This window comes from Balaenoptera physalus (genome assembly GCF_965194825.1).
Source record: "Balaenoptera physalus genome assembly, chromosome: 10".
In the NCBI taxonomy this organism is placed as follows: Eukaryota; Metazoa; Chordata; class Mammalia; order Artiodactyla; family Balaenopteridae; genus Balaenoptera; species Balaenoptera physalus.
In genome coordinates this window covers 96621419-96682415 of record NC_138889.1, presented here as the reverse complement: position 1 = coordinate 96682415, position 60997 = coordinate 96621419, and the positions used below count along the sequence as shown (strand labels likewise).

Sequence of the window (60997 nt, the reverse complement as noted above, 5' to 3'; positions counted from 1 at the left end):
ATATGTAGAGATATTCTATAATTTTTTATTAAAAATAATTTTTATTGGAGTATAATTGCTTTACAATGTTGTGTTAGTTTCTGCTGTACAACAAAGTGAATCAGCTATATGTATACATATATCCCCTCCCTCTTGGACCTCCCTCCCATCCCCCATCCCACCCATCTAGGTCATCACAGAGCATCAAGCTGAGCTCCCTGTGCTATACTGCATCTTCCCACTAGCTATCTATCTTATGCATGGTAGTGTATTTATGTCAAACCTAATCTCCCAATTCATCTCACCCTCCCTTTCCCCCACCGTGTCCACACGTCCATTCTCTATGTTTGCATCTGTATTCCCGCCCTGAATATAGGTTCATCTGTACTATTTTTCTAGATTTCACACATGTGCATTAATATATGATATTTGTTTTTTTCTGTCTGACTTACTTCACTCCGTGTGACAGACTCTAGGTCCATCGACAGCTCTACAAATGACCCAATTTCATTTCTTTTTATGGCTGAGTAATATTTCATTGTATATATGTACCACATCTTCTTTATCCATTCATCTGTCAATGGACATTTAGGTTGTTTCCATGACCTGGCTATTGTAAATAGTGCTGCAGTGAATGTTGGGGTACATGTGTCTTTTTGAATTATGGTTTTCTCAGGGTATATGCCCAGTAGTGGGATTGCTGGGTCATATGGTAGTTCTATTTTTAGTTTTGTTTTTTTTTTTAATTTTTTATTTATTTATGGCTGTGCTGGGTCTTCATTTCTGTGCGAGGGCTTTCTCCAGTTGTGGCAAGCGGGGTGCCACCCTTCATCGCGGTGCGCTGGCCTCTCACCATCGCGGCCTCTCGTTGCGGAGCACAGGCTCCAGACGCGCAGGCTCAGTAATTGTGGCTCATGGGCTAGTTGCTCCGCGGCATGTGGGATCTTCCCAGACCAGGGCTCGAACCTGTGTCCCCTGCATTAGCAGGCAGATTCTCAACCACTGTGCCACCAGGGAAGCCCCTATTTTTAGTTTTTTAAGCAAACCTCCATAGTATTCTCCGTAATGGTTGTACCAATTTATATTCCTACAAACAGCGTAAGAGGGTTCCATTTTCTCCACACCCTCTCCAGCATTTATTGTCTGTAGATTTTCTGATGATGGTCATTCTGTCAGGTGAGATATTCTTTAAATGAAACAGTTAGTTGTGATCATCATTATTATCACATTACTCTTTTGTAGGCTTTTGGTATTTCTGGATATATGATGCCACTCAGATTTTAGTATCAGTATGACCTTTTATATTGAACTGCATATTTTTCTCAGCAGCATTTTCATATCTTTTCTTCTTTGTCCTTGCAGCAACCTGTCAGCTAGGTAAACTAATTACCTGCACCTCTATTATAGTAATTATTTAACTCTACAACACTTTTCTAATGATTTGCCTACCTCCTCTACCAGTGGAAAACTCCCATGAGTGCAATGTATCAGTCAGGAATGCAATTAGCTGTCAGTAACAAATACCCCAAGTAACAGAAGCTTAAACCGTAATGATGTATATTACTTATTTAGTAAAAAGTTTTGAAGTAATATCCAGTGGCTCAATGATAGTATAAAAGGCCCAAGATTTTTCCATCATCCTGAGTGGAATTGATTCATCAACCTTGTGTTTGTGAGCTCATGGCCACAATATGGCTGCCACAGTTCCAGGTACTGTGTCTCTAGCATTCCAAGCAGGAAAGAGGGGAGTATGTGGGGAAAAGGTCTCCTTGTGAGTGAAGAAAATTTCTTACAGAAGCTCACTTGATGATCTCTTATGCCTTATTTACCAGAACTGGATGACGTAGACACTCCTAGTTTCAAGAGAGGCTAGAAAAGAGAATATTGTGCAAAGGGGATGAGAATTGTCATGATTCACTCAGAAAAATCATGATTTGTCTTTTGGAGCTGGGTGGATTGATGCCTGAACAAAATAGGGTTTTTTCTGCCTCCCCCCCTTTCCTTTCTTCCTTCTTTTCTCCCACCCTTCTTCCCTTCCTTCCTTCCTTCCTTCCTTCCATTCTCCCTTTCTTCCTCTCTTCCTTCTTTGTTTAAATCTGGGAAGACTGGGGAGCAGAAGGGCCAGTGGTGGCAGGAAAGGAATCTAATAGTGTCATTCACAGGCATGGTAGTCCCTGATTCATTTTTTAGAAACTCATGAGCCTGACCAAAAAATCCATGAGTATTAGAATAAATGAAACTTTCTTTGACAGATAAACTGAGGCTCAGAGAGTAGAAAGTATATTTTTCCTAAGACCACACAACTAATTAGAAGAATAAGTGGAACTTTAACTTACCTGTGCTGACTTCTGGCCTGGAGTTCTTCCTGGTTTTTTGTCTTATTACTTATAGAAAAATTAATGCAGCATGTTTTCTTTCTATTTGTTGGCTGTTTGATAGAATGGCTTAACTTAAAGAAGGTAAGTGTTTCTCCTGGGACTTAAGTAAGAGATAGAACATTTAAATGTTTCCCCTAATAAGAATCAATCGACGATGCCCCTCTTTGGATGATTTACAATTACGGAGTAAGATTACTGGCATGTAATAAATTGCAATTCAAAGCCACACTGACCTGTACTTTTTAATCTACTTACTAGTATTATTAAATATGAAGTAGAAATACTTTAGAACTTATAGAACTGATATTGAGACTCATTATGTGCCAGACATAGAGCTAGCCATTTGAAATATAACTTAGATATTATTCTCTTCATTTTGCTGTTGAGGAAACTGAGGATTATGGAAATTGTGACTTGCTAAACATTGTAAAGCTATAAAGTGGCAGAGTTAGGATTCAAATCTGGCAAAGCTGGACTTTAAAACTTGTGTTTTTCACACTGTCTCAAACTCCTGTCCAGTGCTTGGGTACTATAATAATTATATTTTAACCAGTACCCACTGTGTACTAAAAAGCCCTTAGTAGTTAGATAGGGAAATAATATATGTCTGAATAATTTTTTGCTTCTAAGTCGTTTGGGAATTAACATTTTAGTATTTTGCATGTAAAAAATGTTTTATGTGTTTTATAGACTGAAAAGTTTCATATAACTATCAATTATCATTATCTTTATGTTAGAATTCAGGTTGCTTTCTTGGAATTTCAACGTAGGCCTTTAAAAAAACTTTGTACGGCATTTTGAATTTTTCCGTACTAACATAAAGAAGTAAACATGCATTATAAGTTGTTTAAAGATTCCAGCAGCTATTATGCATCATAATGTGTACTGAAGTTAATTCTAGAGCATATCTATAGCTCATTTTATTGCTATGGCACCTTGTTTATAGTATAGTATATTTATGGGTTAGAATACCTTTAAATATTCTGGCCTTATGTAGTTGTTTTTTTCTTTCCTCATAAAATTTTAAAAGGACACAATGTTTTAAGAAACACTGTACTTGAGGTGCAAAGCTGTTTTATTATTTTGTTACAAGTTAGCTTTTTTCATAATCCTTAGTTTTTAGCTTGTAGAGAGTTGGTTCACAAACTGGCCCCCATACGTGGAGGGCAAGGAGAGACTGAAAAAAGAGGCAGACCACTCCAGATTGGTAGGTGGAAGTTTTAATAAGCAAGGGAAATTACTTACGAGGCTTGTCTTGGGCATCCACAAGACAAGTAGATCTCTCACCAGCCAGGCATCATCTTAAAAGTTTATATAGAGGCCTTAACTGGGTTCAGTCACATATCTGGTCCAGACGGTCTCAACAACATCTTGTTCTCTCAAGGCAGAGAGAATGGGCAGAACATACATTGCAAGGACAGGGGAGGGGGTGAGGAGGAGCTTCCAGTTACCTGGGTCCAGCTCTCCAGTCAACCAGCAGTCACGTCTTCTCAATGATCTCCCCCAACATAGGGGTTTATAGTAAGAATAAGATAAGTACTACATTAAATTTTAAAACTTTATGTACATATTTTTATCTAACACATATAATAATTAGTCCTATGATACTGCTATTACACTGGGGTACCTCTTCACATATTGAAAGTTTCCTGTTAGGAGACAACTCTCCATAGGTCACTTGCATTTCTGAAAATTTTATGAGCAAAAGCATTGGCTACCTTTGTCCTGGACTATCTTTTCAAGGATGCTTGTACAGTAAGTCCCCCACATACAAACAAGTTCCTTTCCGAGAACGCGTTCATAAGTCCACTTTGTTTGTAAGTCCAACAGGGTTAACCTAGGTACCCAAATACACAATCTGCTATATGGTACTGTACTGTAATAGGCTTATAATATTTTCACACAAATAATACATAAAAAACAAACACATAAAATAAAGAAAACATTTTAAATCTTACAGTACAATACATTGAAAAGCACAGTAGTACAGTACAACAGCTGGTGTACAGGAGCTGGCATCGAGTGAACAGGCAAGAAGAGTTACTGACTGGAGGAGGGAGAGGAGGTGGGAGATGGTAGAGCTGAAGGATCATCAGCAATAAGGGACGGAGGGCAAGCTGCAATTTCACTCATGTCTGACGTTGATGGAATGTACGTTCGTATCTTTGAAAGTTTGCAACTTGAAGGTTCACATGTAGAGGACTTACTGTATAGCAATCAGCCTTGGAAGATAGCTCTAATGTCTCCTTCTGGAGCAAGGGACAGATTTGCCTACAGACTTGGAACAGAGAGATAGTATATAGAGCATGGGCCAAGCGGTCTTCTGCTCATTACAGAAAATTAGGGCTCTGTAAGTCAGTATTAATCTCCTATAATACAACCTTCTTTTTATTGTCTTATGGGAACTAGGATTTGGGGAGCTGGCACAAGTGCTGATACTCTGGCTACTTTTATTATCATGAGTAATAAGTCTTTTATTTCTGACCCAGGAATCTCATGTGTTCTGTTAGCATACGTGAAACTGGCAAGCTACATTGTTAGCTTATAAATAGAATAAAATCTCAGACCCTTCATAGCTTTTGACTAAAGTATGCAAATTAAGTATCTTGGACCTACCACCTAGATTAGCAATTTTAATACACGCTAACTCAAAATTTTTAAGATTTTGAAGAGGATTTAAGCTTCAGAATATTCCAGACTATTATAGTAAAAAGCCATCAAAGATGTTAAATGTCATCATATTTCCACCAGATTTAAAAAATAAAATGGTTGAAACATTACAAATAAAGTTGAATTCTACTTTGTCCTTTCTCAGAACACTGCTTTTCTCTTCTTCCCTGGAGGCAATTACCATCTTGATTTTGGTGTGTGTCCTTACAGTCCATGGTTTAATACTTTCACTATATATATACAAAGATATGTAGTTCTAGTTTGTATTTTTAAAAAATTACATAATTTGTTTCATAGTGTATGATTTCTTAACGATCTTTTCTCACTCAACATTGTTTTTAGATCTAGTCTTGTTGATGCATATTGATCCCATTTATTAATTTTCTTCTGCTTCACTATATGAATATAACATATTTTATTCATCTAAACATTACTGATTAGGCATTTGGGTTGTTTCCAGTATTCTGATACTGCAAACAATGCTGTGATGAACATCTTTATGTCTTGGGACAATGAGGGCACCTTTCTCTTGGATGACTAATAGAATGTGGCAGAATTGACATGGTGCCAGTCTGGGCCTAAGAAAACAAGGCAAGCTCTACTTTTGCTCTTTGGAGGAAGCCAGCTACTATGTAAGAGATCCAGCTACTCTGAGACTGCCGTGCTGTGAGGAAGTCCAATCTAGCTATGTGGAGAGGCCATGAGGAGAGAGAGATGTCCCTCTAGTCTCCCTGCTGTTCCAGCCATCCTAGCTGAAGTGCCAGACATATGTGTGAAGAAGTCACCTTTGACTTTCCAGCCATGGCAAATGTCACATGGAGTAGAGACAAGCTGTTTCCACTGGGGCCCTGCCAAAATCGCAGACTCAAAAGCAAAGAAATGATGACTAGTTTTGAGCCACTAAGTTTAGATAATGAAAATACCCATTTTTCTCGTGGGCATTCTTTTCTTGTATTAATTAGAAAGTATTTTTATATACTATGGATACACGTTTCTAGTGTTTTTGTGAGGAAACTTGACTCATCAAGGTATAAACTCAAATGCTTTTATTTTTTTCATCAACTGCTACCAATTGTATTATGTTGAAGCCTCGTTTTCCACTAGGACAATATCTCAGCATCTGCATTACTTTTCAGCCGCATTCCATCATTAGAACAGACTCTTAGCATTTTCTAAGATTTATTCCTGAGTGTTTTAAAATCAAAGTCTCTTATTCAATTAAAAAATTCTCTAGGAACTTCCCTGGTGGCACAGTGGTTAAGAATCTGCCTGCCAATGCAGGGGACACGGGTTCGAGCCCTGGTCCTGGAAGATCCCACATGTCATGGAACAACTAAGCCCGTGTGCCACAACTACTGAGCGTGCGCTCTAGAGCCCACGAACCACAACTACTGAGCCTGCGTGCTACAACTACTGAAGCCCACTCTCCTAGAGCCCGTGCTCCACAACAAGAGAAGCCAACGCAATGAGAAGCCCGTGCACCACAATGAAGAGTAGCCCCTGCTAGCCGCAACTAGAGAAAGAGCGCGCAGCAACGCAGCCAAAAAAAAAAAAAAAATCCTCTAGATCTCCCTCCTAAATAGGTGGGACTTGCAGGGTAGGGGTTTGGAGCAGTATGTGTGGGTGCGTATGGGACACATGTAATCTCAACACACATGGGATGTTGGACAGGCAGGAGTGATGTGAGGCAGATTCTGCCCTGCTTCATGCTCCTAAAGTGTTGAGGCTTAGTTCTTTCCTTGGTTGGCCTTAAATGGTGTTTGAGATTGATGTCTATGGACTCCATAGGGCAAGATAATGGTTCCCACAGATTCAGCTGATGATGGTCTCCTCTCAAGCAGCCTCTGAAGGCATTGTGGGTTCCTTTCATGATTGGCTATATCTTCCACTGATCCTCAATTGACAGCTTTACAGAATATTTCTTTGAACTGAGTGCCTGTTTGCTTTATGATGTAACCATCACCGGCAAGACTGTAGCCCCAAATCTGAGGAAACTGGAATGCAGGTTTGGGATCCAGGAGTCCTGACCTTCCTTCTTTTGTCCTGTGGGCTCCCACCATGCCATCACTCCCAATCGTCTCTTCTCCTACTCCACTAGTGCAAGGAAGATCATCAAGTTCAGTGGCTAAGTAAACATCCTACCAGAAGCAAAATATAAATATGACCTTCTTGCAGCCATCGTCAAACTTTACCAATCATTGTCTTGAGTGTTCCCTTGGTTTGGGGGAGAGGAAGCCCCTCCTTCCCTTCCCTTAGAGAGAGGGGAAAGAAGGAAAAATAGCCTCTATTTACAAACAAAAGACAACTTATAACTTCCTTTCATCCACATATAAATCAGAGGTTTAGGGGAAAGGTAGTGTCAGTTTTGTTGAAACTGCATCTCTCTGCAAGCTCTGAAGGGAGTGACAGCTGGAGGTTTCTGATCTCGAATGTGTGTTTCTTGGATCTGTTTTTCTCAGCCAAATCTTGGTTTTCCTAACATCATCCTTTCATATAATTAATTCTTTGTTACATATGCTGCAAAGATCTATACCCAAACTGTGGGTTGACTTCTAATTTTGTTTATTGTGGCTTTGGTCTTACAGAAGTTTTAATTTTGATGTGGTCAAGTTTATGTATAACCAAAGAAATACTTCCATAAAGTCATAGAAGCATGTATTTTCCTTAATAGCTGTAAAAGTTTGCTTTTTGCATTAAGGTCTCTCATCCATCTGGAACTTATAAAAATTCATATATGATGTGATAAGGGGATATAATTTATTTTATATAGAAAGCCAGTTGTTCCAACACAATTTATGGAATGTCTATTCTTTTCCCAGGAATCTGAAATACCAGTTTTGTCTTATATCACATTTCCATATGTGTATAGCTCTGTTTCTAATATTTTTGTTTCCTTAGTATATTGGTCCTCTTTGAAGCAAAACAGTACTGTCTTCATTACTATGGCTTTATATATCCTAAGATCTAGTAAGGTAAGTCTCCCATCCTTTCTCCCAGAATAATTATGATTATTCTTGACCCTTTAGTCTTGCATATGAATTTTAGAATTGACATATAAGTTCTGTAAAAAACTATGTTATGATTTTGATTAGCACTGTATTTGGATTTATAGATTAATTTGGGTATGAACTAACTCTTTAATGTAAAAAAAAATGAAGTAGTTGCCTAGCAGTCTAAATGCATAAATGTTTCCATTTATCGTATAGCTAATATATCTTTCTTACTTGACAATATTTTTATGCAAAGCCTTATCTATTGTCATGGTCAATGCCTAACACAAAGCTTCTCTCAATAAATATTTGTGGAATTAATGAATGAACCATGTAGACATTTGTGCTAGATATTTTGTAACTTAGAATGTGTTTTGGGAACTCTACATCATTAGCTATAAATTTTCCAAATTACAAAAATGTCCTTCATGATTTAGTTTGAGAATGTAGTCTCTCAACAAGAATGCCTAATTTGTAATTATTAAAGCTGCACTAAGTCTACATTTTGCATTTTGTGTGGTCCTATGTTAGTAATTATTGTATCGTTTCTGCTTATTTGTTGACGATGGTGGAGTGAGTTATATCTTCAGATTATATTTTTTAAACCCCTTATTGAAGTATGATTGATGTAAAAAATTTTTACATATTTAATATACACAACTTGATGAGTTTGGAGATATACATCCATGAAACCACCATCACAATATATGCCATAAACATGTCCATCACCTCCAAAAGTTTCCTTCTGCCTTCTTTATTTGTAATAATAGTAATAAAGGCTGTGTCAATTTACATTCCCACTAACAGTGTACAAGACTTGCCTTTTCTCCACACCCTCCCAACACTTATCTCTTGTTTTTCATAATAGCTATTCCAACAGGTGTGAGGTGTGTCTCATTGTGGTCTTGATTTGTATTTTCCTGATGATTAGTGATACTGAGCACTTTTTCATATACCTGTTGGTCAGTTGTTCGTCATATCTATTCAGTTCCTTTACCCATTTTTAAATCAAATTGTTTTCTTTGCTATTGAGTAGTATGAGTTCCTTATGTATTTTGGATATTAACCCTTTTTAGATATATTTTCTCCCATTTAGTAGGTTATCTTTTTATTTTGTTGGTTGATTCCTTTGCTGTGAAGAAACTTTTTAGTTTGATGTAGTCCATTTATCTACTTCTGATTTTGTTGCATGTGCTTTTGGTGTCATATCTAAGAAATCATCATCAAAATTAATGTCAAAAAACTTTCCCCCTATGTTTTCTTCTAGGAGTTTTATGATTTCAGGTCTTCAATGCTTAAGTCTTTAATCCATTTTGAGTTGATTTTTGTGTATGGTAAGATAGGGGTCCAATTTCATTCTTTTGCATGTAGCTATTCAGTCTTCCAACACCATTTATTGCAAAGACTATCATTTTTCATTGTATATTCTTGGCTCTTTTGGTGTAAATTAATTAACCATATATGCATGGGTTTATTTCTGGGGTTTCTATTCTGTTCCAGTGATTTTTGTGTCTGTTCTTATACCAATACTGTACTGTTTTGATTACTATAGCTTTGTACTATAGTTTGAAATCAGGCCATGCAATGCCTCCAGCTTTGTTCTTCTTTCTTAAGACTGCTTTGCTTATTTGGGTTCTTCTGTGGTTCCATACAAATTTTAGATTTGTTAATTCTATTCTGTGAAAAATGCCATTGGAAACTTGATGGGGATTGCATAGAATCTGTGGATCACTTTAGGTGGTATGGAGGTTTTAACAATAATTATTCTTCTGATCCTTGAGCATGGAATATCTTTCCACTTATTTGTGTCATCTTCAACTACTTTTATTAATGTCTTATTGTTTTCAGTGTACAGACCTTTCACCATTTTGGTTGAATTTATTCCTGAGTATTTTATTCTATTGATCGTATTTCAAATGGGATTGTTTGCTTAATGTCTCTTTCTGATAGTTCATTGTTAGTGTATAAAAATGTGACTGATTTTTGTATATTGATTTTCTATGCTTCAACTTCAGTGGATTCAGGACTGTCATAACAAAGTACCAACAATTGAGTGGCCCAGAACAATAGAAATTTATTATCTCACAGTTCTGTAGGCTAGAAGACAGATTAAGGTGCTGACAGGGCCATGCCCTCTCTGAAGGTACTAGGGAAGGACTTGTGTTTTTTTTTTCCCCCAAAAACAACATTTATTTTGAGATATGAGAATAATGGGAAAATTAAGTAATGGGAATTGGACCCTCATTGGGGTCTTCTGGGAAATCAGAAGCACCACCCTCTTCTGCAGCTCTATGCTTCTTTAGTTTAGCAATCAATTCTTTCGCTGGATTGAAGATGCCACTGGTCTGCTGGTCACAGACATAGCAGCGCGGGGTGGTGCAGAAATGCTGCAGCGCACAGCTCTCGCAGAAATAATGCCTGCACTTGGTGACAACTGGGTTTTGGAAGGTCTGGCGACAGATGAAACACTTGAACGGTATTTCCTCCTTATCGCTTCCCACTTCATAGTTTTCATCCTCATGGACACCATAGCGACCCTCGTCAAGATCACGTTCGATCTGCCACCCATGTTTGTAATCTGAACGGTCATGGAGGAATTTGCAGCTGTCTCCAAAGCCGCAAAAGCCAGTCTCCTTGTAGTCCTTACAAATGTCGGGCTGGTAATCCCAGCGCACGGTGGCACGCAGATGCTCGGGAGCTCGGATGGGGCCTTTCCTCACTATCCCGGAGGAAGCATTGCCCATAGATGTATCTTTGGGCTTCATGTACTTGTGATAATTGTTGATTCCCCGATAGATCTTGTCATCTTCCTTGCCCCTCAGCTCCTCCTGGATCTTCTGGCTGCGCTCAAAGATGGCTTGTGCGTCACGCTCCTTCTCTGTGTCTAGCTCGTAGACAGCAGTCGCCCCCATATCCTCTGGCCCCAGGGGTTTCCCTGAGCGAGTGGACTTATAGACCACGCCGAGACTCTCGGGCTCGTTCTCCTCCTCCTGGCTACTCTGGTCACCGTAAGCTGCCTTCTGTTTACCACTGCCAGGGGTCTTCTGTATCATCGGATTGTGGGTCGTCCGCTTCTTTTCCGGGCAAAGCACAGCGCTGCCTTCGTCACTGCTGCTGCTGTCGTCTCCGGACTCTTGGTGGCAGATCGGGCGCTTTCTGAGACCTGTAGCCCCTTTTCGCCCAAGCTTTTTGAAAAGAAAGGTGCACATCTGGTCTGTCATCTTTCCTGGAAAAAGTTGCTCTGCCGTTTTAAGAGTCTCGGGCTCCCAAACGGCTGTGGCCTGCTGGGTGGCGCGTGGCTTCTTCACGTCACTGCACGTAGTGCGCTCCGCCGCGAGTGGGTGCAAAATCGGTTGCGGAAAAAGGAGTGTCCGTGGACACTGCGGGAGCACGAGTGGCCATAGTTCTTTGACTTGTGGTAGCATAACTCCAATGTTCACATGGCTTTCTCCCTGTGTGTTTGTCTGTGTTTTCACATGGTGTTCTTTTTATCAGGACAACAGTCATATTGAATTAGGGACCCATCCTACTCCACTTTGATCTCATCTTAACTAATTACATCAGCAATGGTCCCATTTCCAAATCAGGTCACATTCGGAAGTAATGGGAGCTAGGGCTTCAACATATAAATTTGGGGGGGGTATGGGCAATTCAACTCATAGCACATCTGTTAGATCACCTGTTACAACTTATTATTATTAAATTAGTTTATTTACATGTCTTTATTCCTTAACTCCTCTGCAGAATATAAATTCTTCCAGGGGTTCCTCCTTAATCATTAAAAAAAAAAAAAAAAAAAAAAAATCCCAGTGCTTAGCACATTGCCTGATACAGAAGAAGGCAAAATTCTAGTTGTATGGCTATTTTAAGTGGTAGACTCTGATAATCTAAGGTCTGGGATTTTTATTCTCCCTTTATTATAATGACATCTAATATTTACCCCAAACTCTAGTTATTTGGTTGCCCCAAATAAGATATTACTTATTTTTTTTGGCAGGTAGTTGATACGGCTTTAATTAAATCTAATGGGACAATGTGATAGAGAGATTAAACCAGGCATTTCTTCATGCCATTTGGTGATCTGACCAAGGAAATCAGTCTTTAAAAATTCCTTAAGGCATTTTCATTTCATTTAATGATCAAATTAGAGATTGACATATTTAACCTCAATATCTTCTGTATTCTGTTACCTGCTTTAATTTGAATTTAGAAGTGATTGAGCACAGGAGGTCATTAGATGCATGACTGCACATTCTGGTTTTGTGAATTCATGTTCAAGTCTGATGCTTGAAAATCAGTTCACTGTAAGCTTTGGATATGAGACTGTAGTACGTATTTATCTTTCCCTTATGGTTACCCATCACCTGACCCATTTCCTCGTATGTTTGGGGGATCTCCCTTGTTCCCATTCTGAATCTTGTTGAGACGTTGAGATGCCTCCTACTACAGAAGCTGAAAATGCCCAGTCCTTACTTTCCTAGCCTTTATTGCAATTTAGGACTCTTGAGGAACTCTCTGGCTGCAGTGCTACAGGATGATCGGAAACTGCAGTAATAATGCTGGCAGTCAGTGCTTGGTAATAGAGTGCTGTGTTTGGTGACAGAGCCAATGGTATCTTCCCCAGACCAATGATGTGGCATGTTTTGTATGTTGCTCCTGGCTGCAGATCTTCAACAGGGCTGCTGTGTTGCAATGCACACCATACATGGCTGGCCTTGAACCTGGTTCTTCAATCATCCTGGTGAGTCTGAGACATATGCTACCCTTTGAATAAATTCTTGGTCCCTATCATTCCCAGTCAATGATAACTTCCTCAATTTTCAACTAAAAACCTTGACAAGTTCAAGGATATTCAGTATTTAACTGATGTACCTATAATGAAATTTTAGATGTGTGGACCAAAATAAGTTGTTCAGTCTTACGTTTGTCATGAAGATTAGTCTTGTACATCAACTTCTATGCTGGCTTTGATTGATACTTTTTTTGTTCATTTTCTAAGTCTCATTTATTTTTCAATAAATATTTTTTGAGTGTCTGAGTGTTAGTTCCTATGGCTACCATAACAAATTACCACACACTTGGTGGCTTAAAGCAATATAAATTTATTCTTTTATATTTCTGGAAGCCAGAAGTCCAGAATCAGTTTCACTGGGCTAAAGTCAAGGTGTTGGCAGGGCTGGTTCCTTCTGGAAGCTCTAGAGAATGTGTTCACACATCTTTTCTAGCTTCTGAAAGCTGCCTGCATTCCTTGGCTTGTGAGCCCTTCCTTGCATTATTCCAACCTCTTGCTTTTGATTTCACATTGCCTTCTCATATTCTGTAGTCAAATCTCCCCTTGCCTTCCTCTTATAAGGACATTTGTGATTATATTTAGGGCCCAGCCATATATCCAGGATAATCTTCCCATCTCAAGATCCTTAACTTAATCACATCTTCGGAGTTGCTTTTGCCATATAACGTAGCATTCACAGCTTCCAGGGATTAGGACCTGGTTATCTTTGGGAGCTATTAGTCAGCCTAATACACTATGCTATGCGCTATGCATTGAGAATACAAGGTGAAAAAGATAAATGTTTCTTCTGTCCTTATGATGTTAGTGGGATACACACATTTAAGTAAAAATTACAGAAGTAATTCTGCAAGTTTACTTATGATAAGTGCTCGAAGGAGAAATACAAGATGGGATGGGAGAATATAATGGACTGACCTGGCAGAGATTAGGGAGGTTATGGAAAATTTTACTAAAAAATAATATTAGCTAACACTATGTGCTAGCACTTTGCTCAGTGGGTTACATATATTCATTAATTTAATCTTCACCACTAACCTATGAGGCAGATACTTATACTATCTCAAGATTAATAAACTGAGACACAGATACTATAAATAGCCTGCTTAAGAGTCTGTGGCTACTAACGGGCAGAGGAAGAAACATTGAAGTGGTCCTTAAACGAAGTGGATTTCAGTTGTGTTGCCTGCCCACCATTCTTGTGTAAATTGTGTCCTGATTTTCTTTGGAGAAATTTCTGTTGCCTCATTGTACCCAAACACTCTGCCCTCCCCTAGTTAGGGGTGGGCACGTGTCCCAACCTAGGAGTGACTCTCCAGCAAAACAAAACAAAAAGCTGAGGATGATCCCTTTTCCAGAATAGACTGCCCATCATTTCCTACCATCTTAATTGCTTAGGCTTCCTTGACTTCTGTTATTTTCCAGTTGTGTCTTTAAAGTAATTATTATTTTTTAAATTAATTTATTTATTTGGTTGCACCAGGTCTTAGTTGTGGCATGCGGGCTCCTTAGTTGTGGCTCTTGGGCTCCTTAGTTGCAGCTCGCCAGCTCCTTAGTTGCAGCATGCAAACTCTTAGTTTTGGCATGCATGTGGGATCTAGTTCCCTGATCAGGGATCGAACCCAGGCCCCTTGCATTGGGAGCGTGGAGTCTTATCCACTGAGCCACCAGGGGAGTCCCAATGTAATTATTTTTTTAACAGTCTTTGATTGTGTGAGCTACTTCCTACCTTTCCAATAAATTCATTTCCTGCTTAAGTTTCTGCTGGTGTCTGTTGCTCACAACCAGAGCACTCTAAGAACAAGGAGGAATTAGGCAGGTGAAGATGAGAGGAGGCAAACAATTCCAAGTAGAGGGTAGAGTGTGTACCTGAGGGGATAAGCTACTTGTATTTCTGAGGCATTCTGAGAAAGCCATGCGGCTGGAGCTACTGTGGTAGAGAGTGGCATGAAATGAAATTCAAAAGCTTTGCAGGGGCCAGATACACAAACACATGCCATGTGAGGATTTGGGGCTTTATCCTCAGAGTAATATTTTGTTATTGTTTTATTTCATTTTTGTTTTTTTTGAAAGCAAGACATTTATAACTAATGTATTTTGGCAGCTGGACTCAGTGGGGTACAAGCAGAAAGCAAATTTATTCTTTCTTATCACGTTCTGTTAAACTTGCTCCATTAAGTCATTTTTTCCTAGATTCAGGATGAAATCTTGGCTAGGTAGCATGAGTTTTCTGATTCCTCTTAGAATGAATAAATGTCTATCTCTTTTAGGTTATGAAATGTAAGGTTCAGTCTAATATCAGAACTCCACATTTTCATCCAATTATAAAATTCTCTCATTACCTTAGCCAAGGCCTAAGGCAGGCTTCAAACCTGCTTTAAGGGAGGGGTGTGATCATCTGCTTCTCCACATAGCTTTTCTCCTCCCTCTCTTCCACTGGACGTGCCACCTCTGGCTCCTCCAGGGTTGCAGGCAGGGGAGGGATGAGGCTATCCATTTCCTGGGAGGTTTCTGTAATGCACCTGCAATTTCTTTGTTGCCAGCAGTGCTTCTCTTGCTGGAGGTTAATGATCTCCCCTACCCCTCTACTTCCAAGCCCTGACCTCTGCTGGTTCACATTCAGCTGCTTTCTGCTGGGCTTACCTTCACCCCCAAGTGGTCCTTTTCCAGGAGACTCAGGGCTGGTGGAGACAGCAGGCAGCCTGCAGCAGGAGGCAGGTTCACTGTGTCACTAAACTCCAGGAGTGTAATCATTTTTCAAACTGTCTCAACTACTCTCCACTCTGCCGTTAGGCTGACCAAACTCTTGCTTTTAGACTTTTTCAGGCATGTTTCTCATAACTGTCTCTGTGTTAACCCAGATTCCAGGGGCCAGTGCCAAGCTCTCTAAATGCTTCTTCTGAAGCTCCCCCATGCTCGGAAATTGCCTGGGATTCACCAAAGTTTTCCTAATCACTCCTCAATTGGCCAATCAACCTCATTGGGCCTATTGCAAGCCTTGCTTTGGACCATCATCTTTGCAAACCTAGCCCCTTGTTCTACAGTGTGAGTGTAATTGACGTCTATTATTCTTAGTTTGGAGGCTTCAGTCCAAACAGACAATAGGAAAAGTGTCATTTTAATATTTCTCTTGCAAAGTGATATATATGGTCAGATGTTTATTATTCCCATAATTTTAATGAATATAGTCTCCAGTCACATTACTTCCCCAGCCCCCATATAAAACAAACAAAACACTGATCATTCTTATATTTAAAAATCAGAATATTTTCTAAGTTGGACCAGATTTGAGTTCCTTTACCCTAGACAGTATTAAATTAGTCAAACAATTCCTTCCTCAGTATTCTGCAGGAAGTGGGGGGCCCTTTATCTTCTTTTGGTTTGAAAAAAACTCAACTAGCTATCAAACACTTGAATGTGGACCAAACATTTAAACATTCAGTGAAAATTTGGATGTGTTTCATAAAGCACTCAGCAAAGTAGAAAGCCCTCTGACCACTTTCAAAATAATCCAAGCAAACAGCAATTAGGGATATATTCTACGTCTTTTTGTTCACAGCTCACCAGGACATAATGTGAGCTCCCACGCATATTGGGAGGGAAACGGACGGCACTTAGGTTGTTCCGTGCTTTGATATGTGACTGGCAAGGTTGCAAATAATGTGCCTGCAAAAGAAAGTTGCTTCCCAGTGCACCTGAAGATGGAATTTAAAAAAATGTTTCTTCCTCCTTCCTTTTCTCTTTCCATTTACTCAGCATTACGTGACCCTGCTGTTAAGCACCTGAGGAGAAAAAACAATTGTTTATGGTGGCCCCAGTGGGATGAGTCTGACCAAGAGAAAGTAGGCAACATAGCAAAGAAGTGTTTCCAACATTTATCTAGTATATATATTTATTAAGCACCTATTAGGCACAAAGAACATAAAACATGGTGACTTCCTGCTAGAAACTTTTAATCTGGTTGTGAGGATAGGATATACATGCACCATAAGTTAAATTCAGTTTGTACTGTCAAAGGCAGAGACATCCCATACTGGGAGCCTGCAAAAGGCAAAGCTGCAGCCAAGAAAGTGGTAGAAGCTACAGAGAGAAAAGTCTGGGCTAAATATAAGTTTCTAACGGAACTGAACTAAGATGGGTTGGACCATCTTAAACAGAGGTGAGTTTCGTGTCGTGCAAGGTATTTAAGCTAGTCTGAATAAGCACTCAGCAGGAATGTTTGTACAGGGTATTATTGCATCTGATGAGTGGCTACCCAAGGTGATCTTTAAAATACTCACGTGACTTTATGATGCCTTGATTCTGTGAGTGTTTAGGGCAGGGAGCGTGCATAGGCTCATAAAGTGACCAGGAAAGCATTTGTTGAGGTTGAGGTATGAAAGAAGGAGCAGATGTGGGACAGAAGAAGGGAGGGAGGAGGGAGCTCCAGGCAGAGGGCATACTGTGAGACTAATGACAAATCTGGGGCTTTTTCTTGACCATATATTGCAGGAGAAAGCTGTATTATCTCTAACCACATTTAGAGGAAGAATACACAGTTTGAGGAACAATATCTTAATGAACGTTTCTTCAGTGGCTGAAAATTTGCCATAGTTGACCCATGAAGTCAAGCTTGAGGTATGGGCTAGGGAGTTTGTCTAGTTCACATAAACAGAATTTTGTTGAGTTCCTACTCTGTTGTAGGCATCAGGCACTGGGAGTGCAGAGATGAAATGAGACACAATTTCTTCTCTTGAATAGCTTATTTTTGAGCAGAGGCAAAGATACTACAAAAAAAGAAAATTACAGACCAATATCACTGATGAATATAGATGCAAAAATCCTCAACAACATACAAACAAACAGAATCCAACAACACATTAAAAGGATCATACACCATGATCAAGTGGGATTTATCCCAGGGATGCAAGGATTCTTCAATATATGCAAGTCAATCAATGTGATACACCATATTAACAAATTGAAGAATAAAAACCATATGATCATCTCAATAGATGCAGAAAAAGCTTTTGACAAAATTCAACACCCATTTATGATAAAAACTTCCCAGAAAGTGGGCATAGAGGGAACCTACCTCAGCATAATAAAGGTCATATATGACAAACCCACAGCAAACATCATTCTCAATGGTGAAAAACTGAAAGCATTTCCTCTAACATCAGGAATGAGACAAGGATGTCCACTCTCACCACTATTATTCAACAAACTTTTGGAAGTCCTAGCCATGGCAATCAGAGAAGAAAAAGAAATAAATGGAATACAAACTGGAAAAGAAGAAGTAAAACTGTCACTGTTTGCAGATGACATGATACTATACATAGAGAATCCTAAAAATGCCACCAGAAAACTACTAGAGCTAATCAATGAATTTGGTAAAATAGCAGGATACAAAATTAATGCACAGAAATCTCTTGCATTCTTATACACTAATGATGAAAAATCTGAAAGAGAAATTAAGGAAAGACTCCCATTTACCACTGCAACAAAAAGTATAAAATACCTAGGAATAAACCTACCTAGGGAGACAAAAGACCTGTATACAGAAAACTATAAGACACTGATGAAAGAAATTAAAGATGATACCAACAGATGGAGAGATATACCATGTTCTTGGACTGGAAGAATCAATATTGTGAAAATGACTATACTACCCAAAGCAATCTACAGATTTAATGCAATCCCTATCAAATTACCAATGGCATTTTTTACAGAACTAGAACAAAAAATCTTAAAATTTGTATGGAGACACAAAAGACCCCGAACAGCCAAAGTGGTCTTAAGGGAAAAACATGGAGCTGGAGGAATGAGACTCCCTGACTTCAGACTATACTACAAAGCTACAGTAATCAAGACAATATGGTACTGGCACAAAAACAGAAATATAAGTCAATGGAACAGGATAGAAAGCCCAGAGATAAACCCATGCACCTATGGTCAACTAATCTATGACAAAGGAGGCAAGGATATACAATGAAGAAAAGACAGTCTCTTCAATAAGTGGTGCTGGGAAAACTGGACAACTACATGTAAAAGAATGAAATTAGAACACTCCCTGACACCATACACAAAAATAAACTCAAAATGGATTAGAGACCTAAATGTAAGACTGGACACTATAAAACTCTTAGAGGAAAACATAGGAAGAACACTCTTTGACATAAATCACAGCAAGATCTGTTTTGATCCACCTCGTAAGGTAATGGAAATAAAAAGAAAAATAAACCAATGAGACCTAATGAAACTTCAAAGCTTTTGCACAGCAAAGGAAACCATAAACAAGATGAAAAGACAACCCTCAAAATGGGAGAAAATATTTGCAAACGAATCATCGGACAAAGGATTAATCTCCAAAATATATATACAGCTCATGCAGCTCAATATTAAAGAAACAAACAACCCAATCCAAAAATGGGCAGAAGACCTAAATAGACATTTCTCCAAAGAAGACATACAGATGGCCAAGAAGCACATGAAAAGCTGCTCAACATCACTAATTATTAGAGAAATGCAAATCAAAAGTACAATGAGGTATCACCTCACACCAGTTAGAATGGGCATAGTCAGAAAATCTACAAAGAACAAATGCTGGAGAGGGTGTGGAGAAAAGGGGACCCTCTTGCACTGTTGGTGGGAATGTAAATTGATACAGCCACTATGGAGAAGAGTATGGAGGTTCCTTAAAAAACTAAAAATAGAATTACCATATGATCCAGCAATCCTACTACTGGGCGTATACCCAGAGAAAACCATAATTCAAAAAGACACATGCACCTCAATATTCATTGGAGCACTATTTACAATAGCCAGGTCATGGAAGCAACATAAATGCCCATCAATAGATGAATGGATAAAGTTGTGGTACATATATACAATGGAATATTACTCAGCCCTAAAAAGGAATGAAATTGAGTCATTTGTTGAGACGTGGATGGATCTAGAGACTGTCATACAGAGTGAAGTAAGTCAGAAAGAGAAAAACAAGTATCGTATATTAACGCATGTATGTGGAACCTGAAAAAATGGTACAGATGGACCGGTTTGCAGGGTAGAAGTTGAGACACAGATGTAGAGAACAAATGTATGGATACCAAGGAGGGAAAGCCACAGGAGGGTGGGGATGGTGGTGTGCTGAATTGGGCGGTTGGGATTGACATGTATACACTGATGTGTATAAAATTGATGACTAATAAGAACCTGCTGTATAAAAAAATAAATAATATAAAATTCAAAAATTCAAAAAAAAAAAAAAAGGCTCATCCTGGGGCTTCCCTGGTGGCGCAGTGGTTAAGAATCTGCCTGCCAATGCAGGGGACATGGGTTCGAGCCTTGGTCCAGGAAGATCCCACATGCCGCAGAGCAACTAAGCTTGTGTGCTACAACTACTGAGCCTGCACTCTAGAGCCCGGGAGCAACAACTACTGAGCCCGTGCGCCACAAGAACTGAAGCCCACATGCCAAGAGCCCATGCTCTGCAACAAGAGAAGCCACCACAATGAGAAGTCCGCACACTGCAACAAAGAGTAGCTCCCGCTCGCAGCAAATAGAGAAAGCCCGTGTGCAGCAACGAAGACTCAATGCAGCCAAGAATAAATAAATTAAATAAATAAATTTTTAAAAAAATAAAAAGCTCATCCTAAAACGTCTCCTGATAAATACTTAGATTTAATTTCTCCAGTTTCATGATCACTCTAATAATAGCTGTATATGTTGAGTACCTTCTAAGTGATAGATATGTTAGTCTCTTTCCAGTTCTCATGACAACCCTTCAGTGTAGGTCTTTTATTATCTCTGTTTTCCAAGGAGGAAAGCAAAACTCAGAGAGGCCACCTATATTGCCCAGCTATTAGTAAGTGGCTAATGGAAAATACAAAAGGTAGATAAATTAATGGAGTGGGTATCATGTCCTAAGCACTGCACTAGATGCAGGGCACACAGCATCTTATGGAATCTTCTCATCACTGGAGAGAAATACCACTGTCATCCCCATTTTATGGTCAGGAAAACAGGCTCAGTAAAATTAAACAAATCATCCAGAGTCTCACAGTTGGTGTTATGGACCGAACGCTTGTGTCCTCCCCAAATTCATGTGTTGAAATCCCATCCCCCAGTGTGCTGTTATTAAAAGGTCGGGGCCTTTGGGAGGTGATTAAGTCATGAGGGTGGAGCCCCATGACTCCTTTATAATAGAGTCTCCAGATTGTTCTCTTGCCCTTTTGTGCCGTATGAAGATGCAGTGTGAAGTCAGCCATCTATGAACCAGGATGCGGGCTCAACTTCCCAGCCTCCAGAACTGTGAGAGATACACTTCAGCTGTTCAGAAGCCCCCCCTAGTCTATGGTATTCTGTTGTAGCAGCCTGAGCTGACCAAGACAGTTAGTGTAGAGCAAGGATTCAGGCCCAGCCTGCTTGGCCCAAAAGCTGATAGTCTTTAAATTTTTTTAAAATTTATTTATTTGTATTTATTTTTATTTTTGGCTACGTTGGGTCTTCATTGCTGCGCGTGGGCTTTTCCTCTAGTTGGGGTGAGCAGGGGCTACTCTTCGTTGTGGTGCGTGGGCTTCTCATTGCGGTGGCTTCTCGTTGCGGAGCTTGGGCTCTAGGCATGCAGGCTTCAGTAGCTGTGGCACGTGGGCTCAGTAGTGTGGCTCACAGGCTTAGTTGCTCTGCGGCATGTGGGATCTTCCCGGACCAGAGCTCGAACCCATGTCCCCTGCATTGGCAGGCAGATTCTTAACCACTGCACCACCAGGGAAGCCCTAAAAGCTGACAGTCTTTAAAAACTATGCTACTTTTCCTCTCCCCACTGTGTTGTACAGGCGACAGCTTCACTCCAGCTCTGCTTTTCTCCTTGCTTAACCAGAAAACAGAGTGAATGACAAAACCATTTTGAGTATTTCCTTGGAAGGCCAGCAGTGAACTTGGCTGGAGGAGAAATTCCCATTAGAATTCTGAGGCTTGGTGTACAGCAGTGGCACCAGGAAGGAAAAAATGCCATGCTCATTAAGCAATTACTGAGACTCATGGTTAAAACATGAGGTTGCCTTTCTAAGAGAATCCCTGGAATAAGTGGTATTCTTCATTTTGCCTTGGAGCCTGATTGATCGGTGTCTAAGAAATGCACTGTCTTTTACTGGAGAAGTAATGGGGAAGCAAGGACTGTTTCATCCAGTATCTCTTTGGATCCTTACAACAACCCTTTGGAGACATATGGAGGATACTTGGTTTGGAATTTTAGTGGCCAGTTAATCAAGATCCATCCTGCTTTTGAATCCTGGATCATTTACAAAATATATACAATAGTTAGGGATTCCAATGTCAGGTTTATCACTTGGATTGGATCTCATATCTTGGATCTGTGGCCAGATGCCCTTCCTCATTTACCCCCCAACCCTTGCTGCAGCTAGACTTTGGGATCTGCATTTAGGAAGGGTGGGGCTGGTAGCCAACTGCCTCATACCAGGTGAGTGCAGGGAGCCTGGGGGAGGAAGGTCTCCTAGGGGACACGTAGCAGGTTCGCCTTTCCCCAGTAGAGGTATATGGAGAATGGGATGTCTGTCTCTTACCACCTCCCATGTTAGATGAATCATTCCCTCTCCTGTGAGGAGAAACCAATGAAAGTACAGAGGGCAACAGTTTCTTACCAAATACATCTGAGAGGTGTTTTGTTGGCTGAAAAATCATAGGGAGACGGAGCATATTGTTTTCAGGGCACTCCCTGAGCTTGTTCTTTTAGTCAATTGCCTTCTCCTGATTTGACAGGTGGAGAATTTGAGTCTCAGAGAAGCTGAAGTTTTGAAAGTCACACTTTAATGACAAACATGGGGTCCTATCTCATAACGAGCTAGTGAATGGGAGCTTAGAGCTCAGGGGTTCAGAACTTTTATGTCAAAAATGTGCTAAGAGCTTCACAGAGAAGACATGTGACTTGCACAAGATCAAAGTGACAGGACTAGATATCAGGTCTTTGGACTCCTTCTGGCTCTTTCTAGTGTCTCACAGAAGTCTCCTTCGTAAGCTGGTGACATTTGCGCCGTTGGCTAGTAAGCATGGTCTTCTGGATACCTGGCACTATTCCCAAACCAATTAAATCAGAGTCTCTTGGTGGAGAAGCTCCATCATTGATGTATTTTCTTTAAAGCTCCCAAGGTATCCTGATCTACAGAAAGGTTGAGAGCCACAGCCTTGGTGATGTCACACTTCTGTTTCATCGCAGTGACACTTTCTTTGAATGTAGAGATGAAGGGAGATTGCATTTCCAGGCAGATCATCTGTTTATTAACATTTGAAACCTAAATCTGAGCCTCAGTAGGTCCCTGTGTGAGCTTCCTTAGCTTACTAAGGCAGTCCTTTACCTCGGATAAGGCATAGGTATAGCGATAGACAGGGGCAGTTCTTGCCCTGTCTTGATACCACTTGATTTTTACAACAGCCCTGTGAAGTCAATAATTATTTGCATCATGCACAAAATGAGAAAACTGGATTCTTACCTAACCCTGCATGGAAGCAGATAGCTTTCTGTGCTGGTCTTTAGAAAAGAGGTTCACACCAAGCGTGTTAGTAGCTGATCTTTATTCCCCACTCTAACAATGGCATCTTCCCATTTGAGAATTCATTGGGAAAACCCATTTTGATCTAGCAACCCCCAACCGGATCTGTGGTCAACGGTTATACAGGTTGTGCCCTGTTCAACCCCAAGAAGTGCTGGTTGCTACGGTTTATGTGAATGGCACCCCTAGCTCTTAGGCAAATACCCTGGCTGGATAACTGTACATGGTGAACCTGCATATACTTAAAGAGGTGCTATCTTGCTCAGGAGGCAATCCCTCTAATAGGATGTAAAGGGTGCTGGAACAACCCCCAAATACTGCCCTGTCATGAGATAACATAAAATCAGTGTGTGGTCTATTTCTTAACACTATCTTCTCCAAGCTCTCTCATTTAAAATGCACATACTCTTAGGAACAAGAAACTATTCTGAACTCTTAAACTGTTTTTCTCTAAGGTGTTAAGGATTGATAATTCTTATAGAATAGGGGGTTATGCTTTTCAAACAGCCTTCACATTGCCTTCTGTGATGTAAGTATTATTATTCCCAATTTACATGTGAGCAAACTGAGATTCAAGAAAGATCACTGTCTCTCACAGATATAGGAGACAAACTTGTGGTTACCCAAAGGGAGAGGGAATGAGAGACAAATTAGGGGTATAGGATTAACAGATACAGTGTGTAAAATAGATAAGCAACAAGGTTATACTGAATAGCACAGGGAATTATAGCCATTATCTTGTAATAACCTATAATGGAGTATAATCTGCAAAAATACTGAATTGCTATGCAGTACACCTGAAACTACCATAATATTGTAAATCAACTATACTTCACTTAAAAAAAGATCATTGTCTTGACCCACATTACCCAGTAATTAAGAGCTTGAACTCATTTTTTTTTTTTGTCTCCAGATTTAAGACTTTTCCCACTATCCCCTACTAATGAGGATAAGGTTTTATTTTTATTCTCCTTGATTACGTGCTTTTAAGAAATGTGAGCATCAAAACAAACATTTTTTAGAGAAGTCTCAGAGGCTGCAGTCCTGTCAGCATTCAGCAGTATCCTTTGGGGTAATTTTTCCAGTTCAGTTGCACCCTCACTTGAATCATTTATGCTATATATTCTTTTTTTTTTTTTTAACATTGCAATAAAGCATTTATCAAGGAGTTATTAGAATTCTTCAAAGATTTTAGAATCCTTGGGAAACATTGCAAAACAAATATACACAGGTTTGGAAATAGAAATTACAGTTAACCATTGTCAATGGAAAAAACCCCACTCTTTTTATGTGCACCACTTATTAATGAGGTATGCTCTATTTTCTAAGTAAGAAACTTTACATGATGGACAAGTTTCTTTTTTTAATTAGTATGGATGCTGAGATAACAGTGTATGTTAAAATATGTTGGTTTTCTTTGGAAAACTCATGTATTGAAACATGGCTAGACTATTTATGCAATTGGCTTCTCTTTGAAAATGATAGTCTTTGATCAAAGAAAATAAATATTTATATTCATAGAATGTAGGCTATAGAGTAGAGGAAAGAGTATGGGCTTTGTTGTCAGACAGGCCTGAGTTTGAATACAGACTTCTCCTTCCTGATGTCTTTGTGGTTTGAAGAAAATTGCTTGTCATCTCTTAGCCTCAGTTTCCTCATCTATAAAATGGGGGTAATGAGACTTGCATGATAATAAATTGAAAGCATATAGCACATAGAAATCCCTCAAAAATGTTAATTGACTTACATCCCTCTTGTGGTAAAAATCTACTGTCCATTAGGTAATATAATTACCTATTTTTATTATTATATGAGAGGGTGGGAAAGTACATTCACCTGGCTTGCAGAAAAGAAAAGCCTAGGTAGATGGGCTTTGGTAACGTTCATTCGTTTATTCATTTACTAATTCAGTCACACAGAGTAATTTCTCTAAAACGCAAAACTTATTACTGGCTCCTCTACCTAAGACTGGTCAAAGCCTCCCTAGCCTCAGTCAGTTTCCTTATCTGAAAAAGGACAAAATAATAGTATTTAAGAGAGCAGTTGGGCACATTAAATGTGAATCTTAATGTATATGAAGCACTCATTGTCTGCCATGAAGTAACTACTCAGAAAACTGTTGAGTGGTGTAGTTATTTATTATTTATTTTTTTGGCCATGCCGTGCGGCCTGTGGGATCTTAGTGCCTTGACCAGGGATCTCACCTGCGCCCCCTGCAGTGGAAGTGCAGAGTCCTAATCACTGGACTGCCAGGGAACTCTGGTACAGTTATTTTTTATTTAAAAAAATAAAAACAATTATAAATATTTAAAAATTATTTTTATTTTTTATCGTTACTGCAACCAAAGCGTTTTCATATACATTAGCCTCATTTGTGCTACACAATAGTCCTATGTTATTTTTATTCTTCCTATTTTACAAATGAGAAGTAAACTGATTTGAACAGGTCACAAGGTTAGCAGGTCATCAGACTTCAAGTGGATGCTTTTCCGTGCTACCATGGCTTCCTTTCTGATTCATGTACCTCTCAGGGACCCATCCCTGGGTCCCTGACAATTCCATCTCTTGGGTAAATCTTTCTTTTTGAAAGACTCCTGCTGAAATGTCTACCAAAGTGGAGTTAGTTACCTGCTATACCTTATCACCTATGAACACATCACAGCTTATTCTCAGAAGGGTTGGGTTGGGTGGTCAGGTGAGCTAACTCATCCGTCACAGAGCAGAAGACAGTTAGTCAGTCCTGGTTGCAGTAGAGGAGATAAAAGAAGGTCCAGGCACTCTGGGATTCCACCCAGCAAAGGCAGGCTTGGGTGCAGTCTGCAGCAGGTGGGGAGGAGGGAGATTTCCCGCTCTCACCTAAAATCGAGAGAATAATGGTTGCTTTACAGGGCTGTTGTGAGGGTAAATGAGGTAACAGTAATAGCTCACATTTATTAAGCAAATACCATCTACATGTATTACCTCAGTCCTCCCAACAACAGTTTGAGTGAGCTCTAGTGTTATCCCATTTCTCAGAAAACTGAGGCAAAGAGAGGTTATTCTCCTAGCTGGTTCTCTGCCAGCTAGGTGAAGAAGAGCCCAGCCTCTGTTTTCTGAGATAGCATATGGAAAACCCCTGACCAGAGGGGGATTAACTAGGAACTTGCCCTTTCAAGGCACTGAGTCTACTTTGTATTCATAATTTTATAGCTTTTTTCTAAAAAAGGGCATCTGACATCAGATAAGCTTCAAACCTGGGTCTGCCTGAGAGCCTAAGAGTAGTGGGTACTTAAAAGAAGTGAGCTGCCTTCTCGCCTAGATGGTGGAGCCTCAAAGCAGGAGAAAGACGATGAGGAGACAAAGTGTGACCTGGACCACTGGCGAGGAGTGGTCGGGAGTGGGGGGATATTGACCCTTTTCTTTTGCGGACCCTCTTCCTAACACAAGTTGTTACTCGCATCAAAGGGCTCTGTGAAAGCATGAACTGAAGCTTCTCTTCCAAGCAGTGCCTTGGGGCTGCCTGAAGGCTTCGCTGAGCTTTGCTGATTTTCTGGAGTTTAATCTACAGCCAGCCAGTGAGTGGAGCTAAAGCTTCACGAGAAGTTGCTAGTCCAGCAGACCTGCTTGGGAATTCCTGCCTGACCGTTTCCTCCATGTGTGTCCAGCTCCTTCCTCACCTCCCATGAACAGTCCCGCTGAGAAGCTTATCTCAGCCCAGTGGAGCGGAGGGTCACGCTTCCAGATAGCCTCTTTGTGTCACATGCGGCCCACTCCTCCCCCACCTTGGTCTCCTTTCTCAGCCCTGGCCCCTGGCATTCTCAGGGCTAAATCCATGCAGTGTCTGCTGGGTTTTATTAAACTCCCTAGCCTGGAGAGAAATGGAGCTGAAAAGATCCTTCCTCTTATTCTTGGAGTGAGCATACACAGGCATTTTAACTCCTTAAACTGAGCAGGTTGTTTAAACCGGTGGTTGCAAACTCAAATGCCTGCGGGGGCCAGGCAGGAAACATCCAGAGTGGTGAGCTGGGTGAAGACAATAGGGACGGGTAGGGACTATGGCTTTCTCAGAAGTTACCCAGCCCCAGTCATTGTAGCCTGGTGGGAATGCAGGTTGAGGGTTGTCTGATTCTCTGATAGTCTAGGAGTAAGTGTAGAGCTGGATTTTGGGTGGAATTTCCCAATTTTTAAAACACTTTCTGAGTCAAACAAAATGCTTCTGTGGGCTTGTTTAGCGTATGGGCTGCCGGTATAAGAATGCTGATTTCAGCCATGAGGAGAAGTCCTGGCTTTGGCTACTTTTTCTTCACTTCTCGCTGCTGCTCTGCCCTATTTGATTTCAGTGCAAGTGGCTGTCAGCCAGGAGACCTTGCTGGGCTGAGGAAGAAGCTGTGTGGAAGGTGTTTGGGTCTTTCTTGGCGAAACCTGAGCACAGCATTTGCTTGTTCTTTGATTCTGTCCATTCATTCATTCAATCATTATTCAACAAATACTGACGGGATATTTTAGACTCATACTCTACTGTAGGGGTGCAGCAGTGAGCATGGCACTGCTTTCAGGGAGCTCACAGTCGCAGAGGAGAAGCGAGCAAAACTGGTACTCTTAATAATTCAGCGTGGTCTGGGCTTTAGTAGCTGCCTATGAGACACATAAGAACATGGACGACAGAATTCTAAGCTCTGCCTGAGGGAATGAGGAAAGAATCCTTGGAAGATGCAGGGAGGTGTGAAGGCGAAAGCAGGGCAGGACAGGGGCAATGGATGTGAAGGCTGACTGAACAGGTAGAGTAGGTATGGGGGGTTGGGAGGGCCTTCCCGATAAGGGGAAACAGGGTGAGCTGGGCTGAGTGGTGTGGTGGTGCATAGAATGTTGGGAAATATCAAGTGCTCAGTTGGGGGGTGGGGTGCTGGTTTGGAGTGGCTGCAGAAGATGCTGGAAGGGTGGTCTGGGGCCAGGTTGGGAAAGGTCTCGTGAGAATCTTAAGGTCCTGTGAGAATCTGGGGAATTAGTGAAGTTGTATAAACAGGGAGTGCTGTGTCAAATCTGTTTCAGAAAGATCATTCTGGTTCCAGTGAGAAGCATGATTTGGAAAGGCAGACTAGGGGAATTGGGGGCGTCGTGGGATGGGATAAGAATTGGAGAGGAGGAAGGTCAACATGTCAGGTGAGTGGTTCTCAGTCCTGGCTGCAACACCGACGGTTAAGCCCATCCCAGGCTAGGGAAATCAGAAGTTATGGGTCCCAGCCGTGGGATTCAAAGCTCTCTGAGCAATTGGGTATCACTGAACTTGGAGACCATTGCCCGGTGGGGGAAACATCTCCGGGAGAGAGCGAGCTGAAGTTGCTTGGGAATCCTTGTGTCTCACATTGAGCCCTTATTCAGTCCAACAGCTCCCTTTGACAGATGAGCAACTGAAGCCCTAAAGAGGCATCTGCTGTTACATTAGATAAAGAGACTTTAAAAAAATTAAATAATTGATAAATACTTTGTGTAGGAAGGAGCCTGGGATTTGAAGTTAAATGGCTCTGTTTTAAATTCTGCCTGGGTTACTCATCAGCTATGATAAGCAGGACAAGTCATTGACCTCTCAGTCTTATTTTCTCATCTTTAAAATGGAATTATTAATACTTGCCTTTGAAAGTCATGGTGAAGACCCATCATTGTAAAATATGTAGCACAGTGCTTGGCCCACAGTGGTAAATGATGAATAAATGTTACTACTGTTCTGATGATTACAGTTATGAGAGATCAACTTCATGTGTCAGCTGCGGTTTCTGGAGTACTGTGCTAAAAAGCCTCTAGTGATAGGATGGTCAGAAGCAAGGAAGGGGGGGAGTGTCAGAAAGAATTCTTAAGGGAGCTTTGTTATGAGCAGAGATTAAATGGAAAAAGCAGATTAGATTTAAACTCCCTTCCATAACTGATCCCCTACACTTAGTTTTCTAAAGTGTGTGCTATTAGTCATTATTCTATGCTGCCTCCTCATGCGCAATTGCTTCTCTTTCTTTGAGACATAATTTTAGTTTTGAAATAGTTGTAAGACTTACCAGAAGTTGCAAAAATGGTTATAGTTTCTGTGTACTTTTCACCCAGCTTCACCCTATGATAATATCTTGTATAACCATGGTTCTGCTTATTTATTTATTAATTTTTTTACAGAACTGTACTCATACTACTATTGTTTCTTACTCCTCTTGCAACATAATAGTCTGCTCACTTTCCTTGATCATAAATTCATGATAAACATGTATTTCTATGTCTTGATGTTTCATCCTCTAATTTAAACAATTTTCTTACTGTTGGACGGGTGATGATATTCCAACCAATTACATAGGTTATTTCTGCTGTTTTGTCATAGTATTGCTGGTGAGCATCTTTGTGTATGAGGCTATTTTCATATTCAGGATTATTTCATTAGGATGGATTACTGAAGGTAGAATTGCTGGGTCAGAGAATCTGAATGGGTGAAAGTTTTGGGGCACATATTTATTGGTGGTTGCTGAAGAAGAGCTGCCTGAAACGAGCTCTCAGGGCTGCTGCTCCAGAAGCTGAGGGAGGGACTCCAGGAATGAGCTTGAACTGAAAAGGCTCTAAGTACGGGGGCAGTGAGTGACTGCAGCTGAAGCTTAGCAGGAAATGCAGCAGCAGATCCCTGCTGAGACTCAAGCACGCGGCAGCCCCTCGACTCCTGGCTGAGAAGCCCAGAGCCCCTGAGGCTTTGCTGTTCTTGACTTGGCTGCCTGCTCAGTGCCATTGCTGAGACTGCCTCTCATCTCCTGTGCCCAAGCTCTGGGTTCTTTTTTCCTTACCCGTTTCAGGCCATTTCACTGAAATGTGAGTAAATGATTGATCACTCTAAAACAAGGAACAAATGGATTTGCTGGGCAATCAGACCTCCTTCCAGTCAGCGCATATTTGGGCACCCAGTGGTGGGTACAATGTCATCAGCGTAGGAGGGTTGGGATTTTCTATGCGGTGACAGGCAGAATGATCCCAGTGGTTTGTCTGGGCTGCAGTTAAAGGCTGAACAGGAGCACTCTCAGGGTAGGGACTGGAAGTTTTGTCTCTTATCAAGGGCTAAGAGTTCCCAGGCAGGAGGAGTGGGGGCCACCAGGAGCAAGTGCTGAGGTGGAGGAGAGCGTGAACTGAATTGATGGCTAATTCCCTCCCACTGGCTAGAACCTGGCATTTACTTGTTTTCCATACAGCGTAGGATAATCTCTTACCCATGAATAGTGACAAACTGCAAATTACTACCAGCTCTGCCACATGTGCTGAGCACCTACTGTGTGCCAGGCACTGTGATAAGTATTTTATACATATTAGTGAATATAATTGTATGTCAGTGTTTATCTCTGTTCTGGGAACAAGGAACCTGAGGCCCAGAGAAGGTGCCAGGGTTGATCAGGTCTACCTGTGTTCTTGCCCTTGCTGCTTTAAGTTTGCTATTGCCCATGATAGGCTGATTGTTCCATGAACCCTCTTTAAAAAATGCAATGTATTTTTTTTTCTTTTCTTTGTTCCTTTAACATCTTTATTCGAGTATAATTGTTTTACAAGGTTGTGTTAGTTTCTGCTGTATAACAAAGTGAATCAGCTGTATGCATACATATATCCTCATATCCCCTCCCTCTTGCGTCTCCCTCCCACCTTCCTTATCCCACCCCTCTATGTGGTTGCAAAGCACCGAGCTGATTACCCAGTGCTATGCAGCTGCTTCCCACTAGCTATCTATTTTACATTTGGTAGTGTATATATGCCAGTGTTACTTTCTCACTTCGTCCCAGCTTACCCTTCCCCATCCCTGTGTCCTCAAGTCCATTCTCTACATCTGCGTCTTTATTCCTGTCCTGCCCCTAGGTTCTTCAGAACCTTTTTTTTTTTTTTAGATTCCACAGATATGTGTTAGCATACAGTATTTGTTTTTCTCTTTCTGACTTACTTCACTCTGTATGACAGACTGTAGGCCCATCCACCTCACTACAAATAACTCAATTTTGTTTCTTTTTAAGGCTGAGTAATATTCCATTGTATATATGTGCCACATCTTTATCCATTCATCTGTCGATGGACACTTAGGTTGCTTCCATGTCCTGGCTATTGTAAATAGAGCTGCAATGAACATCGTGGTACATGACTCTTTTTTTTTTTTTAATAAATTTAATTAATTAATTAATTTATTTATGGCTGTGTTGGGTCTTCGTTTCTGTGCGAGGGCTTTCTCCAGTTGCAGCGAGTGGGGGCCACTCTTCATCGCGGTTCGCGGGCCTCATCGCAGCCTCTCTTGTTGCAGAGCACAGGCTCCAGACGCGCAGGCTCAGTAGTTGTGGCTCACGGGCCTAGTTGCTCCGCGGCATGTGGGATCCTCCCAGACCAGGGCTCGAACCCGTGTCCCCTGCATTGGCAGGCAGACTCTCAACCACTGCGCCACCAGGGAAGCCCCTACATGACTCTTTTTGAATTATGGTTTTCTCAGGGTATATGCCCAGTAGTGGGATTGCTGGGTCATATGGTAGTTCTATTTTTAGATTTGTAAGGAACCTCCATACTGTTCTCCATAGTGGCTGTATCAATTTACATCCCCACCAACAGAGCAAGAGGGTTCCCTTTTCTCCACACCCTCTCCAGCATTTATTGTTTGTAGATATTTTGATGATGGCCATTCTGACTGGTGTGAAGTAATACCTCACTGTAGTTTTGACTTGCATTTCTCTAATGATTAGTGATGTTGAGCATCCTTTCATGTGCTTGTTGGCAGTCTGTATAGCTTCTTTGGAGAAATGTCTATTTAGGTCTTCTGTCCATTTTTGGATTGGGTTGTTTGTTTTTTTGATATTGAGCTGCATGAGCTGCTTGTATATTTTGGAGATTAATCCTCTGTCAGTTGCTTCATTTGCAAATATTTTCTCCCATTCTGAGGGTTGTCTTTTCATCTTGTTTATGGTTTCCTTTGCTGTGCAAAAGCTTTTAAGTTTCATTAGGTCCCATTTGTTTACTTTTGTTTTTATTTCCATTTCTCTAGGAGGTGGGTCTATGTTTCCTCTAAGAGTTTTATAGTGTCTGGCCTTACATTTAGGTCTTTAATCCATTTTGAGTTGTTTTCATGTATGGTGTTAGGGAGTGTTCTCATTTCATTCTTTTCCATGTAACTGTCCAGTTTTCCCAGCACCACTGATTGAAGAGGCAGTCTTTCCTTCATTGTATACTCTTGCCTCCTTTATCAAAGATAAGGTGACCATAGGTGCATAGGTTTACCTCTGGGATTTCTATCCTGTTCCATGGATATATATTTCTGTTTTTGTGCCAGTACCATACTGTCTTGATTACTGTAGCTTTGTAGTATATTCTGAAGTCAGGGAGTCTCATTCCTCCAGCTCCGTTTTTCTTTCTCAAGATTGCTTTGGCTATTCAGGATCTTTTGTGTTTCCATAAAAATTGTGAAATTTTTTGTTCTAGTTCTGTGAAAAATGCCATTTGTAGTTTGATAAGTATTGCATTGAATCTGTAGATTGCTTTGGGTAGTATAGTCATTTTCACAATGTTGATTCTTCCAATCCAAGAACATGGTATATCTCTCCATCTGTTTGTATCATCTTTAATTTCTTTCATCAGTGTCTTATAGTTTTCTGCATACAGTTCTTTTGTCTCCTTAGGTAGGTTTATTCCTAGGTATTTTATTCTTCTTGTTGCAATGGTAAATAGGAGTGTTTCCTTAACATCTCTTTCAGATTTTTCGTCATTAGTGTATAGAAATACAAGAGATTTCTGTGCATTAATTTTGTATCCTGCTACTCTACCAATTCATTGATTAGCTCTAGTAGTTTTCTGGTAGCATCTTTAGGATTCTCTATGTATAGTATCATGTCATCTGCAAACAGAGACAGTTTTACCTCTTCTTTTCCGATTTGGATTCCTTTTATTTCTTTTTCTTCTCTGATTCCTGTGTCTAAAACTTCCAAAACAATGTTGATTAATAGCGGTGAGAGTGGGCAACCTTGTCTTGTTCCTGATCTTAGTGGAAATGGTTTCAGTTTTTCACCATTGAGGATGATGTTGGCTGTGGGTTTGTCATATATGGCTTTTATTATGTTGAGGTAAGTTCCCTCTATGCCTACTTTCTGGAGGGTTTTTATCATAAATGGGTGTTGAATTTTGTCAAAAGCTTTCTCTGCATCTATTGAGATGATCATATGGTTTTTCTCCTTCAATTTGTTAATATGGTGTATTATTGATTGATTTGCATATATTGAAGAATCCTTGCATTCCTGGGATAAACCCCACTTGATCATTGTGTATGATCCTTTTAATGTGCTGTTGGATTCTGTTTGCTAGTATTTTGCTGAGGATTTTTGCATCTACGTTCATCAGTGATATTGGTCCGTAGTTTTCTTTTTTTGTGACATCTTTGTCTGGTTTAGGTATCAGGGTGATGGTGGCCTCGTAGAAAGAGTTTGGGGGTGTTCCACCCTCTGCTATATTTTGGAAGAGTTTGAATAGGATAGGTGTTAGCTCTTCTCTAAATGTTTGATAGAATTTACCTGTGAAGCCATCTGGTCCTGGGCTTTTGTTTGTTGCAAGATTTTTAATCACAGTTTCAATGTCAGTGCTTGTGTTTGGTCTGTTCATATTTTCTATTTCTTCCTGGTTCAGTCTCAGAAGGTTGTGCTTTTCTAAGAATTTGTCCATTTCTTCCAGGTTGTCCATTTTATTGGCATAGAGTTGTTTGTAGTAATCTCTCAGGATTCTTTGTATTTCTGCAGTGTCAGTTGTTACTTCTCCTTTTTCATTTGTAATTCTGTTGATTTGAGTCTTCTCCCTTTTTTTCTTGATGAGTCTGGCTAATGGTTTATCAATTTTGTGTATCTTCTCAAAGAACCAGCTTTTAGTTTTTTTGATCTTTGTTATTGTTTCCTTCATTTCTTTTCCATTTATTTCTGATCTGATCTTTATGCTATCTTTCCTTCTGCTAACTTTGGGGGGTTTTTTCTTCTTCTTTCTCTAACTGCTTTAGGTGTGATGTTAGGTTGTTTATTTGAGATTTTTCTTGTTTCTTGAGGTAGGATTGTATTGCTCTAAACTTCCCTCTTAGAACTGCTTTTGCTTCATCCCATAGGTTTTGGGTTGTTTTGTTTTCATTGTCATTTGTTTCTAGGTATTTTTTGATTTACTCTTCGATTTCTTCAGTGATCTCTTGGTTATCTAGTAGCATATTGTTTAGCCTCCATGTGTTTATATTTTTTACAGTTTTTTTCCTGTAATTGATAACTAGTCTCATAGTGTTGTGGTTGGAAAAAATACTTGATATGATGTCAGTTTTCTTACATTTATCAAAGCTTGATTTGTCACCCAAAATATGGTCTATCCTGGAGAACATTCCATGAACACTTGAGAAGAAAGTGTATTCTGTTGTTTTTGGATGGAATGTCCTATAAATACCAATTAAGTCCATCATGTTTAATGTGTCATTTAAAGATTGTGTTTCCTTATTTATTTTCATCTTGGATGATCTGTCCATTGGTGAAAGTGGGGTGTTAAAGTCCCCTGCTATTATTGTGTTGCTATTGATTTCCCCTTTTATGGCTGTTAGCCTTTGCCTTATGTACTGAGGTGGTCCTATGTTGCGTGCATAAATATTTACAATTGTTATATCTTCTTCGATTGATCCCTTGATCATTATGTAGTGTCCTTCTTTTTCTCTTGTAATAGTCTTTGTTTCAGAGTCTACTTTTTCTGATATGAGGACTGCTACTCTAGCTTTCTTTTGATTTCCATTTGCATGGAATATATTTCTCCAACCCTTCACTTTCAGTCTGTATGTGTCCCTAGCTGGGAAGTCGATCTCTTGTAGACAGCATATGTATGGGTCTTGTTTTTGTATCCATTCAGCCAGTCGATGTCTTTTGGTTGGAGCATTTAATCCATTTACATTGAAGGTAATTATCAATATGTATGTTCCTATTACAATTTTCTTAACTGTTTGGGGTTTGTTTTTGTAGGTCTTTTCTTTCTCTTGTGTTTCCTGCCTAGAGACGTTCCTTTAGCATTTGTTGTAAAGCTGGTTTGGTGGTGCTGAATTCTCTTAGCTTTTGCTTGTCTGTAAAGGTTTAATTTCTCCATCAGATCTGAATGAGATCCTTGCTGGGTAGAGTAATCTTGGCTGTAGGTTTTTCCCTTTCTTCACTTTCAATATGTCCTGCCACTCCCTTGTGGCTTGCAGAGTTTCTGCTGAAAAATCAGCTGTTATCCTCATGGGGATTCCCTTTTATGTTATTTGTTGCTTTTCCCTTGCTGCCTTTTATATTTTTTCTTTGTATTTAATTTTTGATAGTTTAATTCATATGTGTCTCGGTGTGTTTCTCTTTGCGTTTATCATGTATGGTACTCTCTGTGCTTCCTGGAGTTGATTGACTATTTCCCTTCCCATGTTAGGGAAGTTTTTGACTATAATCTCTTTAAATATTTTCTCAGACCCTTTCTTTTTCTCTTATTCTTCTGCGACCCCTATAATTTGAATGTTGGTGCTTTTAATGTTGTCCCAGAGGTCTCTGAGACTGCCCTCAATTCTTTTCATTCTTTTTTTTTAATTCTGCTCTGTGATAGTTATTTCCATCATTTTATCTTCCAGCTAATTTATCTGTTCTTCTGTGTCAGTTATTCTGCTATTGATTCCTTCTAGAGTATTTTTAATTTTAGTTATTGTGTTGTTCATCACTGTTTGTTTGCTCTTTAGTTCTTCTAGATCCTTGTTAAATGTTTCTTGTATTTTCTCCATTCTATTTCTGAGATTTTGGATCATTTTTACTACAATTACTCTGAATTCTTTTTCAGTTAGGTTGCCTATTTCATCTTCATTTATTTGGTCTTGTAGGTTTTTACCTTGGTCCTTTGTTTGTAACATATTTTTTTGTCGTTTCAATTTTTTTTTTTCTCTTTTTGATGGGTGGTGCTGTGTTCCTGTTTTACTGGTTGTTTGACCTGAGACGTCCAGCACTGGAATTTGCAGGCAGTTGGATAGAGCCAGGTCTTGGTGCTGAGATGAGGACCTCCAGGAGGCCTCACTCTGGTTAATATTCCCTGGGATCTGAGGTTCTCTGTTAGTCCAGCGGTTTGTACTCAGAGCTCCCACCACAGGAGCTCAGGCCTGACCTCTGGCCTGGGAACCAAGATCTCGGAAGCTTTGTGGCATGGTTAAAAAAAAAAAAAAAAGAAAAAGAAAGAAAGAAATAAAGGAGAAGTACAATATCAAAGAATAAAAAAAATAAATAAAATTAGAAAGATAAAATATATTAGGAAAAATAAAACTCTAATTGAAACAACTGCAACAAGGTAAAATAAAACCACAACAGAAAAAAAAAGGGGGGGTGGTGGTGGTGGAACAAGCCAAAAGAAGAGAGCAATAACAAAGTATAAAGAATAAAATAAAATTAGAAAAATAAAACATTTATTAAGCAAAATAAAAATATAGAAGAATCAACAACAATGAATCAACAAGGTAAAAGAGAACCCCAATCTAAAAGAGGAAAAAAGAAAAAAAAACGTCTTGGCTATGGGGATGGAGTTAGGTGGTGATGGCACTTAGGCAGGGGTGGGGTTTAGGGTGGGGCAGGACCTAGGAGGGTGAGGGGGTAATGTTTGAGCATGGGGTGGAGCCTAGGCAGGGTGACATTCAAGCGTGTGGCAGGGCCTCTGCTTAGCACCTGTGCAGAAGGGGAGAGGCAGCATGCGGAAAGGAGGGCCTCTGGAGTGTGGGATTCCAGAGTTTGGAGGTAGGGCCCTGAGTGAGGGTTTGTGGGTGGTGTTTAGGCTCAGCTCATTGGAGGGGGTCTCTGAGTGTAGAGGTAGGGCCCTGGGTGGGGGTGTAGGGGCGGGGCTTGTGTTCTGCGCTGCAGGAGGGAGCCTCTGAGGGCAGAGGATTAGGCCTGGGAGCCCAACAGGCTTCTCAGTGCCTAAGTGGACAGGGAAAGCACTGGCCCCGTTCCCTTCCATTCCTTTGTGTCCCTCCCCCACTGTCTCCTCCAGGGTCTCCCCCATCACTGCTGGACCCCTAACCATGGGTGGGTCCCACTGGGTGTAGGAACTCCTTCCCTCCCCCAGCCACCCCTCAGGGATGCTGGTCCCAGAGGTCCGGTCTTTACTTCTGCTCTACCTTCCCTTCCTCCCACTCCCTCAGGACCCACGTAGCTGGAGAGGGCCTAGGTGGGCAGAGGTTCAGGCCCGGGATCTCAACAGGTTCCTGGGGGTCCAAGGGGGCAGGGGAAACCTGGTGATGCTCCCTTTTGATCCTCTGCCCTCCCAATGGTTCCTCAATTTCCCCCTTCGGGCTTGGGATCCCTTCCGCTCCCCCAGCCACCCCTCAGTGATGCCAGTCCTGTCCCACCTTCACTTCTCCTCCCCCTTCACTCCCTCCCATGCCCCATGTCCTACCCAGTTTCTGGGGGTTCCTCTGATCCCGTTAGGTATCCGTGGTCCCCCACTGGTGCCTGATAGGTGCCCTAGTTGTGTGGAGATGTGAATTCCACGTCTTCCTAGTTTGCCATCTTGACCTGTGCTCCTCTCTTCTTGAGCACACTGACAGACTACATTTCCCAACCTCCCTTGCAGGTAGATGCACCCATGTGACTGAGTTCTGACCAATGGAAGATGAGCACAAGTAATGTGCATCATTTCCAATTTCTCTTCTCCTAGTGGCTAGTTGCCATGAAGATTTTCTTTGGTGGGTGATGGAACCTACCTGTGAAAGAAGGCAGTCTGTGTCAGCGTAGTTCCCTGAATGACTGTGTGGAGCAGAACCTTAACCCACCTCCCCATCCCCACCTGACAATCCATTTACCTCCCTATACTGTTATGTAAACAGCATGTAAACTTCTTTTATGTTTAACCATCATACATTTTGGGTCTATTTTTACATTTATTAGGTTATCCACATAATACAGAATGCCAATGCTATTATCTTAAAAATTCAAGAGGACCCAGCAGGGCTGTTCCAAATACAGGTTGGGAGTGGTTCAAAGGGATTTGCAGTTGGAAACAAAGCCTGTACACATGGCAAGGGATGGGTATCCTCCTGTCTCATTGCCAACAAAATTACTTAGTAGTTTTTGAAATGCATCTTGCTCTTTCTCACCTCCCTGTCTTTGCCCATGCTAATCCTCTTGCCTTAAACAGGCACCCTCTGCCCTGCCAAATCTCAATTCTCCTATGAACTTAAGTAATTTTTTTGGCATTGAAAGTGGAAGAAATGAAGGCAACACTTTGTAATTATTGAATTTTTGTATCTATCTTGCTAGTTTTTGAGTTCAGGGATCATGCTTTGTATATCTTTATAAGCAGCTGTCTGGAACAACAGGGGTTTCAGTAAGTTTTTGTTGAATGAATGAGAGTTGGCTGATGTTGAGTCACTGACATCTGCTGGTCTCAACTCTCAAAGCTGCTGGTCTGATGTTCAGCCCTGTAGGCCCTCAAGACAGGATGGGCATAGATTCCTCCAGCTATGAAACAGCTGGGAGCTTATTTGCAAATGACAAGGAGGAACACTAAATATTTAATGCTTAAAAGTTAAATGTTATTATAAAAGTAATTTAATATAAATGGCTTTCAGCAAATCTTTATCAGTATTTCATGACTGCAGTGGGTGTCTGGGTTCTAATGTTTGTGAGTAATTAATTTTAGTGGTTACGTGCCCTCAATTTCTCTCTATTTTTCTCCTCAGCAGACCCCTCAGGTCCATCAGGAAAGTGAAGAGCTAGACGTCAGATGTCACTGTGGACTGAAAGAGACACAGAGCTCTGAGATGAGGTGTCCAAATGACAAGTTAATAGGCATTTGGGAGTTGCTAAGTGGTACATAGGCAGTGATGTTGTAAAACTCTGAAGTATGGTGCTGACTTGGTGACATAATGCCTTTATTCCCCCACTGAATAGTTGCCAGAGTTAGGTATACCCTCCTCTGTGATTCCATAGTACCTTCATGATATTCCCTTAGAGCAATAATAATTATGATGATGATTGTCATTCATTGAGTACCTACTATGTGTTAGAAACCACACTGAGACTGTTATATTCTATTACAACAACCATGGGAAAATGACATTTTATTCTCCGTTTTTCAGATAAAGAAACTGAGGCTTAATGAACGAAGCTGCTCAAGTTCCTGTGGTGTATTGTTGCTTTTTGTCTCTTTGGATTGTGAGTTCTGTATCAGTAAGGATCTCATCATATTCTCTCCTGTAACTCCAGTAGCACAGTGAAGGGGATAGGGTACTCAGTGCATGCTCAACGAATATTTGTTGAATAAACAAATGAATAAAGACAAGAACCAATACTATGAAATTATTATTATTATTATATTAAGCACTTGCCATTTCACAAAAATCTTTTAAAGAAAAATCCTTTCTGGGATTGAAGGGATGGTTGATTTTCTTTAATTCAAGGATCCTCAGGCTGCAAATATAATCCTGGTACTTTGCAAGGGGTTTGGAGTGCAAAAGTGAGCCCTGTATCTTCTCCTCTAGACTTCAGGTTTCATAGTACTAAAAGAGTAGGAGTAGGGACACGGGATGCTGATTAAGTTTCTTGATTTTTGATCTTCAACTCTGACCTTGGCTTCCTCTCCTTCTCACGCTGACAGGGGTCATCTTTTGATAGTATGGACTCCCCAACTTTGGTTGTGATGGGGAGGAGGGCTGTAGAATTGCATAGTTTTCTAACAAACACTTGCATTGCATGTTGTGGGAAATCACTCTTATCTTTGGTGTTGTGCATCTGCAACTTCTTTGCCTTGAATAAGTATATCATAGATTGATGCATAACATATGCAAAGTTATGCAAATATAGTCAGTCCTCTTAAATGAGTCACTGGGGTCACACAGACAACTTGCCCTTTGCAGTTTTCCACTGAGTGCCCTCAGTCGCCTAATAGGAGAGATCAATAAGGGTCAATGTGGCTCTTGTCAGGGGCGGGGGGTGTTGGCTGAATACCAGAGCCCAACCCAAATTCCCAAATTATGTGACATATCCCACTGGGAGGCCATACTGTTCAATTCAATGGACATTGACTGCTTACTTTGGTCCAAAATCTATGCTACGTGCTGAGGGTCTCTGGCTAAGATTTGAAGCGTCCCATTGTAAGATGGCCAAGGCAGGTAGCAGAGAGATGCAATGCTTTTGAGATCTAATAACTCTTAGTGGAAAAAGTATGGGGGAGGGGAGATCTGGGGTGGGCAAAAGACTCTTTACAGAGAGGGACCTGGGATTCAGAGAAGTTAAATAACTCACCCCAAGTCACGCAGCTTGTAAAGGGCAGGACTGGGGTTGAAACCTTGGTTTTTCTAAGGGACAGTGTTACAACTGCTTAGCGATGAAGAACATGGGCTGTGGAATCATAAGACCTGGGTGTAGACCCTGACCTGTCTCCTATTAGCCTTGGGACCTTGGGTATCTTACATAACTTTTTTGAGCCAGAGTTTTCTCAGCCTCTCTTGATACTGTTATTTCAGAGGGTGGTTATGAGGGTAAAATGAAGGAACATTGGCAACGTATAGATGACCTTGCAGGGCATCTGGTAAGCACCAATTAAACGAAAGCTCTTAGAGTTTGCTGGAAGGTATGTATTCCTTTGTCAAAGCCCAACATAGGAGTGCGGATTGGGAGGCAGGAGGTCCCACAGGGTCCTAAACAAGGTAAGCTGTGGCAGGTAAGACAGCTGGGTTAGGGCCTGTGGTTCTCAACTCTGGCTGCCATTAACATCCCTTGGAGAGATTTAAAAGCCTAATGGTCTCTGAACTCTACACACAGAGATTCTTATCTCCGCAACCTTAGTTTTTAAAAAGCTACTGGTGATTACAGCTGTGCCACGAAGTTGAGAATGGCTGGATTGGGCAATCTTAGGAAGCAAACAGTTTTGATGGTGAAACACTGTCTACCCCTACCTCTGTCTCAATGTGACTGAGTTCCCAGATAGTGGGTCACCAGTGAGTGTCCTGCAATGGCCACTGTTGGGAAATATTGATCATTTGAGAGTTCTGACAGCGGAGTCAGGGTGCTAACTAACCCAGGAGCCATGGACTCTGCCCTCAGGGGACCTGATCCAGTGGCATTGCTGGGGTCAGGCCCCAGGCTATGTGCAGTGGCAAGAGATGACAAATCCAGTAACAGGCTAGGAGAGGCCGGCAAAGCAGTCATACCTACAGGACCAAAAGTGCATGTGTGTAAACCCCAGGCTTCCTAGGTCTCTTCTTGGCCTGCCCCACCAGGGTAAATTTCTCCAGAGCAACTTTTTGGCAGTCATTATGTCACAGCAGGCTTGTATGTCCTAATAAGTATGATTCACTTTGTTACTGTAAGGAAGAACTCAGATTTGCAAGTGATTTATTTTAAAGCGTCATAATAATATATATCAGAATGAAATGAAGTTATCTCTAGTTTTCTTTTTTGCCTTTGTAACCAGCCAAGGACAAAGCATGAGCCGTCATCTAACTGCAGCAGCCCCCTTACTGCTCTGTCACATCAAGTCTTGCCCTTCCTTTCATTCTCCACCCAGCTGCCAGAGTAATTTTCTTAACATGTAGATCAGATCGTGTCATTCTCCTGTTTAAATCTGCTGGCGCCTTCCATTGTACTAAAAATAAAATGCAAAGCCCTTCCCCGAGCCTCAAGACCCTGCAGTAAATGAATGCACTTCTCTGCTGACTTCTCTTTCTCTCTCCCTGGACCACCACCCTTGAGTTCTAGAGAGTGCTGAACTCTTTCTTACCTCAGGGAGTTTGTGTTTTCTGTTCCCTCTGCCTCAAATTCCTTTATCCCAGCTCTTCATGGAATCTCAAATGTTACTTTATGGGAAAGGCCTTCCCTGACCGCCTGAGCTGAAATTCCTTCCACACTTCCTGCCCTGGGTCATTTTCTATCGCATCACTTCTAGGTTTCCCCCATAGCAATGATCACCATTCCTAACAACTAAATCTTACTTTTGATTGGTATATCAATGTACAGCAGCTATTCTCACTAGTATAATGGAAGTACCATGAGGCCGGGGCCCTGTCTAACTTCTTTAGCATTTTATTGCCAGCACCTAGCACAGTACCTGACATGTAGTAAACATGCAATAAATATTTGTTGAAACAAAGAATGAATAGTTCGATAATTCTGTCACTCTTACACATTCTGAAATACTTTCTAGAGAGGGAAAGAAAGAGGGGGAAATGATAATTGATTTGCTGTAAGTTGCACATAAACTGAGTAAGCCTATGGAAACATTCCTTTATTCAGTCAACAAATGCATATAGAATATTTGCTCTGTCCAGACACTGTTCTAGGCAATGAAAATACAGGTAAATGTAAGGCACCAAGTTCCCTGCTCTTAATAAGCTTTTAGCAAATATTAGCAAACAAATAAACAAGATTATTCCAGCAAGTAATAAATTCTATGAAGAACTTCTTCGTTAACAGGATGATGTCGTCAAGAATGATTGGGGGCTCTGGTCAGGGAAGGCTTCACCAAGGAAGGGGCATTTACGGAATTCCCCAGGCAATGTTGCCTCCTATATGGATAGCAAATATCTTGTGTGTATGAAAAAAAGTAACTTTCAAAGTCACTGCTGTAGAAGATAGTACTCAAGTTTTAATTAGAATCCACTTAAGTCAGACGCTAGTTTGTCCCCTAATAGTGATTAGCACTGTGTTGGGTAATTAACAGCTCTTAGATTTGGAGGGGAAAATAACTTAATTATCTGCCTGACCTTGATTTTGTGAGTGCTGAGTCAAAAGGTATGAAAACAGCCTGTATCTAGCTGGGTAGTGGAGACAGATGTAGTCCAAGCTTAACCTGGCTACGAAAGAATCCACTGGGCAAATGGTGAATGGACTTCCTGAAGGGAGGTGAGATTCCAGGGACTGGGCTTGTTGGACTCTCTTTTTTTCACACTAGAAGTCATGGTCCAGACAGCTTTTCTCATGCTATTTCGGGTTTGGCCTAGACCAAGAAATCTGCATGCCACTCATTGGCTTTGCTTGGTTCCCTCATGCCCACCCACTTTTCTAGAGACTAACTGTAGCTAAGCTCTTCTGCCCTTTAGCTTCCCTGGCTAAGGGAGGCTTGATCACAACCCGAAGCTAAGAGGTCCCCTTCTAATAGAAGCGACAATTTTCCACACCGTCATTTCCTCCTACTCATCATCTCAGTCTATCCTTAGCCAAGGACAGACTCTGGAAAGTTGTGTATGAAAGAAACCGGCTTTTTCAATTACAAGTCAGGCAAATTAATGTGTGTTCTTTAATTTTTTTCCCTACTCCATGTCTACCTCCCCGTCCCCTTTCCCCTTCCACTTCCATTCAAGTCAGTTTTAGATTAGAGTTTCAGATCAACTTTCAATTCTCTTTTAGCAGATTTTTAATTATCCTGAAGCCACACTGAGAGGAGGCTGGTTCAGAGGCTCCAGGCGGCTTTGGTCACATCTGCAGATCACGTAGGTACAATCTCTATGGCAACTGACCCATGCTGGGTAGGAGCAAATAAAGCTCAGAACCAAAGGTTAATTGCTGTTTCATTTCTGCTTTTTTTCCCCCCTTGCAATTCCAGCATTGTGGATGGAGGTTCTAATTAGAATAAAATTATCAGCAGATTGAACAACTTCTCTATTATTTCGGTGGCTGAAAAATTACTATGGCTGGCTTGGAAAAGGAAAGTGATAGATGGTTTTTATTGGCCTCGATGGCTCCAACACCTCCCAGCGGGACAGGTAGCTGATCCAGCGAAATGGCCTGGATCTTTGCAGCACCAAGAAGTAGCATTTTCCTTCATTCTTACGCTATTTTGATATTGATAATATTACTGATACCGTCAACCATTTATTGGGAATTTACTTGTGCCAGACACTCTGTTAAGCACATATGTACATGATCTCATTTAAACTGTAAAGCAATGCTGGGAAGTCGAGCTTCTGAACCTCACTTTACAAATGAGGAAATAGCCTCAGGGATATTAAGTAACTTGCCCATGGTCACGTAACTAGCAAGTTGCAGAGCTGAGGTTTGAACCCAACTTATCTAATTCTAAAGCTCTTAACCATTAGCCAGATACCACCATACGCTCTGTGCGGCTCTGACTTGGTTAGAGAACCAGGGAGATTCGTAGAGAAGGTAACTTGGCTCTCCTGGTTAGCTGCTCCAACTCAAATGTGCTCAGGGATTTGGCTAAACTCATTCTCTTCCCATTAGTGTTCTGAAATAGTAATTACAGAGTAAAAGTATCAGGGTGCCCATTAAATCTTATGTAGTTTCTCTGTTTCCCTAGAATTAAAAAAATCAATATAAGGTCTTTATTCATCCTGCCCTAACACAGTACAGTTGCGTTCATTTCTTTTTTTTTTTTTTACATTTTTATTGGAGTATAACTGCTTTACAATGGTGTGTTAGTTTCTGCTTTATAACAAAGTGAATCAGCTATACTTATACATATATCCCCATATCTCTTCCCTCTTGTGGCTCCCTCCCTCCCACCCTCCCTATCCCACCCTTCTAGCTGGTCACAAAGCACCGAGCTGAACTGCCGGTGCTATGCGACTGCTTCCCACTAGCTACCTATTTTACATTTGGTAGTGTAAATATGTCCATGCCACTCTCGCACTTTGTCCCAGCTTACCCTTCCCCCTCCTGGTGTCCTCAAGTCCATACTCTAGTAGGTCTCTGTCTTTATTCATGTTTTGCCCCTAGGTTCTTCATGACCTTTTTTGTTTTTTGTTTTTTGTTTTAGATTCCATATATATGTGTTAGCATACGGTATTTGTTTTTCTCTTTCTGACTTACTTCACTCTGTATGACAGACTCTAGGTCCATCCACCTTACTACAAATAACTCAATTTCGTTTCTTTTTATGGCTGAGTAATATTCCATTGTATATGTGTGCCACATCTTCTTTATCCATTCATCTGTCAATGGACACTTAGGTTGCTTCCATGTCCTGGCTATTGTAAATAGAGCTGCAATGAACATTGTGGTACATGACTCTTTTTGAATTATGGTTTTCTCAGGGTATATGCCCAGTAGTGGGATTGCTGGGTCTTATGGTAGTTCTACTTTTAGTTTTTTAAGGAACCTCCGTACTGTTCTCCATAGTGGCTATATCAATTTACATTCCCACCAACAGCGCAGGAGGGTTCCCTTTTCTCCACACCCTCTCCAGCATTTATTGTTTGTAGATTTTTTGATGATAGCCATTCTGACTGGTGTGAGATGATATCTCATTGTAGTTTTGATTTGCATTTCTCTAATGATTAATGATGTTGAGCATTCTTTCATGTGTTTGTTGACAATCTGTATATCTTCTTTGGAGAAATGTCTATTTAGGTCTTCTGTCCATTTTTGGATTGGGTTGTTTGTTTTTTTGATATTGAGCTGCATGAGTGCTTGTAAATTTTGGAGATTAATCCTTTGTCAGTTGCTTCATTTGCAAATATTTTCTCCCATTCTGAGGGTTGTCTGTTCGTCTTGTTTATGGTTTCCTTTGCTGTGCAAAAGCTTTTGAGTTTCATTAGGTCCCATTTGTTTATTTTTGTTTTTATTTCCATTTCTCTAGGAGGTGGGTCAAAAAGGATCTTGCTGTGATGTATGTCATAGAGTGTTCTGCCTACGTTTTCCTCTAAGAGTTTGATAGTGTCTGGCCTTACATTTAGGTCTTTAATCAATTTTGAGTTTATTTTTGTGTATGGTGTTAGGGAGTGTTCTAATTTCATTCTTTTACATGTAGCTGTCCAGTTTTCCCAGCACCACTTATTGAAGAGGCTGTCTTTTCTGCATTGTATACTCTTGCCTCCTTTATCAAAGATAAGGTGACCGTATATGCGTGGGTTTATCTCTGCGTTTTCTATTCTGTTCCATTGATCTATAGTTCTGTTTTTGTGCCAGTAGCATACTGTCTTGATACTGTATCTTTGTAGTATAGTCTAAAGTCAGGGAGCCTGATTCCTCCAGCTCCGTTTTTCTTTCTCAAGTTTGCTTTGGTTATTCGGGGTCTTTTGAGTTTCCATACAAATTGTGAAATTTTCTGTTCTAGTTCTGTGAAAAATGCCCATGGTAGTTTGATAGGGATTGCACTGAATCTGTAGATTGCTTTGGGTAGTATAGTCATTTTCACAATGTTGATTCTTCCAATCCAAGGATATGGTATATCTCTCCATCTGTTTGTATCATCTTTAATTCCTTTCATCAGTGTCTTATAATTTTCTGCATACAGGTATTTTGTCTCCTTAGGTAGGTTTATTCCTAGATATTTTATTCTTCTTGTTGCAATGGTAAATGGGATTGTTTTCTTAATTTCAGTTTCAGATTTTTCAACATTAGTGTATAGGAATGCAAGAGATTTCTGTGCATTAATTTTGTATCCTGTTACTTTACCAAATTCATTGATTAGCTCTAGTCGTTTTCTGGTAGCATCTTTAGGATTCTCTACGTATAGTATCATGTCATCTACAAACAGTGACAGCTTTACTTCTTTTCCGATTTGGATTCCTTTCATTTCTTTTTCTTCTCTGATTTCTGTGTCTAAAACTTCCAAACAATGTTGATTAATAGCGGTGAGAGTGGGCAACCTTGTCTTGTTCCTGATCTTAGTGGAAATGGTTTCAGTTTTTCACCATTGAGGATGATGTTGGCTGTGGGTTTGTCATATATGGCCTTTATTATGTTGAGGTAAGTTCCCTCTATGCCTACTTTCTGGAGGGTTTTTTATCATAAATGGGTGTTGAATTTTTTCAAAAGCTTTCTCTGCATCTATTGAGATGATCATATGGTTTTTCTCCTTCAATTTGTTAACATGGTGTATTATTGATTGATTTGCATATACTGAAGAATGCTTGCATTCCTGGGATAAACCCCACTTGATCATGGTGTATGATCCTTTTAATGTGCTGTTGGATTCTGTTTGCTAGTATTTTGTTGAGGATTTTTGCATCTATGTTCATCGGTGATATTAGCCTGTAGTTTTTGTACTTTGGGACGTCTTTCTCTGGTTTGGTATCAGGGTGATGGTGGCTTCGTAGAATGAGTTTGGGAGTGTTCTTCCCTCTGCTATATTTTGGAAGAGTTTGAGAAGGATAGGTGTTAGCTCTTCTCTAAATGTTTGATAGAATTTGCCTGTGAAGCCATCTGCTCCTAGACTTTTGTTTGTTGGAAGATTTTTACTCACAGTCTCAATTTCAGTGCTTGTGATTGGTCTGTTCATATTTTCTATTTCTTCCTGGTTCAGTCTCAGAAGGTTGTGCTTTTCTAAGAATTTGTCCATTTCTTCCAGGTTGTCCATTTTATTGGCATAGAGTTGCTTGTAGTAATCTCTCATGATCCTTTGTATTTCTGCAGTGTCAGTTGTTACTTCTCCTATTTCATTTCTAATTCTATTGATTTGAGTCTTCTTCCTTTTTTTCTTGATGAGTCTGGCTAATGGTTTATCAATTTTGTTTATCTTCTCCAAGAACCAGCTTTCAGTTTTATTGATCTTTGCTATTGTTTCCTTCATTTCTTTTTCATTTATTTGTGATCTGATCTTTATGATTTCTTCCCTTCTGCTAACTTTGGGTTTTTTTTGGTTCTTCTTTCTCTAATTGCTTTAGGTGTAAATTTAGGTTGTTTATTTGAGATGTTGCTTGTTTCTTTAGGTAGGATTGTATTGCTATAACCTTCTCTCTTAGAACTTCTTTTGCTGCATCTCATAGGTTTTGGGTCATTGTGTTTTCATTGTCATTTGTTTCTAGGTATATTTTGATTTCCTCTTTGATTTCTTCAGTGATCTCTTGGTTATTAAGTAGTGTATTGTTTAGTCTCCACGTGTTTTTATTTTTTACAGGTTTTTTACTGTAATTGATATCTGATCTCATAGCGTTGTGGTTGGAAAAGATACTTGGTACGATTTCAATTTTCTTAAATTTACCAAGGCTTGATTTGTGACCCAAGATATGATCTGTCCTGGAGAATGTTCCATGAGCACTTGAGAAGAAAGTGTATTCTGTTGTTTTTGGATGGAATGTCTTGTAAATATCAATTAAGTCCGTCTTGTTTAATGTATCATTTAAAGCTTGTGTTTCCTTATTTATTTTCATTTTGGATGATCTGTCCATTGGTGAAAGTGGGGTGTTAAAGTCCCCTACTATGATTGTGTTACTGTCAATTTCCCCTTTTATGGCTGTTAGCATTTGCCTTATGTATTGAGGTACTCCTATGTTGGGTGCATAAATATTTACAATTGTTATATCTTCTTCTTGGCTTGATCCCTTGATCATTATGTAGCATGCTTCTTTGTCTCTTGTAATAGTCTTTGTTTTAAAGTCTATCTTGTCTGATATGAGAATTGCTACTCCAGCTTTCTTTTGATTTCCATTTGCATGGAATATCTTTTTCTATCCCCTCACTTTCAGTCTGTATATGTCCCTAGGTTTGAAGTGGGTCTCTTGTAGACAGCATATATATAGGTTTTGGTTTTGTATCCATTCAGCCAGTCGATGTCTTTTGGTTGGAGCATTTAATCCATTTACATTCAAGGTAATTATTGATATGTATGTTCCTATTACCATTTTCTTAATTGTTTTGGGTTTGTTATTGTAGGTCGTTTCCTTCTCTTGTGTTTCCTGCCTAGAGAAGTTCCTTTAGCATTTGTTGTAGAGCTGGTTTGGTGGTGCTGAATTCTCTTAGCTTTTACTTGTCTGTAAAGGTTTTAATTTCTCCATCAAATCTGAATGAGATCCTTGCTGGGTAGAGTAATCTTGGTTGCAGGTTTTTCCCTTTCTTCACTTTAAATATGCCCTGCCATTCCCTTCTGGCTTGCAGAGTTTCTGCTGAAAGGTCAGCTGTTAACCTTAAGGGGATTCCGTTGTATGTTATTTGTTGTTTTTCCCTTGCTGCTTTTAATATATTTTCTTTGTATTTAACTTTTGATAGTTTGATTAATATGTGCCTTGGTGTCTTTCTCCTTGGATTTATCCTGTATTAGACTCTCTGTGCTTCCTGGACTTGATTAACTATTTCCTTTCCCATATTAGGGAAGTTTTCAACTATAATCTCTTCAAATATTTTCTCAGTCCCTTTCTTTTTCTCTTCTTCTTCTGGGACCCCTTTAATTCGAATGTTGGTGCATTTAATATTGTCCCAGAGGTCTCTGAGACTGTCCTCCATTCTTTTCATTCTTTTTTCTTTATTCTGCTCTGCAGTAGTTATTTTCACTATTTTATCTTCCAGGTCACTTATCCGTTCTTCTGCCCTTTAATTTGCCCTTTAGTTTTTCTAGGTCCTTGTTAAAAGTTTCTTGTGTTTTCTCCATTGTATTTCCAAGATTTTGGATCATCTTTACTGTCATTATTCTGAATTCTTTTTCAGATAGGCTGCCTATTTCGTCTTCATTTGTTAGGTCTGGTGGGTTTTTACCTTTCTCCTTCATCTGCTGTTTTTTTCTTGTCTTCTCATTTTGTTTAACTTACTGTGTTTGGGGTCTCCTTTTTGCAGGCCACAGGTTCGTAGTTCCCGTTGTTTTTGGTGTCTGCCCCCAGTGGCTAAGGTTGGTTCAGTGGGTTCAGTGGGTTGGGTAATCCCCTGCCTCCCCTGGTGGGGGGGACTAGTGTTTCTGTTCTGGTAGATGAGACTGGATCTTTTCTTTCTGGTGGGCAGGTCCACGTCTGGTGGTGTGTTTTGGGTTTTCTGTGGCCTTATTATGATTTTAGGCAGCCTCTCTGCTAATGGGTGGGGCTGTGTTCCTGTCTTGCTAGTTGTTTGGCATAGCGTGTCCAGCACTGGAGCTTGCTGGTCGTTGAGTGGAGCTGGGTCTTGGCGTTGAGATGGAGATCTCTGGGAGATTTTCACCATTTGATATTACGTGGAGCTGGGAGGTCTCTGGTGGACCAATGTCCTGAACTTGGCTCTCCCACCTCAGAGGTACAGCCCTGATGCCTGGCTGGAGCACCAAGAGCCTTTCATCCACATGGCTCAGAATAAAAGGGAGAAAAGAAAGGAAGAAAGAAAGAAAGAAAAAGAAAGGAAGAAAGAAAGGAAGAAAGAAAGTAAGAAAGAAAGAAAAAGATAAAATTAAATTAAATTAAAAAGTTATTAAAATAAAAAACAAAAAATAATTATTAAAGAAATTCTTTTAAAGTAATTTAAAAAAAGAAAGAGGAGAACAACCAAACCAAAAAACAAATCCACCAATGATAACAAGCGCTGAAAACTATACTAAAAAAAAAAGAAAGAAACAGACAGACAGAACTGTAGGACAAATGGTAAAAGCAAAGCTATAGAGACAAAGTCACACACAGAAGCATACGCATACACACTCACAAAAAGAGAAAAAGGGAAAAAAATATATATATTATTGCTCCCAAAGTCCACCTCCTCAATTTAGGATGATTCATTGTCTATTCAGGTATTCCACAGATGCAGGGTACATCAAGTTGATTGTGGAGCTTTAATCTGCTGCTTCTGAGGCTGCTGGGAGAAATTTCCCTTTCTCTTCTTTGTTCGCACAGCTCCCGGGGTTCAGCTTTGGATTTGGACCCGCCTCTGCGTGTAGGTCGCCTGAGGGCATCTGTTCTTCGCTCAGACAGGACAGGGTTAAAGGAGCAGTTGACTCGAGGGCTCTGGCTCACTCAGGCCAGGCGGAGGGAGGGGCACGGATGCAGGGTGGGCCTGCGGCTGCAGAGGCAGCGTGACATTGCACAAGCCTGAGGCGCGCCATGCATTCTCCCGGGTAAGTTGTCCCTGGATCACGGGACCCTGGCAGTGGCGGGCTGCACAGGCTCCCGGGAGGGGCGGTGTGGAGAGTGACCTGTGCTTGCACACAGGCTTCTTGGTGGTGGCAGCAGCAGCCTTAGCATCTCACGCCCGTCTCTCGGGTCCGCGCTGATAGCCGCGGCTCGTGCCCGTCTCTGGAGCTCCTTTAAGCAGCACTCTTAATCCCCTCTCCTCACGCACCAGGAAACAAAGAAGTAAGAAAAAGTCTCTTGCCTCTTCCGCAGTTCCAGACCTTTTCCCGGACTCCCTCCCGGCTAGCTGTGGCGCACTAGCCCCTTCAGGCTGTGTTCACGCAGCCAACCCCAGTCCTCTCCCTGCGGTCCAACCTCCGAAGCCCGAGCCTCAGCTCCCAGCCCCGCCCGCCCCGGCGGGTGAGCAGACAAGCCTCTCGGGCTGGTGAGTGCTGGTCGGCACCGCTCCTCTGTGCGGGAATCTCTCCGCTTTGCCCTCCGCACCCTGTTGCTGCGCTTTCCCCTGTGGCTCCAAAGCTTACCCCCTCCGCCACCCGCAGTCTCCACCCACAAAGTGGCTTCCTAGTGTGTGGAAACCTTTCCTCCTTCACAGCTCCCTCCCACTGGTGCGGGTCCCATCCCTATTCTTTTGTCTCTGTTGTTTCTTTTTTCTTTTGCCCTACCCAGGTACGTGGGGAGTTTCTTGCCTCTTGGGACATCTGATGTCTTCTGCCAGCGTTCAGTGGGTGTTCTGTAGGAGTTGTTCCACATGTAGATGTATTTCTGATGTATTTGCGGGGAGGAAGGTGATCTCCACGTCTCACTCTTCCGCCGTCTTGAAGCTCCCCTCCTGTTGTGTTCATTTCTTTCCCTCTGCTCAAGTCTTCGCTCTCCTGGAATTCTCCTTCCCTTTCCATATCTGTTGTTTTATGCTTCTCAACCTTTAAAGCCCAGTTAAAAAAACACAATATCGTGTATGAAAAGTATCTTTTTATTTTTGGTAACTATGTTTCACATTTTTTCTTTGATCATGAATTCCTATAACCATTCATTTTCTGAATTGTGCAGTAATAGTTAACTATTTAGATTCCAACTTAGGTTTTCTCGATTTGAATCACAGCTCTGCCGTTGAATACTTCACTGTTCCAGAGCAAGTTACTTCTCTGTGCTCAATTTCCTGTCTGTAACTGGGGACCATCGTAGAACCTATACCTTAGAGTGTTCTTGTGAGGATTAAATGAGTTTCTACAAGCATAATGCCTAGAAGAATGCAGTGTTCGTAGTAAGAACGACATAAGTGCTTGCTGTTATGTCCTGTCTTGCTCATTAAGTGTTTTGCTTTATATTATTCAGGACAGAAATTCAACTCCAACACATGTAAGCACAGCAAGGGAATTTATTGGGCCATTAACTGGGAAGTCCAGTGATAGACCTAACACCAGGGACTCAGTGGTGTCACACAGCAATGTTCTTTTCTCTGTGCTGCTTTGATTCCCAGGCAGGTGCTCTATTTGTGGTGCCCCCTCCAGCATTAGGCTTACATCCTTCCACTCCAGCAATTAGGTAGCACCTCTTTTCTCATAGCCCCAGTAAAATTCTGGGGCTTGCTTTAATTAACCTAACTCAGATTACATGTCTACCAGTGAGACAAAGTTTGTAGCCAGGGGGATCCTCATTGGTCAGGCCCTGGAGACAGAGCATAGTTAGCTAGTCAAACATTGTGGCCAAGGGGTTCCCCAAAGAGAAATCAGGGCATATGTCTATCTCAATGTCTGTCATCCCATTTTGATGATAAGCTCTTATGAGGAGGAAAATGTTGGACTCCTCTTTTATGCTTAACATTGGGCAGAAGCTCAAAAATGACTTCAAAATGGACTTATATGTGATGTCAGCCCTAAGACTAGAGAGTGATCTGCATGAGAAACCTGGACTCATTCAAAGCTGTCTTGGAAAGTTAGCACTTGGGGAGGGAGGGAGAAGAATGAGGTGGATGGGGGTGGGAGAAGCCTTCATCTGCATTTGTAATGTTTTATTTTTCAACAAAAAGATATGAAGCAAATATAGAAAGATGTTCATATTGGTTAAAACTGAGAGATGGGAACTTGGGTGTTCTAATAGTCTTCGCCTTTTTCTGCATGTCTGATGTATTTCACTTGAAAACAACAAAGTGACAAAACAAAGCAAAAAGCAGTAGCTACTTAGCCAGGCAGTGATTTTTTTCCCCTCTGGGTCTCCTGGATACCAAAGGAGAGCTCAGCAGTCACAGAATCCCCGGTGGTTTTCTGACTAATGTCATTCATGAAAATCAACCCTTCCTTCCTGCTCCCTCATCTGATAAAAAACACAAAGTTCAGAGTCATTTCAAAGGGAAGTTCAGCGTTATCTCAAAGGGAAGTTCAGCAGCCTCCGGACATGGTTTGGAGAAAGAGCTTTACCTGAAACCCATATGAGAAGTAACACTGTCAAACATAACGATCATAGTCATAATAGCCATCCCTTATTGAGGGTTATTTCTCAGGTACTGTACCAAGCACTTAGTATACATGATCTCATTTAATTCTCCCCACAGCCCTCTGAGGTGGGTAGTACTACTGTTCCTACACTGTAGATGAGGAAGCAGAGGCTCACACTGGTTAAGTCACTTGTCCAAAGTTGCATAACTATAATTTGTGGAACTTGGTCTCTAATCCAGATCTGTCTGATTCCAAGGTCCGTCTCACCCCTTCTGTTTACCCTCCCCAAGGGGTATCATTAAGAACATGGGCCCTGAAGCTCTGGACTGTGCTGTTTACTAGCCAGGTGACTCTGAGAAATCCCTAAAACTCTTTGAGCCTCAGTTGTACGTGAATGAAATGGAGGGAAAGAAGCACTCACTTCAGAGACTTCCCTGAGGGTTAAATGAGACTGTGCATGTCAAATGCTCAGCACAGTGGTTGGCAAATAACAAGTGCTCAATAAATGTTAGTATTTTTTTCCATTAGAAAAAGGTGACACCTCATAAGTCCATTCCATTTTAGTCTCTTTCATCACAACAGTATTTTGCAGCACTTTAAAAAATTAATTATTAACACACAATTCAATAAATTTAGATGGGTCTACAAGGTTTTTAATGAAAATGAGTAACCCCTTTCCCTATCCTTCTCCACCCTCAGTATCTGCTTCTAAGAGTAAATCACTTTTGATTCTATTGGCTTGGGATTTTACCTCCTTATCTCTTTTAAGTTAAACTTTTTCTTTTGATATCCCTGTAGATTCACATACAATTTGTTTCATATAATAAATAGTATAGAGAGGTCCTATGTACACCTTATCTGCTCCCCCCCAGTGGTAACAGTAGTACGATATCATGACTAGGATATTGTCATGGATGCAGTTAAGATACAGAACATTCCCACCACCACAAGGATCCCCCATGTTGCCCTTTTATAGCCATACCCCCTTCCCTCCTGTCTCCACCTTCTCCTTAACCTCTGACTTCCACTAATCTGTTGTCCATTTCTATAATCTTGTGATTTCAAGCAGTTTGTATAAAAGGAATTGTATAGTATATAACTTCTGAGATTGGCTGTTTTCAATCAGCATAATTCTCTGAAGCGTGTTGTGTGTTTCAATAGTTTCCTTTTTATTGTTGGGCAGGGTTCTATGGTTAAATGTACCACTCATTCTCAGCACTTTTTATATCAATGCTCAGCTATGTATTCACGTGTGGCCCCTGCATTTAGTTTTAGGGCCAATACCACTTTTCTTTATTCTCTCCCTTCTCCCTGTCAACGCATGTTAGTCATCTTCAAAGTGATGCCTCCCAGCAGACTTACATGTTTGCCTCCTGCTTTTTCATCCCTTTATTTGTCATTCTGACAACAATTCAAATTACCCTCTAAGAAAACAAGGAAGGAAATCTACAAATGTCCCTCATATATAATTTCTCCCTGGTAATGTTTTCATTGTCAGGTGCAGAAGTTATTTTGTACATTTGCACAGAACATGTGAGGAATCATAAGTGACCCATGCTAGTGAAAAAACAAGGAAAAGGTTTGATGGGGTTAAATCTCTGACTCAGAGATCATTAGCTACCTCGGTGCAGGCAGAGCCACGTCCTGAGCTGCATTGCCCGGAGAATCCTTTAGCTGCTCTCTCAAGGATGACATTATCGGTAACATCAGGAAATGACTTCCCTGCATAATTGCTCCTACCATTTACTTTTAGTTGTAAAACATCTAAAAAAGTGCGTGAGATGTCTGTGCCTGTGTGTGTCCGCGTGTGTGTTTAGGGTAGCGGTAAGGAGGGAAATGGGTTTGCACACACAAACAATAGATTTTCTAAATTAGTTTGTCTTTCTCCTTCTCCATTTGGGTTCTTACTGCCTATTTCTTTGCAACCTTCTCCTACTTAGCTTTACACAGAGTTCTTTTCAAGGTCATGGTAGCAGTAAGCATCAAAAAAGCCTTGTTTTCCCTATTGAAGATTGTAAACACTTTCAGAGAAAAGGACTACTCTTTCCCATTTTTAATTGTTTCCAACATAGTGTCTTCCACATAGTAAGAGCTCAGTAAATACTTTTTGGTTTGATGTATTGTTGAGTCATGAAAGTGTGAATTAAAATGATCCATCTTTTTGAGTTTGGCTATTTCTAGGGGCTTTGAGAAGACATTTTTCGTATTTGCCACTTTCTATTTTTTTCTCTCTGACATTTTGCCGAAGAGCTTGGTTTGTCCCCATACTTTCCATTCCTGTAGAAGAATGGACTGGGAGTCAGAAAGCCTATTTCGAGTGTTGGATCCATCATTTACTAACTGCAAGATTTTAAGCAAGTCAACTAATCTTTGTAAAATGGTATTGTAATGAATACTCAGGTCTGCTGGGGCAACCTAGAGATCATTCTGCCCAGAATTTTCTGATACAGTGTAAAATACTGTCATTGCCTATTCTGAGGGGGTGAAGGGAGTACAGGAGAGAGAGAACTCTTTCTACCTGTATATATAGAGATGGGTATTCCAAAAATGTGGACACTGACATTATTCTTCAGTGCATGGGTTTTAGGGCCCTTATTAACAGGTCTTTGATATCTTTCACTTCAATTATCCCAGAAAAGTTTGCCATATATTTTCCCCTTTCATAAAGCAGAATCTCTTTATGTAATTTGTTGCAATTAAAAATTCTTTTGGCTTTCCTGCAGAGCTCTGGGGATATTGCTTTTTCTTAGAGATCTCAGTGGAGTGAATTAATCTACATTCAAGCAAGATTAGAGATTCAATTATATGATAACCTTTAAAAGGATAATTATGTTCTTAATGCCTTCAGCTTTTGTTGTCAGAGCCAATTTCTGAACATTCCTTTCCAGTTTGGCCTCTAACTGTATGTCCGAGGTCAGTGGTGATTCCCCTTTTGCGATATGTGGTTTTCATAATTTGTAAGGCATAGTTGCTACCCCCAGGAAGGCATTGGGACACCAAGATGCCTGAAACATTGGCCATTAACCTAGATACTTCAAGATGATGGATTGAGTAAGAGCAAGTATAAAGAATGGCAACTGAGTAGAACTATTGTTGCTAAAATGTCAAAACAAGAGGAAGGCCAACTGGTCAACCATCACTTCTTGAAAATCAAATCACAGGGGAAAGAGGCTAATATTTCTGCAAAACCTATCATGTGCTACACACTGGGCAAAGTGTTTTAAATATATTATTTCATTTATTTTTCACAACTAGTACCATTTTATAAACAAGGAATTGAGACTCAGAAATACTGGTTCCGTAGCATGCACAAGATTGCACTTGTAAGGGGCAGATTTGAACACAAATCCCTGACTCCAAAGCTGATGATCTTTCAGTAGGACTTGCTGCTTTGTGGTGGAAGAAACAGGTTCACTAGGATGTGGGGTTGGATGAAGATGCTGATTCTAGAGGGACTTCTGGAAAGATAGCAACATGAAACTAACCCTCTTTTCCATTATCAATCAACTCCAATATATCTTCCTCTTTTGAGTCAACTAGTTGGGCCTGCAGGTTGCTAGGTGGAAGTGAGGCCATGGATTCTGTGGCAGTCCCAGTGGAGAGAACTTGTACAGGTTTTTCTGCTCTGCGGGTTGGGCCAATGTCTAGCTACTGGTGACAGAGAGCCCTGAGGCAGGGGTTATAAAATGAGGATGCTATAAAGAGTTTGGCCCAAAGAGATGTGTGGATTTTGGGAAGAAGTTTGATGGCCCTCCATGTGTGTGTGCCAGGTTTCCACAACACCTGAGATGCCAAGGAATAGCCAAAAGTACAGTCTTAGTCATCCCTGCCTTTGAGGAACAGGGAGGCTCCTACAGAGCAACATTTTGCCTTCCTCCACTGTGGACTGCTACCTGGTAGGATAGTCCAACAACAACACCTGAGCCTAAGTTATCCAGAAAAATCACAATATATCCAAATCAGAGATAGCCAGATCCAGCAGAGCATACTGAATTCAGCCATAAATAGAGCTGTTGAAGGAAACATGACAGTATGGACAGAAAAGTAAGTGTATTTAAAAAGATTCAAGTACAGTTTGAAAGGACTTTTTAGAGCTAAAAATATACTTCCTACAGTCATAGCTGAGTTAAGGCAAAATGACCACTTTTAAGATGACATAGCAGGCGTGGAAGAGCAAGTCCATTGACATGAAAAGGTCAAATTCAAATGTAAATTAGGAAAATGCAAATTAAAATAGCAATTGGATATCACTTTACAATGTTTAAAAAAAATTAAAAAGACAGATAACATTTAATGTTGGTTGGGATGCAAGAAATGGGCACTCCCATACATTGTGCTGGAAATGTAAATTGTTATGACCATTTTGAAGAGCCATGGCAACATCTATTAAATTAAAAATACATAAAACCTTTGAGTCCAATATTCTAAACTTGGAAATCTATCCTATACAAATAAAATCACCACTACACAGGCACATATGTATGAAATTATTTATTGCAACAACACTTGAGGTGGTGAAAAATTGGAAACCTAGTGAATTCCCATTAGTCAGGGACTGCCCCATATAAATTATTGTAGGTTGACATTATGGGGCTATTACATAGCTTTTGAGAAGCTTGGGAGAGAGCTGTACCATATCTCTCATTGTGGAAGAATTTACATGAAGTATGAATAAAACAAGGTATGTGTGTGAAAGTTTGTGTATTTGATTATCTCACCATGGAGAAAAATATACTAGATTATTTACATGCATTATCTGAGTGGGTGTAGGGAAGAAGAGGGAGGTAGGAATCAAGAAAAGAAAAAGGAAAAGGAGAAGTAAAATATGGAACTAAAAAAATACCTAGTGCATACATGAATTTATCTTGTTTGTGCATTTTTGAATACATATGTGTATATGTTAAAAGAAATAACAGAAATGAAAAATATCAGATGCTGAATTTGAACAGTTAATGCCCTCCCTTTTCTCTGCTGCACTATGCCTGTCCACTAGTTGCAGACTCCTTGGTTACCATCTGACAGTTCAGTGGAAGAATCCAGTGAAAAGTTCAGACGTCTGGGTCAGAGACAGCACAAAGTTCAGCTTCAGCCTAGTCTAGGGGCAGGGATCAAAGGTTCCCAATTGTAGACCCCTGAGAGTTTTTAGAATATTACTCACAATTTAGTTCTGTTCTTTTGCTTATATTTTTGGACTTGCCTTGTCTTCAAATGAATTTGTTCTTATAAGGTCCTTTTCTCCAGATCCATAGGACAACTAGAAAGGAGTCCTAGACCTGGGTTCGAGTCCTGGCTAAGCCACTTACTTTTTGCTGTGAAACTCTGATAGAGCCAGTGCCTTACAGACTTGAGCATGCATTGGAATTACTTGGAGGTCTTGTTAATACACCGACTTCTGGATCTTACCTCCAGAGTTTCTGATTCTGCGGATCTGGAGTGAGGCCTGATAATTTGCATTCCTAATAATTCTGGTGTGATGCTGCTGCTACTCGTCCAGGAACCATAACTTGCAAAGCATTTAATTAGTCTCTTTAATCTCTTGTAACTTCCTTCCCCCTCCCCACCCCGTAGGGAGAGTGAAAATAATAATAGACTTAGGGTCTGCTGGGATTTGAAGGACCTTATGAATTCAACCCTCTCCCTTTTGTAGATGAAACTGAGGCTCAGACAAGTGAGGAGACAGATGCTTTTTGGCAGAGCCAGGGTGAAAACCCAGGTCCTTTGAGTTCTGGTGCAGTGTCTGTAGCATCCAGCTATTTAATGCTGTCTGGGTCATAGTCTTGATGGGGGAGCAAATGAAATGCTGATGGAAGTGTCCCTACTGAACCCTTACAAAAGCAAAGGGTTATTATTATCATTTATTTATGTCCTAACCTTTGAGTGGCGGTGGGGCAGGGAGGTGTCTTTGAAGGGGTCTAATAAGCAGCATCCTTTTTTTCATGGCTCAGTTCTAAACCAATTGATAAATAGCATAAAACACATGGAGGATGAAAATATCATTTCATTATTGACAAAGATCCTTTGAAGGATGAAGCTTTTATTTATTGGTGAGGGATTTCCAAATGTTAAACCCGTGAATTAAAATGGGAAATAAAGGTTTTCTCCCTATTACCTTTTTTTTTAAAAATAAATTTATTTATTTGTTTTTGGCTGTGTTGGTTCTACCCTGCTGCACGCAGGCTTTCTCTAGTTGCGGTGAGCGGGGGCTACTCTTCGTGGTGGTGCACGGGCTTCTCATTGTGGTGGCTTTTCTTGTTGCAGAGCACGGGCTCTAGGCACATGGGCTTCAGTAGCTGTGGCCCGCGGGCTCAGCTGTTGTGGCTCACAGGCTCTAGAGCGCAGGCTCAGTAGCTGTGGCGCACGGGCTTAGTTGCTCCGCGGCATGTGGGATCTTCCCGGACAAGGGCTCGAACCCGTGTCCCCTGCATTGGCAAGCGGAGTCTTAACCACTGCGCCAGCAGGGAAGCCTGTCTCCCTATTACTTTTAATGAATCTCATTTAACCATTTCCATTGGCCAATGAAATAAATCATATTATTATCACCACTTCACAGCTGAGGAAACTGAGTCTCAGAAGGACTAAGTGATTTGGCCAAAGTGGAGTTTGGATTGGAACCAAAAGATAATACCTTCAACAACTGTCTATACTTAAATTATGCCAGTGTTTCCTTTTGTGAGCATTGGGTTTGCTTGGGAAACAGAATCTCTGTGAGTCATAGGCAATCAAGGGTTTATTACTGGGATTAGGCTTTGCATGCTTGTGGAGCTGGAGAAGGGCATGGGAGGCTGTTGTCACCACCACTGGTGATGAGCCTGAAGCCACTAAAGAGAAAAACCAGCCATAAATTTGGGGAGAGAGAGGACAAACTGGAGTCGTGCCTGCCTTTCACCTCTACCCCACTGGTGATGTGAGTGACCAGCAGAAGTGGCTGGCATGTGTTCTGGCCTGAGACTCAAAGAAGCTGAAGAGCAGTCCAGACTACAACACCCAACAAATCAGCAGCCACGTGGGTGGGCTACAGTGGTGCCTGGCACCCAGTTGCTTCAGAGCCAATTGCTGCTGCTTCACTTGTTTTTTGGCCGTCATGCCGCTTGCGGGATCTTAGTTCCCCCACCAGCCATCGAATCCGTGCCCCCTGCAGTGGAAGCACAGAGTCCTAACCACTGGACGGCCAGGGAATCCCTACTTCACTTCTCCTCTCCAAATCTCACACAAGCTAACCCAGGGCCAGGCAGGGACGGGAATTCTGAGCAACATAGTTCTAGCTTGGCTGAATTGACTGTACAAAACCACCACACACTGTGAAAATTGTTTTGCATAGGTTCTTCATTTATCTTCAAAACAACCTTCTAAGGCAGGACCTCCAGTTTACAGATGGGAAAACTAAGTTTGAAGAAGTTACATAATTTTTTAAAGGTATAAACTGCCTTAAGGTACATTCCAGTAAGTGTTTTGAACTCAGATCTGAGTGACTTTAAGCCCATGCTCTTACCCCCTGCATGACACTATCCA

At 40.8% G+C, this 60997-nt stretch overlaps 1 pseudogene across 1 annotated transcript; it reads right to left on the bottom strand.

Annotated features, from left to right (window-relative positions):
• Positions 1 to 1007: 1007 nt before the first annotated feature.
• LOC309636855 (E3 ubiquitin-protein ligase RNF113A pseudogene) lies at positions 1008 to 28146 on the bottom strand (annotated as a pseudogene). The gene has a single exon. The product of its transcript is annotated as an E3 ubiquitin-protein ligase RNF113A pseudogene (transcript).
• Positions 28147 to 60997: the final 32851 nt, after the last annotated feature.